This window comes from Tachypleus tridentatus, chromosome 12 (assembly GCF_004210375.1).
Source record: "Tachypleus tridentatus isolate NWPU-2018 chromosome 12, ASM421037v1, whole genome shotgun sequence".
Lineage (NCBI taxonomy): Eukaryota > Metazoa > Arthropoda > Merostomata > Xiphosura > Limulidae > Tachypleus > Tachypleus tridentatus.
This window is the reverse complement of record NC_134836.1, coordinates 85,977,379-86,038,326: the sequence shown is the minus strand read 5'-3', so window position 1 is coordinate 86,038,326 and position 60,948 is coordinate 85,977,379. Positions and strand designations below refer to the sequence as shown.

General features: G+C 34.1%; 2 protein-coding genes across 4 annotated transcripts; one reads left to right on the top strand and one right to left on the bottom strand.

The window, feature by feature from the left end:
* Positions 1 to 602: 602 nt before the first annotated feature.
* On the bottom strand, positions 603 to 38,527 carry LOC143235460 (anoctamin-4-like). Of its 2 annotated transcripts, XM_076473654.1 has the most exons (6): positions 38,029 to 38,527; positions 37,181 to 37,821; positions 24,895 to 25,056; positions 2,085 to 2,222; positions 1,200 to 1,377; positions 603 to 656 (listed from the first exon to the last, which is right to left on the bottom strand). In XM_076473654.1, exons 3-6 carry the CDS (start codon positions 24,902 to 24,904, stop codon positions 635 to 637), a joined length of 348 nt encoding a protein of 115 aa, XP_076329769.1. In that variant the 5' UTR covers positions 24,905 to 25,056; positions 37,181 to 37,821; positions 38,029 to 38,527; the 3' UTR covers positions 603 to 634. The 2 variants fall into 2 exon arrangements, with proteins under 2 accessions (XP_076329769.1, XP_076329770.1); XM_076473655.1 differs by having other exon boundaries at positions 37,181 to 38,527.
* Positions 38,528 to 41,933: 3,406 nt separating this feature from the next.
* Positions 41,934 to 46,646, top strand: LOC143235459 (uncharacterized). Of its 2 annotated transcripts, none has more exons than XM_076473653.1 (4): positions 41,934 to 42,214; positions 45,085 to 45,150; positions 45,304 to 45,369; positions 46,456 to 46,646. In XM_076473653.1, the coding sequence occupies exons 1-4, from the start codon at positions 42,205 to 42,207 to the stop codon at positions 46,566 to 46,568; spliced, it is 255 nt and encodes an 84-aa protein (XP_076329768.1). In that variant the 5' UTR covers positions 41,934 to 42,204; the 3' UTR covers positions 46,569 to 46,646. The 2 variants fall into 2 exon arrangements, with proteins under 2 accessions (XP_076329768.1, XP_076329767.1); XM_076473652.1 differs by lacking the exon at positions 41,934 to 42,214 and adding an exon at positions 42,784 to 43,396.
* Positions 46,647 to 60,948: the final 14,302 nt, after the last annotated feature.

The window sequence follows — 60,948 nt, the reverse complement described above, 5'->3', positions numbered from 1 at the left end:
TGAGACATTAACACAGGAATTCATACCCGTTGGTCCTTTTTTTTTTGAACTAATTTATAAATATAACAGAAGATGTAACTGTAGAAATGCCAATCATTTTCAAAGTCATCACGTAAATTGTTAATAATTACAACATTCTTATTTGTAAAAACTTGCACCAAATGCTTTGTCAAGGAAGTGTGATTATGTTCTCTGAATGAAGTGCTTATATACAGTATTTAGATAGAAGGCACATTTAAGTTGGTGGACAATTTTGCAAATCAGAATTTGTTGAGGGCATTTGAGTGGGGTATAAAAACCCAGAGCAAGTGTGTTCAGTGCTTGGATGGGTAAAAGGTGAAAACCCTGAAGATAAAAAAAAGCTATTGTTTGCAGAGGAATATACATTTTGCAATATTCTCTTATTCTAACATTTTTGCACAGTATTGTATAATAGCAAGTTGAAAAAGTTTCATTTACATAAATTCTGAAGGTGTCTTGCTTTAAGTTGATACACATATGAAACATTCATTTATCACCACAATAAATTTAAGTATTGTTACTATCAACCAGTGTAAAAAACAAGCAAGTAAAAACATTGTTTAATATACAATGTATACTTACATTTGTGATAACAGAAAACTTTCCAATAGAATCAAGATTTCTGTACCATATTCCTAACAAAATAAAATCAAAATATTAGAATAACTGGAATATATTTCAATAACTTTACTGTCTAAATCTTTTTATTATTTTTTTGCTTACAGAACAATTCTTTCAATAACATTACATTCATATATACAATGGATTATATACAAATATATCTCAGCTAAGTTATGAATTAAGACTTATCAGACGTTATTAATTAACTCTAATAACTCTTCTGTGTATATTTAGTGTAAAAAAATCAAGGTATGAAATAAAACAAACTTCAAAGTGTGTGTATTACATTAATTAACTATCTGGGTAACTTGAATGTCATAATGACAATGAAAATACCTAAAGGCTAGAATCCAAATATTTCTTACAACTGATTGATTCACACATGACTATCAAAGTGATTGTTATTATTTACTGGTATCAGTCCTCAATCAGTTTATGAAAAAGAGTTTGTACATCATAAAAAAGTTCTATGTCATTGCATTATTGTCTGTATTTTAAAAGATTCACATTGTGATTTCTGTCAATTTAATTACTTCTTAACAGAATAAAAAGCTTACTGTATTCTCCACACTGTGCACTCACTGATGCTTTTAACTCTTTCTGCCACAGGTAGTTGGAAAAAAGTAATAAACTTCCTAGCATAGAACCTGCTTTCTATGATGTTGTTCAGTAAAGCAAACAATAGTGCCAGAGGAAAGGCAGCCACAAAAACTGTGACAAATCCAAACTGCAACACTAGAGAAGGATAATAAATTACAGAAAGGTTTATTAACTAAACTGTACATTTAATGATGTGGGAAGTTTTTATGATTAATGGAACTAGACAGTTAAATATAGTCTAAAGTTGCTGTAATTAATGAACTACAATAACTATAATACATGTGGTGACTCCTGGAAGTATCAAGCTTTATTACAGAGAAAATCTAACCTAATGGAGTTGATTCAGGTCTGGAGGTGGTTGAATAATAGATTTAATTTCTAGTTTGACATAAATATCAATTTTTATAAATAGTACAGAAAAATTAACATCAAAATCAAGTAGCATATTAATAGTGTTTCATTTAAAGAACAAACAAACTAAAACACAGACAAGGTCCTTTAAAATTGCTGTTCTAATTAATACTAATCATTCAGGTGGTGTAGCTGTTTTACAGATATTTAAGACATGTTTCCCTGTAATTTACACTTTTCTCCAAAATACCAAAAGATTTTATGTGATTGCCACTTTTCTAGTAGCCATTTAGTCAGTTATTTTAAAGTAGAATAATTTAATTTAAAGCCACTCGAGTTACATAAGACTAGGTCATAATTAAAGGTTTAAACGCGTTCCACAGACATGGAAAAAAATACTATTTTAACCTGTTCATGTTTCTATGCAGAACATACATATCCATTATTGTAATTATTTTCACATTATTATTTTAGTTAAACTTAAGCCTTACCCATTTCAAGAAATTCACCAGAAAGACCCAATTGTTCTTGGTTTATTAAGTAGCAGCCACTCTCCCACTGAGTGATTTTCATGAACACACTCATCCTTTTTATGCACTGACCACTTCTTGTAAACCTGTAGCAGCCATCTAGATAGGTGCAAAAAAAATTTTCTCCTAGTTATAAACATGGTTTATCCATCTTTGTAACATAAAAATATAAGCAATTTTTGTTGCTGATGTTAATGCATAAATAATTTAATTTTACATACAATCTGACTTACTATACGTTTGAATGAACATTAATAACCTAAGAATCTTGAACACATCAAAATCACTTTTTGAAAAAAAACAAAACAGTTTGTAAGTCTCAAAACAAGCCGAATGTCATACAAAATTTTCTTACATGAAATTATTACAATAAATGTCTATTTTAATTGAAAAACTTATGGAACTTCCATTTCCATCACAGTGTTGACAGACAGTTTCCCTACCATAATTATAACTAACTGCAAAAAGATTTCAAACAAACACCCTCCTGTTCCACACTAGAAGGAAATGTAGAATAACAGTTTCAAAATTACTGTGGCAATACCACTTTAAAAAATACCTCAGAAAGGACACAAGACTGAAAAGTATAATAAGATATAAGAAAGCGAGCTACAACACTAATCACTTGTTCAGGACTAAATGGTCCGAAAATTATGTTTCCTACCAAAATATTTAAAGAATGTGTGTGACTAACATGAAAAAAATTGCAGAGATTGATTCTTCATAGCTTAAACAATGCTATTTTTTTACCAGCCAGTGTAAAGAGGAAATGTACTTCATAATTTTATAGCACAAATTCACAGTTTCAGGTCCCAATACCAGTGCAAATGCAGGATTTCTTATAGTTACTTTGTTTATTACTTTGTTAATCTGGTTGATTTCTATTACGTTATGGAGCAAAACATTGTCTCACCAGGTTTCAGATCGAGCACATAAAGACTGATAATGTAGGTTATAGGTCAATGTTGTCTGTGTTTAATAGATTACCTCAGGCAGTGCTGGTTAGTAAAATCCTATGGAAACCTATGCACGTATATTAAAATGGCATTCATACACAGTTTATTAGTACAAGTAATAAGTAATTCATGTATGTTACTTTCTAACCTAATATAAGTTTATATGTATACAAATAAATTATTATTACTTACCTTATATCTTATCTGAGCCTAGATCTCAGTTACTGTTAGTAGCAAAAAAACAATGCAAGTCTTAATGACAATTAGGCTTAAAATATAAGTCTCAGTATCATTGGTTGAGATATGAATGTTAGAGACAGCTTTATGTTTAGTGTCATTTTTAAACATTTCTATCAACAGTGGTAAATTAGTCTACAAAACAACTGAAAAGATTAGTTTTTATAACATTATGTGTTATTATTTGTCTTTTAGTACCATTTATTTTGAGTACCTTTTCACCCTGGGTCTTTTTAATTACTTTGTAAACTACTTCGTTCATATTTTAACTGATGTTAACAAATTACCACCTTCCTTTGAAAAATGCTACATAAAAAAATTGATGAATAGTAGTTCACAAACTGTAAAAGGAACATCTTCCGTGTCAAACTATTTTCATATTCAGGCTGAGTGTGAACTATTTCTATATACAATACTTCAGAATAGTATTATCTAATTTACAAATAGAATATTAACATATAGAAAAAGGTTGACATAAATAAAAAATGTTTGATAAACTACCTTAACACTAATGATATCCAACTAATAATGCTATCAAACTCATCATTTCATGTCAGAGGTTTTTAGAGCTCTTACATGAAACATCAAGTTCTATTCTTCAGATCAACCTTTTGAAAATAAACATCTTATTCTCTGAAAGTGTATAATTTCTTATTTATGAAATGCATCATTTTCCCAAGTTCTGAATATGGAACTGTGTAAGTCTGGTATCAGTCATGTAGTGAATTGCAGCTACTTTTTGTAGCTTGACTGATGAAAGACATGCTTGCTGTTTCATAAGATAGTTGCATTGATTTTTTTCAACTTTTTGAGAGGAAAATAGTAGCTGTCACATAGAGCAGAGATATTTGCACACTTTGATGCCTTTTCCCAGATTGGCCAGTTACAGAGGATGTGCTTTGTACAATCAGTTTTGGTACTGTCAGAAAGATTCATTCTGATCTTTGGGTACAACAGTTAAAATGTTTTAGGAGAATCAATATTGGGTACAAAAAGTTGTAATTAACAAGACTATTTCACTTGCTAGTGATATACCTGAATTTTGAGACTGTCATTTTGAGCTACATGAAATACACAGCTAAACATTATGAAACAGAAACAGCATAATCTATATCTCAATTCCTTGAACTCGTGTTATTTTCTCAATTTACATAACTTGAATTTATTTCATTTGTATGTCAAAATCCTCGTTTTATTCTTATTTGTTCTGTTTTCATGTCAACACCATTCTGGCAAATGACACTGAAACACGAGTTATGTTAAAATATGAAGTTAAGTAAATGACTTATAACATAATTACAGTAAAAATAAGTTAATTATCACTGATGATAAGAAGTTGATTGCAAGTCACTGGAGAAAAAAGAAGGGAAGTTGGTTGGCTGGCATTTTATGGCACAAAGCTGCTAGGCTATCTGTGCCAAACAACCCATAAAAAAATTAAAAGTAAAGTAATATTATTAAAACAAAACAAAGTCCAATTTTTGAATTAAAAACTTAAATAGCATTAAGAAGGACAATAACCCTAAAAAAAACTAATAACATTTCTAAAGTGGACAGTGTCAACATCGCCAATGATACTGTGCAGCATCAGGGATAAACCTGTGGACAAAACATGTCTAAAATGGTGCCATCACTGAGAGCTGTCATGATGGCATGACAGTAAAATGCGGACCATTGTGACTTGAGTGTTACACAGACCAAATATTGGTGCATCAGTCCCAGATAAAAGAAAACAATGTGTTAAAAAACTGTGAAAAATGCAAAGTCTAGTTAGGACAACTTCTTATCAATCCTTACAGTAACAAGAAGGCCAAAGTCCAATAGAGGGTTTTATCTGGAAAAACTTGTTTTCATGTTGCTAACTCCAAATTGACTTCTAACTAGCATGAAGATGAGCCTTGAATACAGGAGCATAGTCCATGTATGGAACAGGCAGAGCAATGATAGTGCCATAGCAGATAGCCTTAGCTACGGTGTCAGCAAGCTCATTCTGTGAATACCAACATGGCCTGGTATCCAGAAGAACTGAATAGAAGTAGATGTTAAAGAGAAATGGGCCAGTCAGTGTTGAATATTGGTGATAACAGGATGAAGCACTTCCAGGGCCAGTAGAATGCTAAGCAAGTCTGTATAAATGGTAAAATTTGAGTACTGCTTAGCTTCTATGTGATTGAGAGCAAGAAAAATGGCTTAGAGTTTGGCAGTGAACACAGAAACAACAGAGGGGATTCTGTGCATGACCACCAAACCATAACAAACTATGGCACAACCCAGAGAGTCACCTCATTTCAAATTATCAGTATAAACGGAAATGGAAAGATGGTTCAAAAGATATTTGAGAAACAGAAGGCAATACTTCCAATCAGATGTATCTGCTTGTTTCATATGATTCAAAGAAAGGTCGCATTGGAAATGGTAATCAGCCATGGTGGGATGGGCTGACCAGTGGATACACCAATGTCATCCAAGAACAGACCCAATTCATCCAACTGTTCCTGGATATGAAGGCTAAAAGAAACAAAAGCAGATCATCTGATCTGAAAAAGCATGGCCCATTTAGGAAGGAAAACAAGTTGTATGCTGTTGTAAGGATTGAATTAAAGACAGTTGCAAATGGCAGAGGTATAAAGGAAGTTCATAAGACTCTGAGTACAAACTCTGGACTGGGGAAGTGCAGAAAGCCCCTGTGCAGAGTCAAACCCCTGATGATGAACAGGGCCCAGCATCTTGAAGTTCAAGGTCCTGACAGAGCCACAGACCAGAGACCCATAGTCCAGTTTCGATTGAATGAGAGCACAATATATCTTTAGCATAGAACATCGATCCGCTCCCCAAGAAGCAGAAGAAAGAACACTGAGGATATTCAATGCCCTCGTACACTTGATTCGTAGCTGCTGGAGGTGTGATGTAAAGGTCAGCTGACAATCAAAGATAAGCCCAAGAACTCTGTCTCAGGTCGCACAACTGATATGGAGTTCAGGATCACGGGTGAATACCCCCTTGGCAGGAAATGTGCATGCAAACAATTTTATAGAGAGAGAAGATAAAACTGTTTGCTGTGATCCACTTTGATAAACGATTGAGGGCAGTCTGTACCTGCTGCTCAATGTACCTTATGTTCAACGACTGACATGAGATATGAAAGTAATCGACACAGAGCCCATTTGCAACAGTAAGAGGGAGTTGTTCAGTGATGGCATTAATCTTTATACTGAAAAGTGTGGCACTCAAAACATAGCCCTGAGGGGCTTCAAATTCCTGTAGGGAAGAACAAGAAAGTGCCAAACCCACACAAACTTGGAATCGCCAGCCCATTAAAAATTTGTCGATAAAAATAGGCAAATGACCATGTAACCCATATAAGTGAAGATCTCACAAAATACCACACCTTCACATAGTATCATAAGCCTTCTCAAGGTCAAAGAATACTGACACAAGATGTTGTTGCTTGAGAAAGACTTCTCTGTTCAATGTTTCAAGTCAAATCAGGTGATCTGTGGTGTAGCACTGTTGTCAGAGCCCACGCCATGTGGGCAAGAGAAGGGTGTTTGATTCAAGAAACCAAACAAGAGGAGCATTAACTAACCCCTCTAAGATCTTATAGAGTCAGCTCATCAAAGCAATTGAATGGTAGTTTGAAGAAATCTTGGGATCCTTTCCAGGATTAGAGAAAAGCAGCACGATAGCTTAGCACCATGGATCAGGAAAAACATTATCATGCCAGATCCAGTTTAAAACAACCACAAGAATAGCAAGAGCAGCAGGAAAGAGATGACACAGCATCTCATAGTGTACATCTTCAGGTCCAACAGATCTAATGTCAGACAGATGAAGAGCCAGCTTGAGTTCCACCAGTGTAAAGAAGCAATTATAATCATAGAAATGATCACCTGAAATGAAAGAGGTGATCGCTCTGACCGAGCCTTAATGGCTAAGAAGGTGAAGGATGGAGCAGTAGTGCTAGATACCAAGCAAAAGCTTTTGCCGAGAATATCAGCGATGCTCTGGGCATTAGAGAGCAAGATCAAAAGGGTGACAGAATTATACTATCCATTGACCTTCCAAATCTTGTCCCATACAACTTTGGAACTGGTGGTTGAAGAGATGCTGGTTGTCAATTTAATCCAAGATTCCTTCTGAGTTTGACGTCTTACCGGCTGAGCATGAGCATGGGCCCATTGAAAAGTGATGCGATTTAAAAGTGTAGGATACCTCCAAAAGTTATCTCATGCCTGTTTTTGAGTTTTTTATGCCATGTGGCAGGTAGGATTCTACCAAGGATGAGGATACCATGGAAAACATGTTGAGGTTTCAGTAATACACTGAGCAGCTGCCTGGATAATACAATCAGTCACTGCTGCCACTCAGCTGTTTATCAATGGTTTAAAGACAACAGTAGGATCAAGTTCTAAGAGAGCAGTGAAATAAGGCCAGGTGTGAACCATTTTCAAAAACTGTACCTCTTTTTCTTCCATCTACCTGAGGCATGAATGAAACCAAGATGGGTGATAGCCATTACAATTAACACAAGCAGGGTCTATTTCACATTCATAGACACTGTGGTCCTTGTCACTGCAACAAACCACTGACACTAGAAACATCTCAAAGGATTTGGAATATATGGCCACACTTTGCAATTTAGATAACCTGCCTTGATGGTGGCAAGTAAATGTGTTAATGTAAACATCAAAATTAGGACACTGGTCGACATCATAATTCCATTTTTGCAAGTGAAGATGTGCCTCACTGCAAAAACATCTTGGGTGGAGAAACCAGTGAGGATCTCTGACATGAGGATGTTCTTCAAATCCCTCTCAACAATAACTCATCATGATGAATTCAAAGTAGCATTGGGACTAACCTTGATGGATATATCCCCAAAGGCCTTCAAATGCAAGAGGAGTTCACTGTGTTTAGGAGTGGATGTTTACACTAATATGTCACCAGAACAAAACTATTTTATTTTGATTTATTTATCTGGGGGAACCAATGTAAAGAAAGAATATTTTGGTCCCCCCTGACCCCAACCACCATGGAAACCTCCAAGGGGAATACACGACAATGCCAAACAAGGACACTGAAACAACACCAGGGTTTCAGATGCACTATACCCAAACACCAGCATCACCTACAATATCCACAATACCTGTTAAGAATGTCCAACACTGGTACGTGGTTGATCTAGTCTATGTGAATAGTATTCATTACTGTGATCACAAGGCTTTATAATATTATAACTAAATATCCTTTACTGTGTTTCACACTGATCCACTAGTTTATTTAACAAAACACTCAGAGCTGATTAATAATAAAACTAAGACTTGTAAAGTAATAAGAAAGTGTTGCCATTTGCTGTTTGTGATTTTCCACATAATTATATATAATTACTTCCTAATGTTATTTTACTACATTCTGTACAAATAGAAAGCTTAATTAAAAATTTAGATAGCATTTAAAGTCTCAAGTTCAGGTATAATGTGGATTAAATAATTTTTTAAAAAGAAATAATGACCTGACATTGTGCTTTTAAATGTGTGAACATTTCTCTTTGGCCATCAGAACTCAAGTCCAGTCAAATAAAGCATGTAAACGTTGTGTTATTTATGTTGTTAATAAGTACAATCAGGAATGATTAATTTAAAAAGTGAACTATTGCCTGGTCTCTCCCTATGTATCAAACCATCATTGAATGTTTTTATTCTTCTTGTAGACAAAATGGAAAATACTTTAATTACAGAACAAACAGTTGATTTTCCTTGTAGCAAGTGCCAGCATAAACAGTTAATTACTGTGTGCCAGTATAAACAGTTGATTTTTCCTCATATGCATGATTTTGATTCATTTATTAATAAAATCTATATATATATATATACTTTTCAAGATTTATAACTGATTCTGGTAAACTTGTATGACTATAAAACAGTATTTATCTGGCACTAAAATAAATAGAGATAAAAACTCTTGCAGTCAGATTCTGGTAACATTTTGTTCTTCTAAAATTAAAAACAAGTAAAACTTACCTAATCAGTAAGGTAGGTGGCTGTTCTTCCATTAATCTAAAAAAAGGTGAATGGTCAGTTGGTTGTTCCACAAAGAACATCCACACTAGCCAACCCTAACTTTAAACTGATAGACTTATTTAATGTTTGTTTCTTTTAGAGTATTGGATTATGTGCTCTTTCTCCTCGCAGGTAAACAAACCAAGGACTAATGCGTAAAAATTTTTTTTTTCTACTCTTCATATTTACTTCGTTAGAATTAAAAACAGACAAACAAATGACTATGTATGCGATATGGTCAAACATCCCATCCTAACGTAAAATATTACTTCTCTTTTTATTAACTGAATTGATAATATTTGGGATTTCGGTTTGCAATTTAAGTAGCAGCAGTTTTAATTTTATAGTTTAATGTTTCAGTAATAAAATATGTCAAGTCTCTTTCTCATTATGATTTATTCTTGGTTTCAGTAGTTTGTGTGTTTTACTTTTTTACCTCTCTATCAATGCATACTCCCTCGTTATGATTGGTTCTCCAAAGGGACAACGGCAATATAACGGATTCGGGATTCGATTCCCAACTGTGGACACAGCAGATAGCCCAAATCGGTTTTACTCCAAAAATAAGTAACCAATCTTTATTAAAATGCATGTGGATTATAAAATTTATTGACTCTTAAATTAGGCAACGTGGTTAGGGCCCTCAACTCGCAACGTGAGTGGGCATTATCAAATTACTGTCAATTTAACTATTCGTTGGTAAAAGAGTAGCCTCAGAATTGTCATATATGGTGGTATTGGCAATTTTGCACTGCTAAATTAGGTACGGTTAGTGTATACGGTGTGAATGAAAAATGGAAAAAATTCCAGTTCACCACAACCAAAATGTGTATCCCATAACTCCAGTTTTTCAATCATTGCATTAACTTTGTCTTGCATGTAGAATACTGATATAAGCTTGCCTTAGAATGATATATTTAGGTTGTTGAAATGAGCATATATCTATTGTTTAACTTGCATTGATTCCCATTATCACTTCTTTGGCAACAGGTTTGATTAGTGTGTCTCCTATTACTCCAATAGCTCTGGCATTTACAGTTACATATTATATAACAAAAGAGGTTTCCACAGATTTCACATTATCATCCCCTGCCACACTGTGCTTTACTTTCTGGGAGACTGGAATGTCCTTTCTCTTTTCTTTGAAAAATTCAATAACTTACACATGGTATTCCTCATGGTTTGTTTCAAAATGACGCTTGAGGTCTCCACACGTAAGGCACATAATGGAATAGGTTTTCTCTCATTGTTGTTTGTCCATCAAAATCCAATTTACAAATAATTTTCATCATATTTACATGATATTTTTGGTTTCTTTGCATAATGAAGGATGCTAAGAATACATTGTGTTATAATAATCCAAAAATGGCTAAATTATTGTTACTATACCACAACTACTGCAATCTAATGGCAGACACTAGAAAAACACAGTACTATGACAATGAAACAAAATGGTAATGTGATTGTTACCCTGCTAATATGGTATACTCTAATGTAGTGGGAGATGCTAAAAACAAACAAACAGTACAACAACCATGAAAAAGTGGCTAAATGATTGTCACTGTGCTGTACCTTGATGTTGCTATAAGGTGACTGTTTTGTGATGCTAAATAATTTGACAAAGTTGTTTACCAAACTAATGCAGAAGAGCATATGATGTTACTACTATAGAATAATTCAGTTTGTTTGTAACATATACAAGACAAATATGTCTGTAGTAATATTACACAGTAGTATAATTTGTATAAACAGACTTTTCATCCTCTACTTACATCAGACACTTAGAGCTGGCAGCTGGTTTTTACTCAATATTAAACCCATTTACGTGCTGCATATCTGAAAGCCAGTGTTCAGTTTATTTTTAAATAAATCTCACACATCTCATGCTTTTAAGAAATGTTTGGTAGGATAGTCTACAAATGGGAAAAGAACTTTTAAAGATTCTTAAAAATGGGAATTATGTTTGACATGTTTCTCTAATAATTTGACACTGAAAGACATTAGTTGTGCTTAACGTTTATGAAACATTTAAAATTGTGCATTTTACTTATCATATGAGTATGCTACTAGTTGAATTGTAATTGACTAATTAGATAAAATAATTATTAGCTATGTTGTACTGTACATTTTAGGCTCACAATGAATGACACATCATCAGGTTATTATGTGGTATAATTTTCAACAGTTTTTGTACTTTACATTAAATAAACCCCACTATTTGGTAGATGGTGTAGTTAAATACTTTTCCTTTGCAAAGAGGTTTTAGTGGAATAGTCCAGTGCAGTTAATAATAAGATAATATAATTTACTTTGTTTGTGTGAATAATACATACTTCATGAAAAATATGTTAAGATCCAATTTTTTTCATAATTACAGCCATTAAGTGTTGCTTTTTTTTAATATCATTCATGCTTTTTCATTTATAAATCTGACTGCTCATGGGAGAGATGTAATTAAACATTAAGGGGTTATTTTTTCTCTCTCTAACACTATACTGTTTCTGCTTCTGTTTGTTTCATTTGTTTGTTACATGAAATAGAAATACCAATTTTGAAGGTCCCAAACTTGTAGATGTTTACAGCACTAGAACTACTAGTTAACATTCGCTAATGAAGAAGAATTTTTGTAACATTACTCCTGTTACTGATTGTAAACAAAAGGCTTAGTACTCGTGAGTTACATATTATTTTATGTTAGTACAAATATAGTACTACATCATGTTGTTGTTTTTTAATTCATGGAATACCTATCATGTATCATATCAGATACTGAAGAGATTCAGACAAATAAAAAGGGTACAGAGCAATATAAAAGCTTATACATTAAATCTCATGAACCTTCTCTGCATCTTCGCCGTTTGCAACTATCTTTACTTTTTTCTTCGAATCTTCGTTCCTTACCAAAGCATCCCACCTTGGGATGTGTTTTCCTTTCTCAGTGGGCCGTATTTTTTCAGAACAGACGATCTGCCATTGCTCCGTTTGGCCTTCGCATCCAGGCGCAATTGGATGAATTGGGTCTGTCCTTGAATAACATTGCAAATTCCACAGGTCAGCCCATCCCACCATGGCTTATTACAACCCCCAAATGTGACCTTTCTTTCAGTCATCTGAAAAAGGCAGATACTCCAGATTGGAAGTACCGTCTTTTATTTAATGAACATCTTTCAAACAATCATTCCGTTCCCATTTATACAGATGGTTCCAAATCAGGTAATTCAGTGGGCTCTGCTATAGTTTGCTGCGGTTCGGTGGTTGCACGCAAAATACCCTCTACAGCTTCTGTGTTCACTGATGAACTTTATGCCATATCTCTTGCCCTGGATCATATTGAAGCTAAGCAGTACTCCAACTGCACTATTTATACTGACTCGCTTAGTTCTATACTGGTCCTGGAATCGCTACACGTTGGCTCACACTCTGTTCTCGCTGATACTCAAAACCGACTGGCCCGTTTCTCATTAACTGATACTTCTATCCAGTTTTTCTGGATACCAGGCCATGTTGGTATTCGCGGGAACGAGCTTGCAGACACGGCAGCTAAATCTATCTTCTCCGGCACTAGCACCACTGTGCCTATTCCGTACATGAACTATGGTCTTGTATTCAAGGCTCGGCTCCGTACCAGCTGGCAGTCCACTTGGAGTGAGCAACGCGACTGGAATTGATGCACCAGTGTGTAGTTTGTGTAACATTCAAATCACTGTTAGCCACATTTTGCTTTCTTGCCATCGTTACGATTCTCAACGACGGCACTATTTTAAACGTTTTTTTTTCCAGGGTTTATCTGTGACATTGGAGAGTGTTATTGGTGATGGTGACACTGTCCACCTTAATAAAGTTTTTAGTTTTTTAATGGCCATTAATTTTTTTAATCTCATTTAAGTGTTGGATATTTATTGATTACACCTTTTTAATTGTGGTTCCCTTTTCACAGTTTCATTCTCTCTAGTTCAATCTAACATTGAAAAATGGCCAGAACATTAAATAACTCGACACCAGGACTGGAAAGGCCAACTTCAGGTGACTGACGGTGGTTCTGTACTTGCCTGTTAGTCTTCTTGGCGGGTTATGATCATTACCATTCTGCTACAGAAGTTCTTTACAACTTTGTAGATTGGATGTCAACATTGGTTTTATGCAATTTTCTGGTTTTAATTACTGTTTTGTTTTTACCTTCGTTTACTTTTACAAATTTTACTACATTTACTTTAATTTTACCTTTTCACTGGACATTTGGCTACTCATTATTACGCTTTTGCTCTATGTCTTTTAAAACTTCTATTATTTTACATTTTGATAATGGCTGCTATGACACATAACCCGGAACCAGGACTGAAAAGGCCAACTTCAGGTGACTGACGGTGGTTTTTGAACTTACCTGTTGGTCTTCCTGGCGGGTTATGATCATTACCATTTTGCTTGAGTAAGTACTTTACAATTTATTTTACTCTGCTTTCTCTCTTACCATTGTAAACTAGGTGTCAACGTTGGTTTTATGCATTTTCTGTTTTTCAATGATGTTTTGTTTTACCTTCATTTTTTGTTCTGTATTTTACTACATTTAATTTATTTTTACCTTTTTACCGGACGTTTGGCGCAGATAGCCTAGCTGCTTTGTGCCATAAAATACTAAATTAATCAATCAACTATCTTCCAGGAAGTTAGATAGCCAGGTGATCTGTGGTCTGTCTCTATATTTTCTAAATTCATTTTTAATTCTGGTAATATTCGAGTTATTTCTAAACAATTTGAGAGTCTATTTCTAATTATTCTTTCGAGAATTTTTCATACACAGCTGGCCAGGCTGATCGGGGGGTAATTGTTTACTTGCTGGTTTTACTTTTTTATGGAATACAAAGACTATTGCTTGCTTCCAAAAAACCGGAATGTATCCAGAACTGAGTGATAAGTTAAAGATTTCTGCTATGTGTTCACACGGTCCCTAAGCGCCTTTTTAAAGAGGAGAATGGCTTGTATGTCATCCTCTCCTGGTGTCTTGTCTTTTGTAGATTTTATTGTTAGTTTTACTTCCTTTCCTGTTATTGTTTTAGTTTGATTGTTTTTTTTAATTTCACGCAAAGCTACACCAGGGCTATCTGCGCTTGCCGTCCCTAATGTAGCAATGTTAGACTAGAGGGAAAGCACTAGTCATCACTACTCACCGCCAGCTCTTGGGCTACTCTTTTACCAAAGAATAGAGGGATTGATCGTTACATTATAACACCCCATGGCTGAAAGGGCGAGCATGTTGGTGTGACGAGAATTCGAACTCGCGACCCACAGATCACGAGTCGAACGTCTAAACCCAACTGGGTAAATTGGTACATGCTCGCACAAGTGTTGATTGTCATAGAGGCGCGCGAAGGTACCTTTATTACACATGCGCGCGCAGGTGCGTAAATTGGTATATGCACGCGCAAGTGCTGATTTTCGTACATGTGCGCGCAGGAGCATAAATTGTTACATGCGTAAACAAGTGCGATAAATAGTACAAGCACGCACAAGTCCTTATTTTTGTAGATGCGCGAACAGGTGCGAAAATAGGTATATGCTCGCGCAAGTGATGATTTTCGTAGAAGCGTGCGCATGTGCGAAAATTGGTACATGCTGCCACAAGTGTTGATTTTGGTACATGTGCGCGCATGCGTGTTTCAGATTTTGTTTTCTTTACTATTTTCATGTGTGAATGGTTGGAGTTGGGACAGTGATTTCTTCTTTCATTCAACAGATATAGATATACAAGGATTAATTTGCTAGATGTTTTAGTAACTGCTGATTTTGCAACAAGATATTCTGATTCTTCGATTGTTTGTGAATGGAGTTTTTTCCTGCTACGTAACATAGATGAGCGTGTATCTGATTTTAAGAAAACAAATAATAATTTATTGTCTGCAGTATATTAATAAGCAATGTGAAATAGTTTTATGCAACAAAGTAACAGGTTAATATGAATTTTATAAACCAAACGTTTTTCAATCCGCTTTTGACGGTGAGGTATGTAATTCTCTTCAGCGTCGAATAATTCCTGTAACCGATTTAAGTTTCATTTAGAATGTAGGTGTCTTATACAAGGGTCCCAATACAATATCAAAATAAAAGAACACGTGAATTTATGTTGTAACTAGGGTTAACATTTTCTTACTTTATATAAAAAAATTTTCGAAATAATAGTATTTAGAATGTGATTCATGTAGTGAAATTATCTTGTTGCTGTAATGTAAAAGCACTGAATTTTCATATTATAATCTTGCCCTTCCTCTGATACCATTATCTGGTCTGTTGTTTTCTAATTATAAACAAACTACAATTAATATTCTTTCTTGCTGCACGTGTATATGAATCTTCTGGCATACCAATTCTCAGGAAGTTACACGAAATACAACTTTTGTCAGAAATAAAGTTACAATAATATTGTTCTAAAAACAATTCGGGCAGTTGAATCGAGTTCTTAATGCCAATACATACTACAATATCTTTTCGTCAGATCAAGCCAAAAGCAAGCAATCCACACATCCAAGGAAACATGTTGACCTAATCTGATTTATTGTTGATTTCCTTTCTTTTGAATAGTCTAACAAAACGATTCAAGAGCTATTTGCTCTGTCAATTCCTTAACTTTGAACGGAAATACTATAATGACAGCAGTCAATCAACACTATCCACTGCCAATTGTAGTTTACTATTGTTTGACTAAAGAATGAAATTTGACCTTACTCTTATAACACACCCATGATCCAAAAGTGTAGACCACATTTTTTTAGTTTATTTACATTGGTAGATTTTTTGTTTGGGAATTTCGCACATGTACCAAAAGTATCTGCACTCGCACCCACTAAAATAAGCCACTGCGCGCGCATCTACCAATTTATGCACATACTCGCAAAGGTACGAAAATGTAGAACTTGCGTACGCTTCTACATAATAAGCACTTGCGCGCGCATCTACCAATTTATACACATGCAAACGCATATACGAAAATAAGCTCTTGCGCGCGCATGTATCAAAATAAGCATCTGTTACGCCACCATGTATCAAAATAAGTGCACGCGCATGTACCAAAATAAGCTCCTGAACACACATGTACGAAGATAAACACTTGAGTGTGAATGTATTAAAATAAGCACATGCGTGCGCATGTACGAAAATGAGCACTTGTGGGCGCATGTTCCAAAATAAGCATCTGCGCGGATGTACAAAAATAAACACCTGTGCTCGCATTTACCAATATAAGTACATGCGCGCGGATAACAAAAAAAGATCCTTGATGCGCATGTACCAAAATAAGCTCCTTCGCGTGCATCTGTCAATTTATGCACATGAGCTTACATGTACGAAAATTTAGAACCTACACGCCCATGTACCAAAATACGTATCTACGCGAGCATTTTCCAAAACAAGCACTTTCGTGCGTATATACTAAAATAAGCACCTGCACGCTCGGATATGTATCAAAATAAGCACCTGCGTGCTCATGTACGAAAATGAGACCTCTGGGCGCATATATCAAAATAAGCACCTGCGAGTGCATCTGGGAAAAAAAGCATCTGCGTATACATGTGTCAATATAAGCACCTACGTTCGCATGAACCCAAATAAGCACATGTAGGAATATTAAGAACCTGCGTGCGCAAGTACGAAAAGAACCTACGAGCTGATCTACCACTTTGTACACATACAAGCACATGTATGAAAATTAGCTTTTGCGTATCAATGTACAAATTTATGCACAAAATCAGCACCTTCGCGCTCATGTAGAGAAATAAGCATGTGCGTGCGCATCTGCCAATGAACGCGTATCTATCAATTTACCTACTAGCGCGCATGTAATAAAATAAGTATTGGCTCGCGCATTTACCAAAATGACCAACTGCGCGATCATGTATCAAAATCAGCACCCGTGCGCCCATCTACGAAAATTAATACCTGCGAGGTAATGTATGAATATACGCACCTGCACGCACATATATATGAAAATAATCATCTGCAAGCACATGTATCAAAATAAGCATCTATTAATTTATGCGCATGCTCGCTCATGTACGAAAATAACCACCTGCGTGCTCAGTTGTATTTTATTTTTGGCTTCACTTGTGGATGAAGTTTAGATTAGTGTATTAACACAGATATTTGTTACAGTTAAAAAACGCTATTGGTATGACTTCCTTGGAATTGGTTTCAGTTTTATTTCCAGAGAAGGTACAGATGTAAATTCATTGGGCTTTAGATTTACATGCACAGCTAGTGATCGTTTTTCTCTCCAACATAACACTGTTCAAATGAACAATACAACCAGTGATAAATAAATTTGGACAGTTTTTCTGACATCTTCCACCAGTGTCATTTCATTCACTTTGGTGGAGAATTGTTCTTTCCCTCCTTTCTTCCTGTTATTTCCAGTTCTCCCAGGAGATCTTTAGTAAGTTTCTCAACATATACAGAGTTGATATATCCACAGTTAAGATGCCCTGCTTATCGCTTTGTCCTTATTCAAACATGGGAAAATTATATATTTCCTGTCATCAGTGCTCATACTTTGGCAAGTTAGATATTTATGTCCTCTGTCATCTGAGTTACTCTAGATGAATTGAAAGTTAGTTACTAATTGCTACTTTGTTTTTTCTGGGCAAACTTAATTGTCTTGGATGTTCATTACTATTACAATCCTAATTTTTAGAAGTGCAGGACTTAATTATGTGTCTTTCCTTGTCCTTGTTAATTTAGATATTTGTTATGTTAGACATTAATTATTAATGTGTTTTTTAAGGTAATTCTGGTCAATTTGCACATTCTTTATTATTCCATACTTTGTGGACTAGATACAATTAGATGGTTTGTCCATAAGATATTTATCAGTATTTTGTTAACTGAGTAAGCTTTAATAGTTTCTACATTAAACAGCTTTACTACTTGTAATATTTCATTTATTCTGTCTGATTGTTTTTCATCATTGTTAACTGTATTTATTATTATCCTAATTTTCATCAGTGGGACTTAAAATCTTTTGACTTGTAATGTATTCATTTATTTCCCATGGCTAAACTTGATTTTGGCTACTTCAACGTTTGTGACACTAGAAACCTAATTTAATCCCAGTAATCTACACTTTATTGTTCTGCCCCATAGTGTCCACTTTATTGATAGCTGTTTGCAACTTTAAGTCCAATTCTCAAATTCAAGACCCTACCATTCAGACTAACCTTGGCTCTAAGTTGTGTGGAGGTACAAACTTTTTTGTGACTCTGAGTCTTTGCACACTTCATTCTGTGGATTATTGGCTCCTGCTTGCTTCCATCCATTTGAAGTCCAGAGACCACTCTACTCTGCTCTAACAAGATGCACTATTGAATAGGATTCCTAATGATGGAGAGAAGTCTCTTCTTACCCTTCTCAATACCTCATTCAGTGATGAGTTCTTCTTTTCAACCTCAGTAAAGTTTAGCTTCCTCCTTCATCTTCACGTTTGGAATGAATAATTCACACACCCATCAGCTTCCAATCTCTGGTCTACCATGGAGTGTTCACTCCATACCACCTTTACTGAGGTTCTTAAGCTTTGTCCCACTTCCCTCTACTTCTGCTGGGATGGTGGTTGTTATGGTGCATTACAACATCTTCAAAGTGGTCACTTATATAATAGAGCCAGTGGTACCAATTCCAGGGCTCTGTGTTCATGGTCACCACATTATGATTGTAGCTTTCATTTTCCTGGCTCCATAAATTTGGTGTTAAATTGATTATATTCTCCCAAGTTTCTTCTCATAGAGTGGCCTCTCATTTTGTGGGTGTCAACACTTCCTACCTACATTTATGGCTTTAGTCAGTTCCATTGTCTCAGCCCAGTCTCTGGTTGAATGTGTTATATTTTTCCTTTCCTGATTCATCAAGCCTCTGTCCATGTCTATTACCACAGATAACATATCTTTTGAATTTTGTCTCTTTCTCATTGTTTCTGCACTTCCCACCTTTCCCTATTATTCACCCAGTTGTTAAATAAAGACTTCTCCACTTCGACTGTGTCTAGCTATTGGGCGACCTTACTGGTTACCCAACATTTCATCTGGCTTCATTTTTTTCCTTTCTTTTTCCTCCTTTTTTTACTTCTTTGAATTGTTTATTGTGATCTAAATGTGGTCCTTAATGCTCTTTCCTCCATATAAACTTTTGTCTTCATGTTCTATCTACGTGCTCTTCCTGAAGACCTCTTTCCTTCTCGTCCTTCCTTGCAGTCATAGTTCAGCTACTTATGTCATTAATGTTACCCACTCATTACATCATCCCTCTTATGTCATTCTTTATCCAAACTGGTCCTTCTTCTCTAAGACCTATGCCAAAATTTTAATTGTTTTTTCACTCTCTCACCTTTTCTTAACCTTCCATTTCTAACCTATATTCCCATTCCAGTCCTGATCAACTTCTTTGTCCGATTCATTCCTTAAGATGATATATGGCATGTACTGTTTCCTTTTGGGTTCACAATCCCAACCTTTTATTCCCTGGAACCATTCCATTTCCAATGGCCTTTTCCTTTTATGCTTAGTGGTTTGGTTCATGAACTTCTGTTTGAACTTATCTCTGATAGGTTGCCATATCCACAACATCACATCACATTCATGCCATTACTATGTCTGTTGCTGCATGCCTTCACTGTCCTTTAAAGGAGATTGTTAAGGCTGGGATGTAGACTACTCCTAGTACTTTTGTCATTCATCATCTTCATGATCTCACACATGATCTTCCTACCTTTTCAACTGTACACACATTCTTTTGCCTTTGACTGGATAAGTCTTCTCACGTTTTTCATTTTCCTTCCAGCATTCCTAACCTTCACCAATACTATAAAAATCCTATTCTCCATTGGGTGTCAGCTGCTAAGCTATACATTTTATAAAATTTTAAACGGACAAAAGGAGCTTATTATTTCATCAAGGATGTTCCTTCCAACTCCCAAATATGGTTACCCCTTACTACTCATGTATTCATTCAATCTTTTCTTAAACTCAGTTGAATTTTCTTCCTCAACCACCCTTGAAGACAGCTAATTTCAAAAACGAAACTGCTAGACAAGTAAAAGTTTGAATGAAAAAGTTTTCCTCTCTAGAGAATTCAAGTTCAGATATTTTTAGTCTGTCCTCATAGGACAATCCAGCCATCCCAGGTATCATGTTAGTGTCTCTTCTCAGAATCTTCTCTTACAATTCAATATCTTTCTTGAGGAAGAGAAACCAAAACTGTATAAAGTACTCTAAATTTGACCTTGAAAATGATCTATACAGTGAAACAATAATACCTCTTGTCTTGTATTCAGTATTTCTATATATACTACTCCAAATACTATTAACCATATTGCTAGCTACAATACACTGCTTAGATGACTTAAGTGATTTTTTCTATCACAACATCATGATATTTTTTTTTTACGTGCAGTATTTAATATATTCGTATTTAAATTTCAAGAATAATTTGAATTGAGCAAACCCACACACATCACATTTTGGACATGTAAACATCTGCCATGTATTGGCCCAATACATTAAATGATCTAAATCTCCTAGTAAGTCTGCAGCATCTCTGATGCAGTTAGCAACTCCCAACAACCTTAATGTCATTTTCAAACTTCAAAATTTCATTACTCATTCCAGAATAAATATCATTAATACAAGTCTCAAATAGCTGATAACTCAGTAAAGAGCCCTGAGACACACTACTTGTTAGTATGACCCAGCCAGATCTAATTCCATTTATTACTGTTTTCTATCCAATTTAACAACATTCCTCCCACAACCACATATTTAGTTTTTGTAGCGAGTGTTTTGTAAGGCATCTTATCATCAGATGCTTCCTGAAAATCAAGGTAAACCAAATCCATGGTATTTCCTTAATTAACTCTTTCAGTAACATCCACAAAGAATGTCACAATATTTGTGTACAAAGACTTTCCCTTGCTGAAAGCATGCTAGCTCTTTCATATTATGTTAATCTGCTTTAAGTGAATTTATAATGCATCTTTAATTACACATTCCAAACATTTTCCAACTACTGATCTAAGATTAACTGACCTATATATCTCAGGATGGCTGGTATGGATATTAACACTTTTACTAATAAAGCAGAGAAGAATGTTACAACATTCTTAGATCATTTTCAAGTTAATCATACCAGCTGTCCTGAAATACATTTTTACTTTAAGTGGGTTTCTCTTCATCAAGAATAACTGGCCTATGATTGCCTGGGAAATGTTTATCACCTTCTTTAAATATTAGACCAACATCCAACTTCCAGTTTTCTAATACCCTTCCACTACTCAATGACCTATAAAAAAGTATTAGCTAGTGGTTCATAAATATAATATTTAAGTTTCTTTAAGACTCTAGGATAAAAGTTGTCTGGTCCAGGGATTTATCAATTTTCATGTTTCCCAATTCTAGTCTTACAGTTTCAGAACTTCAAATGATATATTTTACATCAATATCTTTCTCATACATTAAGTGCTCTGGTTTGTCCATTAAGTTTAAATTTATTGTGTTTATTTTGTTTATCCCAAATATGATTGCTTAAACTTTACTAAACCATACTGGAACTGTCCTGTATTTTATGTATAGAATATACATGTCATGTATACATATCAATTATTTACCTTAAGTTCTTACCACATCTGTTCAAGATCACCTGCCAGCTCTTTAACCAAATCGACAGAACTAGATCATGTTTCATTCCATCAAAATTATCTTTACCAAAATTTGGAATTAGGATGCAATTCGTTTTCAATTTTACATGTAATAAAATACCAAACCTAATAGTTCCATATCTGCATGTACTTGAAAGCTCACTAACCACAACTCTATCCTATTGAAAATTATGAAAAATTATCTTTTGTCTGAGCAGTCAAGATTTTATAGTGAGTAACTTTAATTTGTATTTTATGAATAAGTGATGGATAAAACAGATGAGAAAAGATGCCTAGAAAAAGTGTCACACTCGGGAAATGCAGTATTTTTTAAATATTGCCCTGCAGAATTAATACTTTAAAACTTAAAGAATTAGAATATGGATTATTAGTTGAAACTTTACACTCTGTTAATTCATTTAATGTAGTCAAAAAAGCACATTGATAAATTTTCAACATAAGACACTAAAACTTTGTTTCATGCACAGTAAAGGATACTCAGAGTAAAAGGGTTAAATCTCAAATTCATATTAACAAATTAGAAAACAGAAGTTTATCTAAAACAAACAAGAAGAAACAACAGAAATTAAACACAAGTTAAAAGTGATATTAATTTGTGATCAGTCATGGTCCAAAGTTTGTTACATGAAGAATGATTTAAAAACATGTCTATACAATAGAATGCCAACTGAGAAAGTTAGCATAGTGCTAGAGTGGCAGAAGTAGTCAGCAATGCTAGTAATACATGACACAATATGATTGATGGAGGGTGGTCACATGACCAGCACATGTTCTGAAATGGTGAGAAAATACTGGTGCACTGATAGCAAACATTTTTATAGCAATGCTTAAAGGGCAAACCAGGACTGAGATAGCTTTGGGTGAGAGGAAGTAATATTGTTTTGGAAAAAGACATCAGTATAAAAAGATGTTGCAATTGTCTAGAGTAATTTGCCACTACAACCAGAATAGAACAAAAAAAAAAAACTTTGACAATCACAGAAATCCAAAGGGTGCCTTCTAAATTACTAAAATACAAAGCTGATAACTTACCACACAGTAAATGAATGTGTGAGAGGCTAGGACTTGAAATTAATGTTAATGAACAATACAATATATAAATTCAGAATAATAAATATTTCAATGAATAAATGAATCAGGAGTAAAAAGCAATAACAAACATAATGACAAAATCACTAACAACATTTAGTAATAATCAGTAATAATATTCTTCATCAATATCTTGTGAACTAACTTGTGAAAGCTCAATGTAAGATTTTCATTCACTTGTTAGATCACAAGATTACAAACCATGTGACTGTAATTTTCATAATGTACAACATTTATGATATCTGTACATCCCCACCAGGGAAAACTGATGCCAGTTTCACATTACATGCATGTGTACTCAAACAAACATGATCATTTAGAAGGTGAGCTATTATTTTAATGCAATTAAACATTCAGAGAAAAGCTAGAAAATAGAAGGAATAATAAATGAATGCTAACAAAACCGTAACTAAATATAAAAACATAATTTATTATATCACAGTGTTGATGTAGCCTCTTTCTTGTAACTTTATTATACAAGTTACATGGTTTTAATTTTGTCACTTGACAAAGTATGTATATCTTACATTAGATGTGAGACAATTATGGTAAAGTACTCATGATGACTCAATCTTATACTTATTTTATTAATCCATATTCACAATGTTAAAACTTTAAGAAAACATAATTTTTTTATACCAAGCAATTATAGCCATATTATATTCTCTGAGTACATGTATCTTGACTGTGTAAAAGGATCTGAGAATGATATCTGTAATAATTAATTTAAAGTCAGCTAAGCCAATACAAATTTAACAGGTGATTACACACTGTTCATTAACAAGTCCCAAAATTGTTTTATAGAAACAGCTGTTTAATATACATAAAGTTTGTTCAACAATAACTGCTATTCAAGTTTGATAACAGCTGATTAGCATGTGTCATTTTTGTTCAACAGGAACTGTTGCTCAGAAGTGGTACCAATTGTATGTGTAAAGTTTGTTAAACAAGAACTGATGTTTACATTTTGTACTAGCTGCTTAGTATGTCTCATATTTACTAAAAAAACTGATGCTTAACTTGAGAGTGGCTGTTTATCTTCTTAAGATTGTGCAACATGAAAAAATATTTAAACTTGGTAAAAACTGTTTAACACATCAATAGACATTAACCACCTGTTAACAGGATTAAATGTAATGTATTTCTATATCAGTTCCTGTTGAATTGTCAGAAACATGTTAGACTCAACATAGTTGAAGAGAAGCTAACATAAGATTACTAACTTGTCAATAAGTAATTACACACACCATTATTTCTTTTACAATGATATATATATAGATTCTTTTTCAACTCTCCTTTCATTAAACACAAAAGGTGTTAATATTACTTGAAAACCATTGTTAGCTACATAACTTAAATGTTTTTGTTCTTTATGTTTAAAAAATCTGAACATTAATAAATGATGATTTTGTTTACTAGTGTAATGTTTTTTCTAATTATCTGATGTTCTGAACACAGGGTGAGACCTCTTCTTTCCATTTCATGATAAGATAAATATTTGTTTGAAGGTGCTTTATTTTATTTGCAATGCATGTTTCTTTCAAGTGCTAATTAAAACATCCCTTTACAATTTATAAAATAACTACTGTAGAGAACATTACGTTATAGATTTCAAGAAACTTACCATTGGAAGACTACAGTATTGTCAATATAAAGTTACTGATAATAAAAATTCAATTAGAATAAATAAAAATTAAGTTATTACATGTGAAACACCAGAAGCACACATCAACACAACCTACCTTCACACATTTCATCATCCTAAACATCTTTCTACAGTTCTACATACATCTTTTTTCCTCACATTGTTCTTCTACTGTTTCCTCAGCCTCTATTAAACCTTGTAAGGGATCTGTATCAGGTTTGGTTTCATACCTTTTGAAGTCAAATAGGTAGCATCAAATCTGCTCACATTACAGAAAGAAACAAACAGTTCATATTAGACATTATCAAAAGAAAAAGATTCAAAATTGTAATTTATCTTCATAAAATTTCCATTCTTGTTTGCAGTTTGATAGATAGAAAGCTTACAAAAACACATACATAAAATAAATATATAATATTTACTTTCTTTAATAAGACCAAACTTTACTAACCTGTCATGAATATATATTTTGGATATGTACTACATACAAATTTAAGCATACTTCCCAAACTTATTTCAGATAAAGAATTCCAAAAAACTAATAAAGTATTCTCTTTAGTAGAACAGAACATCACCTAGTCTTTACAGTTAATAGTCTCACTAAATTTTGATATATCTTTTTGGTAATTCAGGTCATGTTTTTTTTGTTTGTTGTTATTTACAAGAAATACAAAGACAGTTAAGTGAAGATACTGAATAACAATATTAACAGAAAATAACTTCTGTCTTTTACAACCAGCTGTTCCAGAAACCGATGTCATTATAACTATTAAATTCAATACATGTGTTCTCTTACACCCTTATACCATTAGAGTTACTAAACACTGAACCTACTGATCTATCTAATGTATGACAGTAACTTAACAGTTTGTAGTATAATAAAGTGTAATTATTTAGTGTCACTGTTATTTAAAATGGAACTGTAGATTGGTGGAAAGAATAAAAGACTTTATAAATGCTGACAACTGAGAACACGGAGGATGTTCAGTGCACTTGTGCATTTGACCCGAAGCAGCTTTAAGTGTGGTATAAAGGTCAGCTTATGGTCAAAGATAAGCCCCAAGAACTTGGTCTCAGGGACCACTGGCAACAAAACTTCAGCAATATGAAGTTCAGGATCAGGGTGAATACCCCGTTGGCAGCAAAAGTGCATGCATACGGTTTTAGAGAGAGAGAAATTAAAGCCGTTTGCCATAGTCCACGATTGAGGGCAGTTTGTAGTTGCCGCTCAATATATCTCATGTTCGACGACTGACATGAGATATAAAAGTCGTCAACATACAGCCCATTCACAATAGTGAGAGGGAGTTGTTCAGTGATGGCATTTATCTTTATACTGAAAAGTGTGACACTCAAAACACAGCCCTGAGGAACTCCAAGTTCCTGTACAAAAGAACGGGAAAGTGTCGAACCCACACAAATTGGAATCTCCTGTCCATAAAAATTTTTTAATAAACATGGGTAAATGGCCACATAACCCATATGTATGGAGGTCTCGCAAAACGCCATACCTCCATGTTGTGTCATAAGCCTTCTCAATGTCAAAGAATATTGATACAAGATGTTGGCGTTTGAGAAAGGCTTCTCTGATTGATGTTTCAAGACGAATTAGGTGGTCCGTGGTGGAATGCTGTCATCGAAACCTACACTGGGTGAGCGAAACGAGGTTGTTTGATTCAAGGAACCAAACAAGACGAGCATTAACCATCCTTTCTAATGTCTTACAGAGACAGCTCGTAAAAGCAATTGGACGGTAGTTTGAAGGAATCTTGGGATCTTTCCCTAGCTGAGAGAAAAGTAAAATAATAGCCTGGCACCAGGCATCAGGAAAAAACATTCTCCTGCCAGATCCGGTTAAAGACAATCAGAAGGACATCAAGAGAAGCAGGAGAGAGATAGTGCAGCACATCATAGTGTACATCATCAGGTCCAACAGATGTACTGGCAGACCGATGAAGGGCCATTTTCAGTTTCACCAATGTAAAGGGACAATTATAGCAAAAGAAACAGTCAGTTCAAAAGGAAAGAGGTGAACGCTCTGCCCGAGTCTTGATGGCCAAGAAGGTGGATGAACAAGCAGAAGTGCTAGATACCCGACAAAAGCTTTCACCTGGAGTATCAGCAATGCTCCAGACATCAGCCACCTCCTGACCATCAGAGAGTAAGATCGAGAGGGGGACAGAATTGTAGTGCCCATTAACCTTTTGAATCCTGTCCCATATGGCCTTGGAACTAGTGGTAGAAGATATGCTAGTTGTGAACTTAATCCAAGATTCCTTCTGGCTTTGACGTCTTACCCACCTAGCATGTGCATGGACCCGTTGGAAAGCGACGAGGTTCAAAAGTGTGGGATATCTACGAAAAGTATCCTAGGCCCCTTTTTGAGTCTTCCATACTAAGTGGCAAGCAGAATTCCACCACAGACGAGGATATTGTGGAAAACGTGTTGAGGTTTTAGGAATACACTGAGCAGCTGCATGTGTAATACAGTCAGTTCCGCTGCTACACAGTCGTCTATTGATGGCTGATTTACGATGGCAGGATCAAGTTCTGCGAGAGCAGTGAAAGTGAACTAGTCTGCCTGATTCAGCTTCCACCGGGGCATGTGGGTATGGTGGCATCGATCACGACCAGTCTCTCTCAAAAGGATAGGAAAATGATCACTGCCTAGTGGATTATTGTCAACCCTCCATGAAAAATGGGAGAATAATGAAGGGGAGCAAACTGAGAGATCAATAGCGGTAAAGAAATGACTAGGTGCATGAAAATAAGTGGAAGAACCAGTATTGAAAAGAGAAAGATTGTGATCAGAGAGCATACGCTCTACAGAGTCACCCCTCCCACCAATAACAGCACTTCCCCAGAGGGGATGATGTCCATTAAAGTCGCCCAGGATTAAAAATGGAGACGGCAACTGTTCAATGAGAGCATCAAGGTCTGATTGATCATATGTCTCTCCAGGAGTCAGGTAGAGAGAACAAACAGTGATGGTATGACCCAAGGAAACACGAATGGCTTCGGCCTCCAAAGGTGTGTTGAGTGACAAAGACAGGGTGGGCACATGCTGATCAATCAATAGTGCCACCCCTTCATGTACTCGTCCATCACACAGCCTGTCATTTCTGTACAGAGAAAATTGCCGAATGGTGGCTGTATCAGCAGGTTTGAGAAATGTTTCTTGTAAAGAAAGACAAACAGGATGGTAGGAAGCAATCAGTGTTTTGATATCATCCAGATTAGAATGTAAACCTTGACAGTTCCATTGTATCAAGATGGCCATTTTTAATGACGGGTAGGTGAAGTGGCTGGAGAACCCTTCTTTTTATGACCACATCTTTTATCCTTACTGTCCTTAGTCAGAGGAGGTCTATCAACCTCCATGGATCCTGCCCTGGGTCGAGTGGGCAGGTCTTTGTTATTGGAAGGGGATTCCAGTGACTGAGGACGCGAGCGAATGATTGTTTTGCCACTTGGGTTGGGAGAAGAAGATGTATCAGAAGAAATGCCTGTATTTGAAACTGTAGGATGTGGATCTTAAGGTTTGTTAAATGTATGGGAGGAACAGAGATGGGTGTGGAAGTCGATTCATCAACCTTTCTACCCATGGAGGTCAAAAGGCTTTTCATTTGTTTTGAAAATGATTCTCTTGGAGGCACAGAGAGATCTGTCTGCACTCCCACTGTAGTTGTGGAATGAAGTGCAGCAGCATATATCCAAGATGGAGTGGTGGGCAGCAATTTCCGAGCCTCAGGATAACTAATGTTATGTATCGTTTTGAAACGCTGCACTTCTTTTTCCTCCAACCATTTTGGGCAAGAATGAAAGTAGGACAGGTGAGAACCATTGCAGTTGATGCAATGTGGGTCCATGTCACATTCATAGGCATTGTGGTCCTTGCCACCACAATGAGCACATGTCAGGGAACCACGACATGATGTCTTTGAGTGGCCAAATCTCTGACACTGGAAACATTGGAGAGGGTTTGGAATGTATGGCCATACCCTGCAAATGAGATAACCTACCTTGATGGTGGCAGGTGCACGTAATGAAGTAAATGTCAAAACGAGGGTATTTGTTGGCAGTGGAGATGCACCTCACTGCAGAAACTCCTTGAGTGGCGAGACCAGCGAGAATCTCTGACTCGGGAACGTTCTTCAAATCCCTCTCAACAATAACTCCACATGATGAATTCAAGGTAGCATGAGGGGTAACCTCAATATGCACATCCCCAATTGCCTTTGAATTCAAGAGGAGTTCACTGTGTTGGGATGTGGATGTTTCAACCAATATATCTCCAGATCGAAGCTTCTTTACTGACTTTGGAGAGCCAGCAAGTCCCTCTAGTCCCTTCTGAATAAAAAAGGGAGGCATTTGCCCTAAATGTTTTTCCGAAAGAGAACGTAATATAAGAAAATGAGGTACGTGTGTTACAGATGTTGAAGATTGCTGTTCAGAGTCTTCAAGATGTGGTCGCTTACCCATTGACTGTTTTTTCACTATTTTATTTAAATTTTTTGAAGGAGGATCCATAGGAAAAAAGAAAAATTTCGGTACCCACTGACCCCACCCACCACGGAGCCCTAGGAGGGGACCCACTACAATGCCATGCAAGGACAATGCAGCAACACCAGGGTTTCGTGAGCATTATACCCAAACAACAGCATCAGGCACAATGTCCACAACACCCGTTGAGAACTTCCAACACTGGTACTTGGTTGACTCTAGCCCAAGTGGACCAGCCGATTGACCCCAGGGGGCCACCCAAAGGCCGCCCGTCTACAGGAATTCGAGGCCAAAGTGGTGTGTTAGGGTTGGACCCCTCAACCACCAGGATCCTCTCCTCCCCTTCAGGGGTCGCCATGCATGGCAAACACGTGGATGGATGTTTAGATCCCAGAGAAATTAAACAGACAGAACAGAACCTTTCCTGGGAGGTCCCCTCACCATGTACAGGAATCCACACCAAGGAGCCCCAAAAACTATTATAAAGAATTTGCTCTCTCCACAATGCACCTTTATGTTCCATGTAGTTTAAATTTTTATAAATGTTTCTTTGTCATAAATTCTGTGCCAATGTTATAACAGAACAATTATATCACAAAAACTATCAAACATATTTTTTGCATTTTGATATTTCAATACAGTAGTCAAATATATAGTTTATGCAAATTATTGCTGAGAAAGTAATAAATTTGCTATGCCTATAAAAAGACTCATCAAAGTATGATGCAGTAAAACAAATTTCATCATGTGAAATACAGAGCTAGTATAACTTGCACAAATCATGTGAAATAATACATGTTTTTCAAACTGATATTTTCCTTTCATCAGTCTGGTGTTCTGCTTTCAAAAGAGGAAAGTCATTATTAAATATTCATAAACAGGTAAAAGTAAAAATTCAATTACTTTCCATTGGTGTTCTGCTTTCAAAAGAGGAAAGTCATTATTAAATATTCATAAACAGGTAAAAGTAAAAATTCAATTACTTTCCATTGGAGCCACAAACTTGATTAAAACATTCCATAGTAATGTTTGTTTGAGAAACCAGAAACTTTTATTCCTATGCTTGATTAAACATTGTTTATACAACACACACCTTCCCAATTTTAAACATTATTGTTTTGAGAAAGAAAAAAAAAGTCAGTTATTTTGCCACAAACAATATTGAGTCTTCTATCTAGACTGGAACTTCCCTGATATCTCACTGAGGATTCATGACAAGTGAATTAATTTTGAGTTGACATAGAAACAATTCACTTAATTCTGTTCTTTTTCTTCATCAACCTCACATCAAATTATCCACCTCAGAAGTTATGTAATGATTTTGTAAAAATACAATTGTCCAACACGAATCCACTGAAGTCAAATGGTTTGTAATTTTCCAAATCTGTAAATGTTCCTAGTCAGTTATCTGAAGTTAATAAGCATTATAACAATTGGTTATAGCTTTCAGGGTTTTCAACATACCAACTATAACAAACCCACAATATATACTGTCTTATGGCACATTGTATTCCTTGTATATAATTATAGCTGTGAGGGGATTCTCAAGTTTAGCTTATGCATCAACACAGATGATACACCAATGTTTACATTCACACACATATACTGTTTATTTTAAGTTCAAAAAATTTCTACGGTGTTGGTGGATATGCAGGAATTTTGCAATACTGATTTAACAGTACAAATTATGTGCATTTCTAAATATAAATTTAACTTAAACATCAATATTAAGTAGATATGTGATGATAAATTCACCACACTTAAGAGAGCAAAACCACATGAAAAGAATATTAGGAAACAAAAATTCTCTAATTAAGGTGTTGTAATATATATTATAACATTTGTCATTTATTACCATACTTGTGCACTGACAGTACAAAAGAAGTCACTAACTGGTATATTTTGCTGATTCACACACCAGCTAACAACAGTTGCTTTCTGACACATTTGTTGGAATTAAATTAACCTCAATATTTTGTTTCCACATGTAGAAAGACGTTTGTGTTTAAAAACAACTCACTGTGATAAAATTTGCTATACCTTTTTGTAAGGAAACAGACAACTGACAGGTTGTTGTCATGATTTTACAGAATACCTGAGGAACTGGAGAGCAGAGCATAATGGATGAGATAGGCTTATGAGACCATAAAAACATGTTCATATGTGATAACAGATTGTTTGTTAAATGTAGAAGATAAAAGATAATCAGATTTATATCAAGTAAAACAAAACGTGTTGCAAAACAATTTCCACGTTGCCAAGAGTCAGCTGCAAGAAAGAAAAGAATGTTGATTGTGTAACTAATCAGAACTACTATTACATTGAAACAAACTAGTTACTTAAAAGTGATAAACTACAACAGGAATGAATTTATAGAACAGAAATTCTCTAATTAAAGTGTTGTAATAGATATTATAATGTTTGTCATTGATTATTATACTTATGTACTAACAGTATGAGAAGCCATGACAGGTAGATTTTGCTGATTGGTACACCATCTAACAACAGCTGCTTTCTGACATATTTGGTTGACATTAAATTAACTTCAATATTTTGGTTCCATTTGTAAAACGGTTTGTGTGTTTACAAATATCTAACTATGATGAAATTTGTTCTACCTTCTTGTGCACAAATAAACAAGTGACATGTTTTCTTGACTTTTATACGACACCAGAGGAACTGGAGAAGAGACCACAATGGATCTAAATGACTTAACATGAATGTTGGCAGACATCTAACACTGTCTTCTCTTTTTTATTAAAGGTAAAATGAATCCAATTATCAAGGATAGTAGATGGTACTTTTACTTTTAGTAAAGTGCTCCAGGGAATTAAGAAAAATGTATAATAATTGCTCATGTGGAATAATAAACATTTTTAACCATAATTTGAAGCAAAATAAGATTTAACTTAAGTGGGAAAATAATCAAACAGCTTAATTGTGAATAACTTTTAGACTGAAAATCAGGAGACAGGATAAAACTCTGACCAGAACTTGGACCTTTGATTGTTATTTAAGTGAACAACACTGATATGAAACTATGACTGAACAAAAGGATCTTGTTACATAAATGGATAAGTACCTGAAGTTGTTGTGTGTGTGTGTGTGTGTGTGTGTGTGTTGATTTGAAGTCACACTTGGAATGCTTTGTACAGATTGGTGGCCTTATTTAAAATTATAATGACCTGTTGAAAACAGTCCAGAGAAAGGTTACGCAGATGATTCTATAGAAATAGGTTAAAATATGTTTTATTGTGAGAAGAGTATGAAGTGATTTTATTAAAGTTTATACGATTATCTGGGTGATTAATCAAAGTCCTTTATTCCATTGTGATATATTCTAAACGTAATTCTACAACAGGTAACAAGTTTAAGGTTTAGAAAAGACAGACTAGGCCCTGATAAAACATTTATTTTTAATGGTAATTTAACTAATGGAATAAGCTGCCATTGACAATAATAGAGACTGCCATTTTTGAAGAGTTTGAGATTGGAATCTGTGATTTACTTTAAAAAAATATTTTAATTTCTTTAATGTTTAAATGTTGTAATTTCTTTAGCAGAGTCAAAGTAAGATCATCATTTCTGGCCACAACCAATGCTGTAATAATGACATTAAATGTTTTTTCATTGCCAGTTATCAAGCTTAAGTTTTTATGTGACTTTCATAATTAATCATATCAATCTTCTTTTATGAAAGTGAATTTAAAAAGTAATATTTTGATTTACAAAGTTATTATTACAATTGATTATCTTTTACTATGTGCTTTTTTAGTTGAAATTAATAAATAAGTAAACTATCAAAAGATATTCATAAAATGAAAAACTTAACATGATATTCAAGGTATTCTACCATTCTCTTATCCTAATTATAATTCAAAGTGTAAAAGCAAAGAAGTGAAACAAATTTGGACAAGCATAAGACAATTTAATTTTTTATGATTTTCATAAATGTTTTTTTCCTACTGTATTCATTTTGAACTTCATTTACTTTGTATTTATTACATTTTTTTATTTGTTATTAAATTTTAGGTAGAATATGCTGCCATACTGTGTCCAAAAGTTACGGTAAGAAATTTAGGATATTACAGTAAAGTTATGAAGAATTAACCTCTTAATACATAATAAAAAATAATTGTTATATTTACTATATTATATTTATAAATGATAAAATTTAACACCTGAATGTAATGTTTAATCCAAAAAATTATCTCTTTCTCTCTTATTCATCATCCACTTAATTTGTGTTGTTAACTTTGTTTGATCATCTGAATTATCCTGGAGTTTATGGTCATGAAGTGTCCAAAAGTAAAATTAACAAGAGAATAAACACAGAATATCAAAATAAAATGTAAAAGAAGTTACTCCTTAATGTTAAAAAGTAATAAAACTGATAAAATTATCAAAGAAATTAACCCTTATTATTTAGATAAAAAATACAATGACAAGATAACCATAAATTTATCTTTAACATTTTCAGTTTAGAAACACTGCTTTATCTGTTTTATTCATACCAAACTTCATTTGTTTTGCATTTGACTTAGATGTTGTTATCAATATACAAATGAAAAATGTAGAAGAAAAATGAAAGGAGAAAACTGTTAATATTTAAAATAAAGCTACATATGAATATTGTATGGTAGCAAATTCTATACTGTATACATGGCTTTAAGAACCTTTTGAATCAACCAATAAAATATATATTTTGTGTAACTAGCAAAACTGCTCATTATAATAGAGGATATGGCCAATTAAAGAATGAATTAGGCCTGCATGTAACAATTTTTTCTTTCAATTTCACTTATGGTGAAAAAGAAATGTTTAACATGTATATAAAAATATCTGTCACTACAGTTTAAATCAAATAATAAAGAACTTAATAATAAAAATAATTATTGCAATTGTCCTAACTCTGTAGAAAGCTATCATTTTTTAAAACATAAATATGTCTTTTAATATTGCTCATACAGTCTCTGTTTATAAGCTTAATTTGATTCTAGATAAAATCAGCCATAGTGATATGAAAAAATGGGATAACAAATTAAAGTGTCAAAAATGAAAGGATGTTTTGTGTAAAAAAACTGGTGTCCAACTGCATCTCTGAAAAAAAGGTCTACAGAATTGTTGTATTTCTTTCTTGAAGTTTTTTTTGTGCCTAGAAAGTTTTCTGTTAATGATTCAATATATAGATAAATTTCACCATACCAAAATTAAAAAGAACAAAAAAAAGTTAGGAAGAACAGAACAGGTACATTATGAAGTCATGAGGGTAATATATGCACAAGTAAATTTCAAAATGATGCATTTGAGTTATTACCTACAGTAGTTCTCAAAGTTTGTACTCAATTACTTTTAGGTACACTGATGGAGCTGTGATTAAACTTTTATTTAACTTTACTTTCATTAGGTAAGTACCAAGTACATCATTTGTACCAAATATAAGCAGAAACAATTCTGTTACTATTGTTAACTTCTAATTACACTTCAGTAAAAAATATGAAGGCACAAACTTTTAAAGCTAGTGCTGAAAAGTTTGAAAAATATGGCTTATGAAGACATAATGCTAGAAATTGGGCTACAAACTGTTGAATATGAAATTTCACAAAAGGTATAAGCTTTTAATACAAGTTACAAATCCATGCTAAATAAAATACAAATTTTAAATCAAGACAATTATCTTCACAGATAATTAGTTGGTTTACTAATTCCTTGGAATGTAACACAGCTTTAAATTTAACTTCTTCACAAACATATGACATTGCAAACTAAATTACTGTACATTGCAACTTAAAACTAATTATGAATGAAACTTGCTTTATTAACAGATTATTACAAAAAAATTATAATTTTGTTCACATATTATAATGAAAAATTTATAGGTCAGGATCAGGGATAAGTAGTTGTATTTTTAAAAAGTATATTGAATATACAAGTCTGTTTGATCGTTTGTTTTTTAATTTTGCGCAAAGCTACTTGAAGGTTATCTGTACTAGCTGTCTTTAATTTAGCAGTATACAATTAGGAGGAAGGCAGTTAGTCATCATCATCCACTGCCAACTCTTGCGCTACTCTTACCAACGAATAGTGGGTTTCGCCCTCACATTATGAGTAAAAGGCCTTAACCCACCTGGCCATGCCGGCTTAAGTCTGTTTGAAATAAACGTCAAATAATACCAGGGGGTTATAACATCTTAATATTACACTTATCATATGCATGTTAAGTTAGTATTTAAGTCTATTTAAAATAAATACAAAATAATGGTGTTAAAATGAGGTCTGAAAAAGTTATTTATAAAGTATTTTAAATAATATTTAAAGATCACTGCAAATAATATGCATAGTTCCTGTTATTTAGATTCCATACAGTTGAAAGAAAATATATATTTTATTTCTACCTATTATATGAAAAATTATTTAAGAAATCAGAGAAGCACTACATTCTTCTATTTACTTAATTAACAAAAAAACGATAGCATTTACTGCCATCATCGGTCTTGAAAGCTAACTATCTTGAGAGCTTTTGAGTTTTTCATACTTTTAAATTTTGATAATAAATGTACAAAAAAAATTGTTATGAAATTATTTATTAAGCTTTGTAAAACAAATATTTGTGTTTTGTCAATGGTCTTCAGTTTAATTGTTGAAAAACTATTTCTTTTTATACCTTTTTTCTAAAATAATACTGAGGTAAATTATATCTTTTCAAGACACACATACTTGTAATAGGAAAATTCTGTGGTGTTAAACCTATATATTTATGGTGCACAAAGTAAATTCTGACAAGAAAAACTTTCTTTTTATTAATTACATGCCATCTAGGTCTGGCACAGCCAGGTAATTAAGACACTCGACTCGTAATCTGAGGGACCTACCAAACATATTCACCCTTACAGCAGTGGGGGGAGTTATACAGTGACAGACAATCCCACTATTCGTTGGTAAAAGAGTAGCCCAAGAGTTGGCAGTGGGTGAAGATGGATAGCTGCCATATATCTCGTCTGACACTGCTAAATTAGGGACGGCTAGCGCAGATAGCACTCATTTAGCTTTGCACAAAAATTCAAAACTCACATCATCTAGAGATGGTAAAAATAACGTGTATGAAAGAGTGAAAATTTGTTCTATTTGGTCGTGAATTTTCATCCTTATGTTAAGTTCTTTAAATTATGAAAGGTATAATATACAAGTACAAAGAAAATGAAGAACCTGAAAAAATATTTTGGGGGAATTTCAAAAAACATAAAATTATGTGTTCCCTTTGAACAAAGTAGTTGACTTATTGCTGCAGGTTATGATTATACCCACTAAAGATGATACTGAACAAAATAGTTGATTAACCATTGTAACTAATGATCTTTCTCAAGACTCCTCCCTTCTGAATAAAATAGTTAAATTTCCACTCAAAATAGTGATCTATATCCAGACTAGTTATTTATTCTTCTCCAGTTTCATTACTTTTGAACAGAACAGTTGATTTACAACCGTAGATAGTGAAATATCTCAGATATGTTGCTGCTAAACAAACTGTTTCTCTTACTACTGCAAGTACTGAGCTTTCTTTAGATTCATTTCACTGAATAAAACATTTCATATACCATGGGAAATAGCAATAGAATTATTCCAACTAAGCAAAACAGCTGACTTACTTTAGTAGGAAGTGATCTCTCCAGAGTTGTAGCTACTGAACAAAATAGTTGACTTACCTCTGAAAATAGTGATTTCTCCCTGGACTCTTCCATTCTGAACAAAATATTTCATATACCACAACAGGTCATTATCTTTTTCACTCTAAGATTCATAGAAAACAAAAACTTTCACCTACCACTTCTTGTAGCAAACAGTCTAATGACTTTTTTTACACAACAAAATAGTTCACTTACTAATGCAAGTAGTGTTTTGTCTCTAGAAAATTGTTCATTTGACATTGCAGGTAGTGATTTATTTCAAGACTTCTCGTTCTCAACCATATGCACACCCCACGAGTACAGCGATAAGTCTACGAATTTACAACACTAAAACCAGGGGTTCGATTCCCCTCGGTGGGCTCAGCAGATAGCTTTGCTATACGAAAAATACACACACACACACACTCAACCATATACTTGATTTTCCACTGAAGGTAGTGATCTGTCTCCAGTCTTGTTTCAATGATATAAATAGTTGGCTTACCATTTCCAGTACTGAGCTTTCTTTGGATTTGTTTCTGCTAAAGAAATTATGTATTTGCCATTGCAAATAGTAACCTGTCTTTAAAATTATTCTATCTTAGAAAATCAGTTGATTTACTGTAAGAGGTAGTGATTTCTCTCCAGACTTATTTCTTCTGAATAAAATATTTATTTTCCATTGAAACTACTGATCATTCTCAAAACTGTTCTTTCTAAACATAATAGTTGTATTTCCACTTGAAGTGATGATCTACCTCCATACTTGTTATTTATCTTTTTCCAGTTCCATTACTTCTGAACAAAATAGTTGACTTAGCGCTGCAGGTAGGGATTTATCTCTAGGCTTGTTCCTTCTGAAAAAACAAACAAACTAGTTGACCAAACACTGCAGGTAATGATCTTTCTTTAGACTCGTTACTTCTTAACCAAAATAACTGACCTATTGCTGCAGTAAGTTATCTATCTCCACCACTGTTACTTTTGAACAAAGTAGTTGAATTTCCATTTCAAGTAATAATCTATCTCCAACCTCGTTGCTTCTTCACAAATAGTTTACTTACCGCTCTAGATAGACATCTGTCTCCAGACTCGTTTCTTCTGAACAAAACTATTGACACTCTACTGTAAGTAATAATCTATTTCCAACATTCTTGGTAATGCACAAAATGACTGATTTTCCACTGGAATTAATGTGTCTCGTTGCTACTGAACAAAATAATTGACCAACCACTTAAAGTAATAATCTTTAATGATGGTTTGGGTCTTTCAGAAGCTTGTCGCTGACACTCCCCCTATCAAAATGCTCCTAGTAAAACAACTCCTACTGATATTGTATCTTTGTTAATCTAAAGATGACCTAAGAAGGTCGAAACGTTGTTCTCTGTTTTATTAGTAAAAGTATTAATTCTCACACCAGCCGTCCTGACATATATTTTTTCTTCAAGTTGGTTTCTCGTCATCACGAATTACTCCTACTGATATTGCCTTCTGGTAACAGTTTGTGAAACCATGACTCACGTGACCTCCCAGACTCCCTGAAGTATAAGGCCACATGACCGCATAAACAGTTTCGACAAGTTAACGACGTAGATGGTTTGAGAAGTGTTTTTACTTCTTTACCTAATAAACAAGGATATATTTGACTTGGTATAGACATCAGGCAGAATGGTATTAAAGGATAAAAAGAAAAGGTACTTTATAAGCGCAAAACACTGTTACACAAAATTTCATATCAGTCTATGTTTATATATACATATATTTGAGCATTACATAAAGTTGGATACAGGAGGTTTGTACCTACTTCTTAACTTTCAAAATTTAAGGACAGTAAATGTAAAATTAAATTTCAATATTACCAAATGTGTAGTAGACGAAGGCAGAAATAACTTGATTTTTTCATCCGTAAATAAACCGAACGTGGCATAATTTCAACAGGTAATAAAAAAGGCAACTAAAGATATAACATGTTAATCAAGTTCATAACTGGGATTATTTTGGTGAAATTAAAATACAATATTTATTAAACTTTAACATTCAAGATGAACTCATGAGTGTTACCGGAGTTGTTTGTTTATTACATTTGTTTATCAAATAGTTCGCTTTTAAATTATAGATAATTTAAATGTTTTGAAACAATGACGTGTCTTCTTAGCGTTTTCAAATTTTCCTTTATTAGTTTTAACCATTCAGCTAAAGAAAAAAGGAAAGCTTGAACAATAAAGTTAGTACAATAGTTGTGGTGGGTAAAGCGCAGATAACCCATTGAACACACACACAAAAGGTTTACACCGAAGTATTACAACAGGCTGACTGATTTTGTTTCAGAATATGGCCAAGCGTGTTAAGGCGTGCGACTCGTAATCTGAGGGTCGCGGGTTCGCATCCCAGTCGCGCCAAACATGTTCGCCCTTTCAGCCGTGGAGGCGTTATAATGTGATGGTCAATCCCACTATTCGTTGGTAAAAGAGTAGCCCAAGAGTTGGCGGTGGGTGGTAATGACTAGCTGCCTTCTCTCTAGTCTTACACTGCTAAATTAGGGACGGCTAACACAGATAGGCCTCGAGTAGCTTTGTGCGAAGTTCCAAAACAAACAAACAATGTTTCAGAATAATTTTGACGCAAACCTGTCTTCAGGTTACGATCATCCCACATAACACTTTTAACAGGCAAAAACATAAAATTACCCAATATATTGGAGTATGTGGACCACTACCAGTAATTAACAGCTTAAAAAAACAAATAGACAATTTGAAAGGTATATCAGAGGATAACGCTGCGAAATTGAACTAGGTCGATAACGACCCGTTGGTGCTTCAGAGAATGTTTTACTATTACTAAGCCTCATGAGACGATAAGAGATAATTACATATTTACATCTACATTTATAATTCGCTTTTCCGCTTGTCTTACTGATTTTCATTTATTTTTGCTTTAATAATATTTCAGGTACTTAAAAAAAAGCCGCAATCCGTTTTTTTAATGCCAAAACAGTTCAACAAAGTTTAAAAAAGTATTCAGTGTGATGACTTTTATGGTTCATTTATGAAAAACATTAAATTGTCGATTTGGCAGATCCTTACCAACACCTTTTCTCACCCGTAACTGTCGAATTATTAATGAAAGTAAGATATATTGATTTAAAAAAGATTTAAATTATACTTTTCAAAAAAAGAAACGCAAAAGGCAAAATATGAGACAAATTGTTAACAAGTTTATTCCGAGTAGTTCTGTATGACATGTGTGAAACTTTGCACATTCACTGCTGAACATCCTAAAATCTGCAAAGGCGAAGTCCACGCTCACTGGGTGAAGTTTAACGTCACTCAACGTCAATAACGAGTATGCCCCCCGTGAGCATCAATAACTGCTTGCCATCTCCTGCCCATGGAAGCGATGAGATGACGAATCACATCCTGTGGAATGGCTGTCCACTCAGCCTGCAAAGCTGCTGCAAGCTGAGGTAGAGTCTGCGGTTGAGGTTGTCGCTGTCGCAGACGTCGGTCCAACTCGTCCCAAAGATGTTCGATGGGGTTTAAATCTGATGATCTGGAGGGCCAGGGAAGAACGTTGATGTTGTGGTGTTTCAAGAAGACAGTGGTGAGTCGGGCTGTGTGAGAACGGGCGTTGTCATGTTGAAAAACGTCGTTGACGTTCACCATGATGGGTTGCACATGGGGCCTAAAAAATCTCGTCGACGGTTGCGTACGGTCTGATCAGAAATCCTACGCAGCCCTGGTATGGTTGAGGCAGTAAAAGTCGCAGTAGTGATCCTATCCCGAAGGTGACGTAACCGGATGTTGCGATCTTGTGCGGGCGCGGTCACACGAAGTCTGCCAGATCGTGGATGGTCACGAGTTGATCCATGTCGTTGGTGACGATTCCATAGCCTTGTGATGGTGCTTGGATGGACATTCACAACTCTGGCAACATCTGATCGAGATTCGCTTGCTTCCAAGCGACCCGTTGCGTTGTGCTTCAGTTAGTCTTGGCGTAACTGTATTGCGTGTCGGTGGCTTAACACTGAGCTATGGAAACCGAGAACCCGTCACTTTTATAGGGATTTTGCACATGTTGCACTTGCAGAACATGCAGATTTCTCAAACAAATTTATTGGACACGCATGCGTTTTGGCGAAAAAATTCGATGTTTTCCTCCGTTTTCAAAGTGCACAACTTTTATTGTCATTATGGTCTGACAATCAGTGCCTTAACACGTGTAACATCACATACTCTGAGCTTGTAACGTTATTACATATATTTTTCTTTAAAATAACAAAAATATCCCTTTTGCGTTTCTTTTTTTGAAGAGTTTTGTTAAAGAGATCTAAAACGTGATTATTTTGATAGTTTCAGGGATCTTCGTGTCTCGAATGAGAGACATTGAAACCATAATTTTACTATCTGGATTGAAGAAAACAGGAGATGGAATTTTAGAAGTAGATGGCGTGAACGTCAAACAGGAAGAAATTACAGAAGTGAACAAATTAATAATAAAAAATAACAGGATATTCCTGACAATCTCACCATATTGTAATCTAAAAAAACGTTTGAAACTGTACCTGAACATTACAAAGATCTTCGTTTAAACACCATTTTTTAGTTATTCTTTATAGACGTCTCCTCTAATGTTGTTTTTTATTAATCATATTTTCTGTGTATTTATATATGTGGTGTATTAAAAATTATATAAATTGTTTGTTTTGGAATTTCGCGCAAAACTACGCGAGGGCTATCTGCGCTAGCAGTCCCTAATTTAGCAGTGAAAGACTAGATGGAAAGCAGCTGGTCATCACCACCCACCGCCAACTCTTGGGCTACTATTTTACCAACGAATAGTGGTGAAATATTATTTGTATGACCTAATTTTAATGTGTTTTTAAACCTTTGCCCAAGCAGTATCTTCCTCTGTGTAGTTAAAAACTATATTAGGCCTACGTTATCACATAGAAACAGTCCGTTATAATGCAAATCAGTTTTTTGATATAATATATAAACATAGGCGTAGTAAAATGACTTTTACCTCTGTATGCTTATCATAAACGAAAGCGATTAAAACGTATCAAAACATGTCACTCTGACGTCATGTTCTGTAATTGTACTATAATAAAGAAGTGGGACGTCGGGTATAGGATTTCTTTCCAGTTGCCTGAAGTAAATTGAAATTTTCTCAGACGTTTTGAGCTGGCTTAGGTATTCAAATTTGATTTTATATAACGTATTTACCCATGTGGAAGTTTAATGCAGTCAGGTAAATTTGAAGTTAACATATTCGATAACTTATTGTTGATATAGGTTCCTCAAGTAGGTAAACAATAAGTTGACAAAGTCACAACCATAAAATCTTGGTTTTGATTTCCTATTCAGAGAGTGTAAAGCCCATTCTGTAGCTTTACGCTAAACCAACGACGATAGGAACAACTTAAAGAGAGATTAAATTAGTCACAACAAATTAAAAATCTTAGGACTCATCAGCAAACACACAAATGGTTTTAATAGAAGCGGAACTGAATACCTTCATAAATATTTGTACCAGTATATAAATGATAAATGCAGTACTATACTATAAGATTCCATATAATCGCACTCTGTAATACGCGAAAAAAATAACTCCAAAATTTGTAGTTTTATTCACTGTAATTCAAGCCAATGTTTTACTGTTGAACTGAATGACTATTGTATATGGAACCTTGTATGATACACTTGTAACAGACAAAGTTCTTAGGTCTTTTGCCTAAAGTGTTGTTTAGAAGAAACAAACTATAATTTGTCACGTAGTCCATTTTTGTTTTTGTTTGTTTTTAAGTTATATAATTTACTTGCCAGGCGAGTTGTTTAAACTATTTTCACAACAATAATTGTGATTATTTAGCAAGTATTATTGTGAAACAACAATATCTTATTTTGTAATAAAAATAACGTAAACATTAAATGTTTTTTCACACATTTTTGAATTTGTATATTTTAAATTCAAATCAAAACTGTTTAAAAATGGAATTGTGGTTTCTGTAGCCTCATCGTAAATTTTACACCTTTTAGTTTCTGTACTTTGTCAGCTTTTAGCGTTTAATCCGTAATTCCGTAACTTTTATCAGCTTTTAGCGTTTATATGCTGCAATAATCGCAATGCCTGGACACATAAAACTTAAACCTGAAAGTATTATACTTGGCGCCCCACAGGTGATTCCGTGTGTCCCTGACAGCTATAGGATCAAAAGTTATACCTTTGATGTTTTCAAGTATTATTGGTTTGGCCCATACGGTGGAATAGCAACAGATGATGATAAAATTCGGGTAAACAAAGCCACGGGTGATTTAATGATTTATAAATTTGATTTTTCTGATACCGGTGTTTATAAGTGCGTTATTGAATACTCAAGAAACTGGGAGATAAAAGCACACAAACCAATTTTCATCACTCATTTCTTGGAAGGTAAATGCTTATAAGAATCGATTTTGCTAGTGTTTAGAAGTTAAAAAAAAACTTTAAATTATGAATCTGATTCCATCCATTTTTACTACAATTTATGTAAAGTGTTATAAGTTCGATATGTATTTAATGATTGTACATTAATTTTCCAAAATCCATGAAATCACCTTTCCAACTACCTTCATACCGCTCACCGCCATTGTTTCCGCGTTAAGCCTGAAGTGTTAAAATGTTAAAAATCAAACTTGTCTGCAGATATAAATTTATCATTACAAAATAATTTTTGGTTTATTATTATTATATACAATAACTAAATACATACATAGATATGAATAAATTTAATCAATAGCATTAAACAATTAATGAAATTAGACATTCCGTGAAGTCAGAAAACGAGATAACCTTATGTTAGAAATTAGAAAGGTTTTGTTGTTTTCTTTACAAATAATTTTAAAAAATCAAAAGTGTTGAATGATTTCTTTAATCGTCTGTGAAAATATTGAAATTACAAAATGCTACAGTGTTATAGCAGAAAAATGTTTCTTTTGTTACAAACACACAGCCAAGTTCTAGTATTCAGAGACATTGTTTAGCCACTTTTCACATCCAAGCGATGAAACAATACATTCTTATCATTTGAAATAAGAAAGTTTGAAGAGCTTATTTTATTAACTATATCTGTTACTGAGCATATCTTTAATTCTGATCTGGGTAGACATCTTCATTTGTTGGAAGTTAATATTAAACACGTTACATATTAATGAAAAAAAAATTCTAGAATAAATACAGCACTGCATGTTGTTTACTCGCTATTCCGTAAAGCAGAATAAACACGATTTCGTAAATAATTTTAATTTTTTGGGTATATGTTCTTTCTCACGCTTCACTTTATTTTCCGTCCAGTCATGTTATATATTTTTAAATTACGGGGTGATTTGTTTTTGAATTTCGCGCAAAACTACACGAGGGCTATCTGCGCTAGCTGTCCCTAATTTAGCAGTGTAAGACTAGAGGGAAGGCAGCTAGTCATCACCACCCACCGCCAACTCTTGGGATACTCTTTTACCAACGAATAGTGGGATTGACCGTAACATTATAATGCCCCCACGGCTGAAAGGGCATGTTTGGTGTGATGGGGATTCGAACCTGCGACCTTCAGATTACGAGTCGAATGCCTTAACACATCTGGCCATGCCGGGCCTTTAATTACCAAAATTTGCGTATTTCATATAGCAAAGCTACAAAGGGATATCCGCTGTAACTATCGAGGGGAAATAGAACCTTTAACTTTAGCATTGTAAATCCTTATTTATCATTAATTATGAAAATACATTGAGTTGAAACCTCCTGTGACTTACGATACAATAGATAAAGAGCAAGATAAGCCATCAACTATATTTGTTAGATTTTGTTTAATCCTTACAGGATTTCCAATGTATGAGTTTCACGAAGAAAAGTAGTTAATAATTTGTTATGAGCCTAAAGTGTCATATCAGGTAAAAAATTCCCCTAGGGGCCCAGCAAAATGTCTGCGTGCTTCCAATGCTAAAACCGGGTTTCGATATCCGTGAGGGGCAGAGCATAGATAGCCCATGATGTAGTTTTATGCTAAATTCCAAACAAACAGTGCAAAATATTATTTCTTATGTCAACAATACTTGAACTACGAACCATCTTATACTTCATTTTAGCATGCGTACAACCTAGTGAAAAGTACCAATGTCCTGAAGGATTCATACTGAGAAATAACCTGTGTTGTAAGTTGTGCTTTCCTTCAAAGCGTTTATATGTGTGATCAGTATTTGTGAATTATAATTTTTAAATAAATTGAAAAAGGAAAAACTGTTTTGAACAAACTAAGCAGTAAATTAGTTATTATATACTTCATCCATTATTTTATTTTTAATAAGCTTTTTTCTTAGATCCAAGTCAACCAGGAACGGAGGAAGAAACATACGTTCCTTCTCCAAGGAAAAGTAAGTTATGCTACATATAAGATTACGCAAAACGTACCATTAACGTGAGACAATATGTGTGGAAAGGTTGGTGACAAAATGTCGTGATGGAAAAATATTACTGTGACGATGTTTCTGTTGACGCGTGTTGTTCTTTCTTCCCATTAAATTTCTTCAATCCTTTATTCATGAAGGTAAAAAATGTAGTAATGTGTGAAGACCCGATCTCTTATAATATTCCAGTACATTGTGGACATTATTTTCTATTCTAAATAATAAATCTCTTACCATTTCAGCACTCATAGCAATTCAGGTAAAACATGATTCACTATCATTCCCACTAATTCACTGTTCACAGTTTGAGCTTTTCTGTTGTCTGAAGTAAGTTTTTGAACCAGTAATTGTATGCCATAAGTATTTTCCTCCTCCTAGTATTGTTGTATTATTTAAACCTTGACTATTTAAAAAAAACTGGTTGACAAGAGCAGAGTTTTAGATTTGTTTACAACAAAAAGACCGTCCATGCACTTTCCCTTTGAATTGTTACCGATAGTTTTCCAATATATTCTCTTTCGTTTGTAGTTCATCTAGACACTAATTACATATTTCTTTGAATAGTGAAACATATAAACAGTATTCAGTTTACAAATTGCTAGTAAGTTAGTGTCGACAAACATACATCCTTGGAAGTCTGAGAACTCGTTACTTTTGCCTTTTGTCTTGTTACGAATATATATATCTGCTGTAATGGTGGTCAGTCACATGACGCATCAAATGATCATTCTGATTTGATATGAAAACACAGTCAGTGTATTTGGTTGTCATAAGATATGATAATCTTTACTTGGATTATCAAGGAAGAAAGTAAATCTAAAGTGATACTTTACACTTCTTTACCTGTACTGTTTTATCCATATGCATTAAACTTATACGTGTTTGAATAAAGAATGGAACTTCTTCGATTCCAGTAACTCAGAACGCTGTGGTTATCTTGTTACTTTCACTGTAGGTATACCAAATGAAACGTAGCCTCCTCCAATACTATCATATAACAAAACAAATTGCACTTGACTAACTTTCTTTTTAACTTGTATTTTTCCATTTCAGCACCATCCATGTTAGAACATCCGATTCCATTGGTAACTGCTGCAGTAGGAATACCACTTTTGTTAATTTCTTTAAGGCAAGAACAAAACAGTATTTTTGTTTTGTTTTGTTGAATAGATCTTAATATAATTTCTATGTTATTAATAGTTGAACCATGTGTGTATATACTTAATAATGAATTTAAAGGGGCTGAGAAATAAAAAAATATTAGTTACTTTCTTTTAATTAGAATGATAAATAATCTAAAGGTTACAAACGCTTGCATTAAAAAGAAATATATAAGGGGAAATTAGCATCATTAGTTTACAATAAAGTGTATTTTAAGTGTGGAGATTAAGTTAAAGCTTAAATTGTGGATCACTTTTTACAATATTACAAGTTATTCTGATGAAAAACATTCCTTGTAAGTATGTTATTGTTCAACCTGTTTTTTATATGTAAATACAATAAGGTACTGTGCGTGTCAATAGAAATACTTGAAATTGAAACGTGTAAAATATGGGTAACCTAAACTATTACAATTCGGGTACTTGGAAAACACTTGAGATAGATATAAAAGGCATTTTCATTCAAAATGGTTCTTTAACTAATTAATGATTTACAGTTTATTTCAATATCGTCTTAAAATTGAAATTTATTAGCGAGCATAATAATTAGTAAATTATCCCTCTTAAGCTATAACATTTTATTCTGAACCCGCTTATTTTAGTGTTATATGTTCATATACTTGCTGACGTTCCACTGGGAGAGAACGTCTCTGTGGCTGTCGTTGTTAAATATTATTATTTCTAGATTATAATTATATTCCATTTTAATTGACATTACACTGATGTACAAATAAGAGTCAAATTAAATTATCTATGTTATTTATTAGCGCTTTTCTTTTGTAGTGTCATTATTTGGAAGTGCAATTGTTGTGGATGTAAAACAGTAAAATCAGTGAACACAGAAGACCATCCAAATAAAGATGACAGAAAAAAATTAAATGTTCACTTATAGCACAAAAAGATGAAGATCAGTCTATTAATAGAAATGAGAAGAGAAAATGTAAAAGTGTAAAAGAGAAGAGGGCCAAAAGAGTCCAGAATTTTCATCTTCCTAAAGTAAGTATTGTGATAACGGGAAATGTCATCACATTTCATACCGAGTGTCTGGGACTTACAACGCTAGAAACCGGCTATCGATAGTTGTGGTAGAGCACAAATAGACGAACATAACAAGAATGTAATATACCTTCAGTCACATATGTTTACTTACTTTCTATACATTTTCATGCTGGTGTTCTGCATGAAGTTTAGACACCGTTATAAATATAATGTATTAAGACTATAAACTTTACACTCTAATCTTCCACCTTATAAGAAACGTTTAAATTTAATGGTATCGATTTTTAGAAGGAAATTGTAGTCGGTTTAAATGGATACTTGATAACAGCTTCTAGAGACGTTGTGTGTAGATATATACATATAATACAGGTTTCTTCTTTATCATTGCAGCCATCTCAAAACATTTTCGAAATTGTTGTACTCTATTGACTCTGTTTATGAGTCATGTGTTTTCACAGTTATTGCGCTATTGACACAGTTATGGATGAATCTTAACTTGGTATAGTTGTACAACAACAACTTTATGCCATGTCGCTTAGCAACAAAAGTATAACCTGATATTCTTGTTAATCTATGTACTCAAAGTATAAAGTGAAATGTATGAACAACAAAATTGTAAAAATTACATATTTTCTACTGTATTAACATTTGGGAAGATATATGAAAGATGCTTCTAATATGACAATTTTAAAACGGTTCCACTTGGATAGAAGCTGTTTCAAATTATGGTTCTAAGCCCGCTACGGGGAAAGGAAGGCGTTTTATCAGTATTTTATCTCATGGTTTTCATTGATCTGGTCACATATAAGGGAGACAATTCTTCATGTCGTTAGATAACTTTTCATTAATTATGAAGTTACGTAAATTTCGTCCAGGAGACTAGTACTTGTATATAATAATATTTTCTTCATTACCATTCAAGCCGTCTCCAAACCTTTAATAAATGTTTATTCTATAGATTTGTACTGCATGACTCTGTTTATGAGTCATTACCTCGTAAAGTTGGCTCTCACTCATTCCATTTAGTAGTAGAGAGACATATATACGTATGATGTATAATGTGAAGACTTCCATCCTTCATATACTACAATTGCTAATTTAGTAGTGTAAGACTAGAGGGAAGGCAGCTAGTCATCACCACCCACCGCCAACTCTTCAGCTATTATTTTGCCAACGAATAGTGGGATTGACCGTCACATTATCATGCTCCCACGGCTGAAAGGGCGAGCATGTTCGGTGTGACGGGGATTCGGACCCCCGACCTTCGGATTATGAGCCGAGCGCCTTAACCACCTGGGCATGCCGGGACATTTATATTTGCTTATTTTTTTTTGCTGTTTAACAAACCGGCATTAGCCAAATTTTCTTTGCTTGGATAACTGTAGAACTTTGATGTATCTTATCTGATGTTCAAACCCCTTTCGTCATGCCAAAATTTTAAACAGTAGAAATTCTCTAACAAGTTTACATTTATGCTAGCTAAAAACTTTCTAATTAAAAACACTGGACTCATTTTCGCACCACATAGAGTTAAAAATGTATTTTATTTTACTTTTTATGAAACATCATTACTATCGTGTTTGTATTCTTCTTGCGCTTTAGTTCAAATCGATATTGATGAATTTCGCAGCGCCATCTCGATGTTAAACTGCTTCCAAACAAATATTAAAATATTCGAATTTTAAATGCAAAGGCACCCATAGATTAAGGACATCTGGTGGAGCCCAGTAATAAGACCGAATACTTATAACTCTAATAGTCTGGTATTAATGCTCTTGGTGAGCAGACACAGATAGTTCGTTTTGCAGTTTTCTGAAAAAGAAAACCAATAAAAACAACGTAGAGTGAAATTCTCGATAATTGCAGCAACTACATTAAAATATACATCACGCAATTTATCATTCTCAAAAGTATAGTTGTTAGTACCAACGTTTTTTTATTTCAATTTCTTTTTTAGTTTGGTTATTTTTGAAATTCTCAAATTTCTAATAACGCTTGTTAGTATTTGTTTACATTTTGTTCTGTTTAGTACTAGAAAAATATGATACTTTCTACAGAGTTGTTCCCCGAAGTAAAGTTGTAAACATTTCGATATGCATAAGATAAACATTCCCTTCCCTTTTTACTTATTAGAAGTCAATTTATAGAGTCAATTAGTTTGCTCAAAATTTGTATATTTCAATAAAAGTGTTGTTCAAAAACGTATTTTAATTGATATCCACTAACTTGCTATAGCCCAGTTATCGGTAGTTTCATTGTATTAATTTCCAAGAGGTAATTTATATATAATGATAACTAACATCAACCTATCCTGATTCTTGTTATTTTTAGAAAGAAACAAAGGCCAATGTTTTTACCAATAAGAAGGACATCCAAAATAGTAATGCCTCAAATAAGATAACAAACATGATGACGAGTCTTGAAGGATCACATACAAAATATTGTATACCAGCACAGACTCATAAATATCAACCAATTATCTCATTGTTAACTGAAAGGAAGAAGATACCTTCACATTGTAGACGTTACAACAAATTTAAGAAATATAAATCAATGAGACCACCTTACTTCAAAGAACTGCGGGATTTGTTTCACGAAAGGAAATCATCAGAATTAGAGTGTTCCGAGGACTATTAGATAGAAAAATTGAGAAAAGTAAGCTCCTGAAACATATTTAGATCCACAAGAATTTTTTGACTAGTGTTTAACTGAATTAGAAAGCCAGATGCAAGACAACAATAGAAGAACTTCCATGATCAGACGATTTTCTTCACTAATAAGAGACAGTGGAACTCGATTTATGTTTTCTTGTCCCGAATTTTCACAAATTTCACATCGATAAAAAAATTAAAATAAAATTTATGTACATAGAAAATAAAAAGTTATAGAGTATTTAAAATTGCCTGTTTTATCGCGTTAAAAATCCATGTTTGTTTCAAAGAAAACGATTATTTATTACATAAGCTTTATAAATTATAACTTCACTGTAGACACACAAGTTGGGAAAAGAATGATTTCAAATTAGTAATTATATTTTTTGGATATACAAAACTGTTTAGTTTAAGAGTTATTATTCAATTTATTTGGTGAGTTAATATTTAATGATTTTAAAAAATAATAGCAAGAGTGTTGAAAGTGATTATTTAAGTTTGGTTGTATAACGTGGCAAACAAACAAACTTACCACGTTATACAACCAAACTTAAATAATCACTTTCAACACTCTTGCTATGATTTTTTGATAGCCCTCGAGTAGCTTTGTGCTAGCCGTCCCTAATTTAGTTGTGTAAGGCTAAAGGGAGCGCAACTAGTCATCACCACCCACCGCCAACTCTTGGTCTAATCTTTTACCCAAGAATAGTGGGATTGACCGTCACATTATAACGCCCCCACGGCTGAAAGGGCAAGCATGTTTGGCACGACGGAGATGCGAATCCGCGACCCTCAGATTACGAGTCGCACGCCTTAACACGCTTGGCCATGCCGGGTCCAACGTGGTAAGAGTCATACATTGTGTGAGTCAATTATTGACGCCAAGTTACTGTATTTTTGATGTTTCCTCAAGTTTGTATTGTTACATTCAAACGTCACCGCGTAGTTTACAGAAAGTTTGAGGCCTTACTGAACAATTTATAAATATTTGGGCTACCAACCAACTATGAGCTAGATTGTGAAAAATTGTTCTTTTCTCAGAAAATTAGTCAATGAGAGAAAACGTGAAGTTAGCTGGTGTGAGAATAATTGACATATCGAGCGATATGATAAAGTTAGTTTCAAAGTTTAATAAATATAATAATTTGTATTGTAAAAGGAGGATCTATATTAATTGAACCATTCTCTGTGGATTTGGATGAGAAGTAGACAATTTTTTAAAGTTATGATTCAACTGTTGTAACCCATGGGGTACTTACTAAGTGAATAATTTACTAATAGTACTGTGAGTAAAAGTTAGTACTGTGAGAAAAATAGTTTATATTGTCAATTATATTCTAAAGTAATTGAATCAGCCTAAGTGGATATTTGAAAATAAAGATTAATTATTTAGAGTTTTGGATACAACTGTGATATTTCATGGTGTAAATAATTTTTGTACATACGTTTGTCTTATTTTGAAGAGATTATTATTTAAAACAAAAACTGGTAGTTGACTAGAAACAGGAGTCTACCAAAGGTTACATAGGGTTAACAGACAAATGGGTAAAGAAATGTAATATTTGTTATAAAATATGTAACGTTGCGAAGGAATGGAAGTCAATTACTAACAAGCAACAGCAGAAATCTCAGCATAAAGCTGCTATAGCAACTTTTATAGATGGTAATGTTAAGAAACTAGAAACGTTTGACTGTCAGCATAGATGCTGCTGCCAAAAGAAAGAGAATCAATAAAAGACGCCAGATTTACTATGAGAAGGAAGTTCCATTTCTATGGTTAATCAGTACACGACTAACAATCGACTTAAGTTAACAAATGGATCAACAGTGCCAATAGTGATTGAAGCATGTTACAGATTATCAGAAGTACCAACAAATCACAACATGCCAGTGAGTAAAGAATATGTTGAGGACAAAAGAGTGAAGTGCCTACAAGAAATTGTTTGCAGTAGTGAGAACCAGCCTACTATATTATGACCAAATGAGAGGCAAACTACACATGTGAGTGTGTGTGTGTACTTATTGATGGGCCAATGAGAAAGTGTTCCATAAGAAAATAAAGATAAATGCACTATATTATGTGGGAGACCTGGAGACAACAGTATAAGACATCCATATTTGACCAAATTGTTTAAACATACCAGCTAGTAGAAACTCAAATACCAGACCGAAAGAAGATTGATGAACCATTGGTGGTCACCACTAGTGGTCAAGAAAAGAAGAGCAAGGAAGACATCAAGACCTTACAAGTGTCAAAAAGGGGACATCCCGAATGTAGGTTTGTAGGAACTGAAGGAATCGTGAAAGAAAGTCCCTCCATTGCAGAAACTTTGGGACAATGCCTGGGAGAAAATTTAACAGAAGACAAAGGAGACGGTACCAACAGAATAGAGAAACAAAAGGGAGTGCTATATCAGACCTGTCAAAGACTATATGTATGAAAAAATATATATATATATATATAAACAAAGAAGAATTGGCAGTCACCAATATAACTCAAGAAAATAAGAGCAAACATAACACGAAGATCTTACAAAGGACAAAAGGTGATATCACGAATGTAGGTTTGCAGGAATTGAAGGTAGCGTAAAAGAAACACTTTTCACTGCACAATCTTTGTGACAATATATGGGAAAAAATCGAGCAGAAGACAAAGGGATAAAGCACTTATAGAGCAGAGTATTAGAAGGAATTGCTGTACCAAATCAAACAGAGAAATTATACTGGGGAAGTGTAGCAAATCATAACAACAGAATACAGGACTCAACTGATGAAACAAATTCACGAGTTGACTGTGCAAGGACACTTAAGAGCAAAGAAGATAGCAGATAGATCCACTAGTTATGTCCATTGCCCAGGAATGGTTAGAGATGTGAGCAGATCTTGCTGGCTATGTACTATCTGCCAAAGGACAATACCAGGAGGGAGGGTGGTTGAGGTGTTACTGGGGGAGATTTATTAATTAAAGATTAATTAATAATGTGATTAATATATGGTGAAGTGCAAATTCTTAATTAATATCTAAGTAATACTTTATTTAATTAAATATTAATAAATTAATTAGGTGATGGATATGTATCTGATATGCAAAATTAAATTAATTAATATACAAGTTGGAGTAATAACCAAATTTAATATCATTATTTTTTTCAAATACTTAATATGAAAACCCATGTTTTTCCAAAAACGAGGATGTTATCAGGCAGCATAATATGATCATATCACTAATGTCAGAGGGCGAGCTGCTAGAAGTGATGCCATCACCACAAGACGAAGTGTCAACATTGATCTTTTCATATTATAGCACTAGATTTATAGTTTTCGCTTTTAGAGTCACTTTAAAAGTATCTTCTGATTGAAAACAACAACACACTATGATTTTAGTAAATGTAGTAATATATTCAGATATATGGCATATTTTACATTTTTAAATACGTTATTTTTTTACTTATATAAAACTCCACTATGTTTTATGCAGGTATATGTTAATATGTGTTACTTAAACAATGACTCAATGGCTTTCACTTCTATATATCTGTGGATTAATAATGCTAGAAAATAAGTTTAGGTAAGCGTGATGGGCAGCCACAGATAGCCCATTGTGTATTTGTGTAGCTAAACGTGATGGGCAGCCACAGATAGCCCATTGTGTATTTGTGTAGCTAACTTTAAACAAAAATAAACAAACAGTTGTACATTTAATTTGCATGGCATAGTTTTGAATTTCTAATGTTTCATAAGTATAGCACTTATCGATAACAAATAAGTTTACATTTCTATAATTAATCTATTATATAACATATATTTGTAATAAACAAAAATAAATCCGAACAAAAATCAAAGACGCTGCACCAATTAAAAGGATCCCCAGGATACAGGCTATAATGTGATATATAAACTGTACTCTAGATTTTGAAGGTGACTGATGACGTAGAACCCACATTGTGGTTGGAAACACTGACTGATGACGTAGAAACCACATTGTGGTTGGAAACACTGACTGTCAGTTTTAACCTCCACTCGCCAGTTTCACATGAAGAAATTCAAGAGCAATAAAATAATCAAAATCAATTGAAATCAGGAGAGCGAGATGTGGGTGTTCGAGCCCATAACGTCCCACATCTATATCAGATAAAAAAATCGCAGGGTGCGGTATCTATCAGATGCAACAATGATTTAGTAATAAATCTAAATCGAAGTGAGTTTGTGACGGTTCGGGTCTTGTTTACTATGATTTCATCTGTTGCTGTATGTGAACAGAGCCAACTACTAAAGATTTCTGTCATTATTTTTAAGAAAGTAACTAATAACACTGTTTTGGGTTTGAATTTTGTAGCTGGGAATATGGTTTATAATTATTTTTAACAGTGTGGTGTCGACAGTGAAATGTAACAAAACGATTGTTTGTTTGTTTCTTAGGTTAGCACAAAGCTACATATTTTACTTTATACTTTCTGTCTGCAGCGAGAAATCGAATTCCTGACTTTAGTGTCATGAGCCCGCTGAACTATTATTGACGTGACAAAACGAAATTTTGTTTTACTTGGATATTTGAACATAAGTACGCAAGAGGTCTCTGTGCTAGCTTTCCCTAATTTTGAACTGATAGATAGATACAAGCAGCATTTACTATCAACTCTGGAATTACTCTATTCGAATTCTTCAATCTCACTGCCACTATTAAAACTATTGGCGCGCTTTTATTTAGGTGAAACGTGAACTATGGATCTTTAGATGCATTGCCCGAATGTAAATCATTCGGTCAAACTTAACCCACAAACTATTATATTTTTTGAAACTAAGTTGAATGGACGGTGAAATCTTATATCGAAACGTCTTCCTCTACACTTTTGTTTCTACAATAGTTGTCGTCCATTTAACTTAGATTCAGCACTAATACTCTGTCTAAACACTCTATGAAATAATGTTATATCTTTTCTTTTGTCTTTTACTCTAGGGTGTACATGTTTCGAAAAGAAATAAACCTTCTCATAGCATAAGTTTATTGTCTCTTCATCTATGCGTGGCCTGACATGACCAAGTGAGTTTAGACGTTCGACTCGTAATCTGAGGGTCGCGGGTTCGAAACCCCGTCACGCCAAACATGCTCGCCCTTTCAGCCGTGGGGACGTAAAAATGTTACTATCAATCCCACTATTCGTTGGTAAAAGAGTAGCCCAAGAGTTGGTGGTTGGTGGTGATGACTAGCTGCCTTCCCTCTAGTCTTACACTACTAAATTAGGGACGACTGGCGCAGATAGCCCTCGAGTAGCTTTGTGCGAAATTCCAAAAGAAAAAACAAACATTGTTTTTGATATATTTCGGCAGAAAGAAACCAATTTATTTACACGCAGTTTTAAACAAATGCATCCACCCACAGAATTCATGCCTTAGATGTATTTTGCAGCACCCTGAATTTATAATACGTAAACTTCTTCTTCTTGAAATTATATTTCAACTATTTCAAGTAGAAGTTGATTATTGGACCCAAAGCTTCAAATCTGTTAGTTAATGACGTCACTGGGCTTAACTTTTTTTTTTTTCTCAAGAAGTGGATATGTCGAGACAGCTTTGAAAAGTCTAATGATATCTGTATTTTCATGTGTTATGTTAACTGTAATCGTAATTTTTTAATGATAAATGTAGATTTCTTATATTAATATCAACGTATTGTTTCGTAGAATTATTACATCAGGTCAACTTGTTATCGAATGCTAAAATCGGCACACACACAAAATAAGATTTTTCAATTGGACATGGTTTTATTAAAGGTTTTATAAATAACTTTGGATTTTCTTGTTTTGACGAAATGAAATATGTCCATAGAGACTTTCCTTGAAATTTCATCCTTTAGTTCAGGTTAAAATCTCGGAAAAATATATTATTACACATTTTAAAAACAAAACAACAACAAAACACAAAAACAGCATCACTGTACACGTAAATACTGTTTTCCGTTAGTAATAATTTCAGATTTTATATTGAATTAAAAAGATTTGAACGAGAAATTATTTTTCGTGAGAAAATGAAATAATTAATTATCAGAAACAATAAGACTTTTCTAACATACCCCTCTAAAATCAGCCAGTCGTGCGTTGATGTATTATTACAAGGAAAGTTGTTGTTTTTGAATTAAGCACAAAGCTACACGTTGGGCTATCTGTGCTCTGTCCACCACAAGTATCGAAAGCCGGTTTTTAGAGTTGTAAGTCCGCAGACGTACCGCTGAGCCACTGGGGGACTACAAGGAAAGATATTAACTGTTTAAGCATAATTGTGTAATTTGCTCAATTATTTTTTTATCGTCCAATCTTACAAAATGTTTATAACAAACGTTCGATAGCCATACGTGTAATTTATCAACGTTATTTTAAGTATCATAAATAAAAACGGAGTATGTCTTTTGCTGAGTCTACGTTAGTGTTATTATGATAACCTGCATCAGATTTAGGTAAGTGTGATTTCTTGTTTACTAAAATTCAAACGTTTTGTCACGAATAAAGAAAACTTAAGTTTTGTTTGGATAACTGAGACGAAATTTTCTAGTACAAGCCAGGTGGTTAGGGCGTACGGATTCGAACCTCCATCACACCAAACATGCACGCCCTTTCAACTGTGGGGGAGTCATACGGTGAATTTCACTATTCGTTGGTAAAAAATAGCTAAAGAGATGGCGGTTGGTGGTGATTACTAGCTGCTTTCCTCTAGTCTTACATTGCTAACTCAGGGACGGCTAGCGCAGATAGCCCTCATATAAATTTGATCAAAAATTCAAAACAAACAAACAAATAAATTTTCTAGTAAAAATAAGTTTAATACCCAGTTTAGAAAAAACAAAAAGATAGCTTAAGATTAATCTATGATGCAGTGTTCCTTTATACATGTTTGCTATTGGTATCTGAGGATCCTTATACTCTGTCGTTTAGTTCAGCTGGTTATCTTCGTTTAGTTCTGCGTGACGAAGATTCACACTCTTAAGCATAACACGACTCTCACAGTTGGACAAAACGACTGTCACTCGGTGGCGCTACGGTCTTTATCATGGTAATTATAGTTATGTAAATAAGTTGGCTCTCATATGTAAATAAACATTGCTAGAACAGTATGTAAATCAGCACTCTTGTGCACATAAATTAATCAGATGTTTTGTTGATGGTTAATAGATATCATGCGTTGAGCTGTGATCTCGTTGTCTAGTGGCAAATAAAAGCGCGCGTATAAAAAATAAGAGTTTACTTGTTTTGAATTTCGCGCAAAGCTACTCGAGGGCTATCTGCGCTAGCCGTTCCTAATTTGGCAGTGTAAGACTAGAGGAAAGGCAGCTAGTCATCACCATCCACCGCCAACTCTTGGGCTACTCTTTTATTAACGAATAGTGGGATTGACTGTAACATTATAATGCCCCCACGGCTGAAAGGGTGAGCATGTTTGGTGCGATTGGGATTCGAACCCGCGACCCTCAGAGTACGAGTCGAACGCCTCAAAACACTTGGCTAAGCCAGGCCAAAAATAAAAAAGAACTGAAAATGGTATTAAAAATACGTACTCTAAAGGTTAGATATTGCTTAAATTTCGATTACACTTTATAATTGTTTCGAGTTATAATTAATTAGAGAGTTTTTTATTTGCTATATTATTATCAAGCAGATTTTGTGATATCTTACGAGCTTAGATTTTTTCTGTTTTTTTTTTTTCTTTTCGTAAGTTTTCGTGTCAATATTATAGTTTTAAATAATTTTGCTTCAAAAGGTTCAGGCTAGGCCTTGCCGAATGTAGTTTAAGTTAGTTGTGGCGTGGACACTTTTTTTCCGGTTACACATGGTTATAAAAAAATCCTGGATACCATAACAGTATCGGGCTTAATTTATTCTTAAACACTATAAGCTGTTTTTCGGATCTATAGGATTTTTCTGAGAAGATGAGTATATAATAGTGTTTAATGCAAACTATGCCTACCGTATTCATTGACCCAACGATGCATTTTGCTAACTTTTAGAGCTTATAAAACCAGAAGAGATTATCAAGTACTAGCTTTGCTCGATCCGTCAAGAAATGACGGATTTGTAAAAAAAACACACCAATAAACATCAAAAAAAAATTTAGCGACCGTTGTCCCTTTAACTTTCTTTAATTTAGAATGACTCGTAACATAAGCATTACGACATAAAAAATACCACTAGTTTATACATATATATGCATATATTAGGTTTTAATCAATGGAAAGAGAAGTTACTTGCCAAAGTTCCTGACTTTTACATGAATTTATGAAAAATCATATCAAACTCTTATTTATTTTTTTATCTTTCCAGTTTAGTCCCCACATTATGACTATATCACAAATTTATCAATATTTCTCACGTCATATAACATAAAATTACGGTTTAAACGCCGAAATAAGAAGCAAAGTTACCTCTCGTGTATCTTTGCGCGAAATTCAAAACAGACCAAACCGAAATAAGATGAAGCACCCCCAAGCTGACAAAACATAAAAAGTACAGCCTGAAATATATATCAGTGAAACACTACTTCAGACTGCCACATCGGCAAAATTTATCGGTCTAACTTATGACTCAAAATTTAACATGGATTAACTATTTAAATAAAATCAAAAGTAAAGTCTGGCGAAAAATCAACTATGCTCGGAGTTTAACTGGCAAGAACAGTGGAACATCAACAAAAAATATACCAAAAATTTACAAAACGTTTATTGGACTAGTAATTGATAATACAGCTCCAGCTTGGATTACTGTAAGTGACAAAATAGTCAAAACCAAGTTGCAAATAATACAAAACACACTCCTCACAACAACATACAGAATTCCCAGAACCACAGCAGATAGACTCCTACATAGGACAATAACGTATTTTGATAAAAATTGCATCAAAAATAAATTATTCTGCGAACAAGTACCGCATACCTGATGAAGATAGTCCAAACACACAATTTTTCCCATATCCATAACGTGATTGAAATACTATTATTGTATCTCAGAACGAGAGGTGTAGGTATTAAAATTGTTATTGATAAGCATAGAACAAAGTTTTGGCCTTCTTAGGTCATCTTCAGGTTAACAAAGGTCGAAATGTTGTTCCCTGCTTCTCTGTAAGAGTTTTAATATTCATACCTGCCGTTCTGAGATGCATTTTTATTTCAGGTGGGTTTCTTGTCATCAGGAAATACTATTATTATCCATTCTTTTAATTATCTAGAATCCCTAAGGAGTTAGATAAAGAATGCAGTGTAAAAAATATAACAGGTCTAATATTAGTGTCTTATGACAAATATAATTAATTATAAATGTTAAAGCTGTTTTGTATTGCTAAATTCCACAAATAAATTGTTTAGTTGTTAATTTCGTAATAGTAGAAATCTTTAAATACATCTTAATTAATAATGTTTTAGTATGTTAATTTACATGTTTGACAGAGGAAGCTGTTATTCGTGATGATACAATATCTAGGAACTTCATTATGATGTAATCTTCGAGAAGGTTTGTAAAACAAAAGTACGATACAAATATGGGTAATAAATGAAGAGTAAGTTATTTAGTGACGTATTCGGAGAGTGTGTGAGTTCGGTGGTAGAATTGAAATTTATTGCGTTTATTCAATTAATCAATAAGTTAGAAATAAATTGTGAAAGTTTATTTGTGAGTTAGGCGATTTACTTTGTTCTCGGACTTTCTGTTCAAATATTATTTATGTACTAAGGTCGACCACTGAAGGTGAAAGTAGCCTGTACAAAACATTAAGATGGAAATAAGCTAATCTGGTAGGTTAAATTGGGTCCTCCGCTGATACAACGCTAAGTCTACTGATTTACAACGCTAATTTCTATTCCCCCTTGGTGGATTTATTTGTTTGTTTTTGAATTTCGCGCAAAGCTACACAAAGGCTAGCCGTCCATAATTTAGCAGTGAAAGAGTAGATGGAAAACAGCTAGTCATCCCACCCACCGCCAACTCTTGGGTTACTCTTTTAGCAACGAATACTGGAATTGACTGTCACTATATAACGCCCCCATGACTGAAAAGGCGAGCAAGGTGCGACGGGGATTCGAACTCGTGACCCTCAGATTACGAGTTGAACGCCTTAACCTATATGGCCATGCCGGGCCTCTCCTCAGTGGACCCTGCTGGTAGTCTGATGTGACTTTAGTATGAGAAAAAAACACACACACGTTAAATGGGTTTGGTCTTGGCATTATTTTCACCAAATAGGTAAAAAAATCTTATCCAACGATAGAGCATGTTACAACACAACTGTAAGAAGTGGAATTATTTTGATGAAACTAAGATAGAACCTCGACTGAAATTCAAGATGAAACCTGATCGTGAGATCGGGACTTTGCTGAAAATGATAAACTAATCAAAAGAAGGTCAGGAAGAAAGAGTGAAAAGTATTAGAAAATGAGAAGAAAGATGCAGAAAACATAAAACGGGAACGAGACCGGAAATTAAGATGAGACTAAAAACAGACACACAAAATTTCAAGATCAAAAACAAAGAGACCGGAAATTAGAAGAATGAGACAAAAATAAATAAAAATGACCAAGAAAGTTGTAGATTTTTTTAAAAATCAAAATGTAAGAGAAGAGAATAGTTAAGTGAAATAAATATAATATTCAAAGAAGAAAAATGAATAATTATGAATATGATTGAAGATAGGATCAGTTACACTACTGAAAATGTAAAGGTTTGTTTGTTTTATTTTTGAACTTCGCACAAAGCTACACG

Bases quoted from the DNA above. Each gene is read 5' to 3' on its own strand.
- LOC143235460 (XM_076473655.1), bottom strand. The intron at 1,378-2,084 runs GTAAGGCTTAAG...ATCCTTCTCTAG, and splicing joins TGGTGAATTTCTTGAAATGG to TGTTGCAGTTTGGATTTGTC. The intron at 657-1,199 runs GTAAGCTTTTTA...TTATTTTGTTAG, and splicing joins TGCACAGTGTGGAGAATACA to GAATATGGTACAGAAATCTT.
- LOC143235459 (XM_076473652.1), top strand. From the start codon at position 43,090: ATGCCTGGACACATAAAACTTAAACCTGAAAGTATTATACTTGGCGCC. The intron at 45,151-45,303 runs GTAAGTTGTGCT...ATTTTTAATAAG, and splicing joins ACTGAGAAATAACCTGTGTT to CTTTTTTCTTAGATCCAAGT. The intron at 45,370-46,455 runs GTAAGTTATGCT...TTTCCATTTCAG, and splicing joins CGTTCCTTCTCCAAGGAAAA to CACCATCCATGTTAGAACAT.